General features: G+C 43.5%; 1 protein-coding gene across 2 annotated transcripts; it reads left to right on the forward strand.

Moving 5' to 3' along the window:
* Positions 1-22186: 22186 nt before the first annotated feature.
* INHBA (inhibin subunit beta A) lies at positions 22187-42803 on the forward strand. 2 transcript variants are annotated; one of them, XM_059395787.1, is made up of 3 exons: positions 22187-22508; positions 30878-31443; positions 40931-42803. In XM_059395787.1, exons 2-3 carry the CDS (start codon positions 31056-31058, stop codon positions 41815-41817), a joined length of 1275 nt encoding a protein of 424 aa, XP_059251770.1. In that variant the 5' UTR covers positions 22187-22508; positions 30878-31055; the 3' UTR covers positions 41818-42803. The 2 variants fall into 2 exon arrangements, with proteins under 2 accessions (XP_059251770.1, XP_059251769.1); XM_059395786.1 differs by lacking the exon at positions 22187-22508 and adding an exon at positions 28247-28329.
* Positions 42804-72089: the final 29286 nt, after the last annotated feature.

The raw sequence follows: 72089 nt of genomic DNA on the forward strand, positions 1-72089 counted from the left end.
AGCTGCAGCCACTGTGCACAGCCTACGGAGGGGTTCTGAGGGAAGCTTCCAGAAGACCTTGTGTTGCAGAGAGCCGTGAAAATCCAAGTATTGCTAGTACTTGAGGGAAGATGATTTTCCAAGCCGAAGATGAGCCTTGTGTGGCTTTGGTTGCCAGTTTGGCAGAATTATAGCGGAAGATGTGAACAGTGGTAACGTGGCTGTCGGTATTCTGTCGGCGATTATCCTGGAGGAGTTAGACCCTGGGGTCAAGTGATTCTGCAGCTCTGGCCTTTGCCACAAAGGGGCTGCCATGATCCAAGCACAGCAGCTTTGCAAAACACAGAGGACGTTTCGGTTTGGCTTTCCATCTGAGGTCGGGGTGAGGGTTCCTTTGCAGGCAGCGAATGGGAATCACTTCCAGCTTCCTGTGATAATGATGATCTATCAATATGAATGAGCTTCTTAGGGAGTATACAAGTTGCTTAAAGGGAAGAGAGGATTCTCCCCAAAAAAGTTTTCTTGGCAGAGGTCACAGACACGGCATTACAAAGAGTGTGTTATGGCTTTATGGCTTATTTATAACAGGTTTTTTTTAAGGCACGGTCACAAGATTCTGAAACTTTACGATTTAAACAACCTTCCTTATCTGCCCCCTCCCCCACCAGATGCAGCCTTTGAGCACTCATAAAGTCAGTCCTGTCTCCTCTGGATACCTTAGTGCTGGGATTCCGAAGTCACACACTTGTTTTAACCCCTTTACGCTCAGGTTGCAGATGCCAGTGGGGTTCAGGATGTAAATGCCAGTGGGGCAAAGGGCGGAGAAGCTATGCAAAATGGCATTTTTTAAAAAAGCACTTTCTCTTCTTCCTAATAACATGACAGTACAAGATAAAGGATTTATAATTTAGGACCCCGAGGGTGTGCAAACATCAATAATGAAAATCAAATAACTTTAAGCTTGTGGGGTTAAATATAGAATATATATTTACAGCTTGGTTGTAATTGTTGGGCATGTCTAGCCTTGCCATATATTGTTGACAGATCAGGCGGCAGCTGTCCCATTGTTTATTCTTTTTCTCAGCTTTCTGACATTGGCTTGATTTATGGTTGCAGACGATAAATTACAAGGTTGAATCTAGTTTCTAGACCTCTTGCTGAAGATTTCCTATTACCTGGTTAGGCAAGCTAAATATTACATCTAAAATAACAGCAAGATGGTACTAAAGGAAAACCATTCAAACGAAAGTGAATGCCGATGCTCTTAAAATGAACCAGCCGCACCCCATGGGGTGATGTGGTGGAGTGGAAAACACGCAGCAGTCTCGTCAGCACGTCTGGCTTCTATCATTTAAGCAAGTCACATCTTTCCCTGGGAGTCTGCAAGTTGCTCCTTCTCCAGTCCAACGAACCAGCCTCAAGATTCTGTGCCTCTAGGGATGATTTTTGTAGCCCTTAGGAGACGTTCCGCTGTAAGTATAAGAAACAGAAGACCCCACTAAAAATGGCTTAATACATAAAGGTGTGTTTGATCTTACCTAACAGGAAGTCTGGGCACAGGGTAATTCCAGGGACGTTCGCTTGGTATCTCAGTGATATCGGCTGGCCTGCACAAGTCTTATCTTTGGGGTTGCGAGATGACTGTGGCCAGTGTCACGTCCTCACATGGTGATATTCACAGAGAGGAACAATAGTAGTTTGTCTGGGTCAGTCATCAACCACTGTCTGCAGGGGGACAGTCTCAGTGGGCCCAGGGACTGAAGGAGGGTGTGAACAGGTCTACGTTCAGTGAGGGGAAGGTTATGGCCAGTGGGGGGTTGGTAGGTGATGTGTGGTGTAAACATTCACATGAGACTTACTGATAGTTTCAGAATGGTCCGAAGGCCCAGGACGTACCCCAGATGACAAATACTTTCTATCCAAGTGACGCAATTCCATTGGGTGGAGACTGTCCTCGTTATTTCGCACTTTGAAGATTATCCCTTTTGGAATATATTCCCAGGTGTCCCAAAGCACTTGGGAGCACATGTTAAATCCCACAAGCACCATCTCCTAAATCTACTGAATGTATTTGAATCCTGATCCCCATAACTAATAATAAATAAAAAGCATGACAGTCCACGAAACAGGTTACAGGGGGAATCTGCTCTGTCATTACTGTCTCAGCCTTGCTAAGTGGTGATGGTGGTGGAGGGAAGAAGACGGCTGTGTTGCTTCTAGAACTCATCATGGTCAAATTGGAAACTTCATCCTTACTGCCCTTGTAGTAAAAATATCCACAAGTCTCCCCATACCAGCTATCCCCTGCCTCTTTCCATTTTCAGGGGGTCTCTTCAATTCAAGATGTTTTTCTGCCTTTGATCAACACGATGCTGTCTTCCCTTCCCTTGTTGGAATGGGGACACAGAGAAAATAATTCATGACCAGGAGACATGTCATGTGGTTCCCACTCTGTCCTTTAATCTCAGGCTTCCTAGTATTGTCTGTGATCTTGTTACTGGCCAGGGAGAGAAAAATGGGGCTTTTCTGTTGGCATGGGGCTGGAGTCCCATCTCCGTCAATGATCTGGGGCTGCAATGTAGAGTTTGGGGTGATAGTCATTCTAGAAGAAGAGCTGAATTCATAAATTATAAGACAGCTGAGGTTCCAAATGTCAAAGGGTGAATCAGGATGTTCTCAGCAGGCAGGGGAGCAGGACAAAGGTAGATATCAACTGGGAAATGGATCCAAAAATTGAGAGTCAAGGCAGTGCGAGCAAGAGAAAGCACAGAAGATCAAGGGAAAAAGAGAGAGAGAGAAAGAGAGAGAGAGAGACTGAGCAATTGACATATATGCTGATCAGTAAGGCTGGCTCAACCAGGAGCAATTTCCAATCATTTACATCACCCATTTATACAACTTTGCGACTGTTAGTGATAAAAATACGAATGCATTTCTAATTTGGGGGGTGGCAGGATTTCAGAGTGGTCACTTCCAGATCCAAAGTTCTTTGGAGCATCTGTCAGCTCCCTTTTCCTGATATTTTAACCTCCACTTGCTCCAGATTCTTTCTAGATCTGGTGAGAACTGTTCACATGCAGTCAGTAAAACTTTTGTCTTTGAGAAAAACGTGCTGATGTGGCATTGGTCGTGTCTGCCTTCCTGTTATTTCTACAGATTTAGGTGGGCTCTTTTACAGGACAACACAAAGAAGCAGTCTTGAATGATGACGCTTATAGGTTTGCGTTCAAATGGGAATTTAGTCCACGATTCACATCATACAGAACAATGAAATTGTATTATCTTTTACGTGCTTGGACTGAAAAGAATCAGAACATTTTCAATGACTGTGTATAATATACAACCTCTAATTATTATATTACATTTGAATTACATCACAGTTTATAAGTATATAGCTATTATATATACATGTGCATATATCTATATGAATTTAGAGAAGGTTTGTGGCTTCAGCTAATAGAAACCTCGACTAATAGGGTGTTAACCAAACAGAAGCTTGTATTTTTCAGTTAATGTCTCTGGAGACAGCCCAAGGACTGCCTTTTTATCTTTCTGCATTGCCATTCTCAGCATGATGGCTTAGTGCCTCCGTGTCCAGAGATGGCTGCTCTGGCCCTAACCATCATATCTGCATTCAAAGCCAGAGGTAAAGGAAATCATTGGAACCACTTATCCCTTTATCGCGAAAGGATAGGCTTTATTGGCCAGAACTGAGTCACATGGACATTTAGCACAAAGAAAGCTGGAAAAGCATGAATTCAATTCTCGTAGCCTTAATCCAGGAGGTGGCCCAGGGCAAATAGAATTAGGGATGGACTTGGAGTGAAGCGGCTGAGCTCGACAGCCACACCCTGCTACAGTAAAGGTCACACACAGGGAGGACGCTAAAATCTAAAGGCAAATTCTTATTTAAACAAAACTTTGTGCGACATACTGCAACAGCTCAGAAAAATAAGAGAAGCCTGAAGGTTCACAGACTGGATTGAACATTCTGAGAGCTGGCAAGTATAAATGACAAAAACAATTCTCTAAATCTAATTTATTTGCGGGGCGCCGGGGTGGCTCCATCAGTTAAAGGTCTGCTTTCAGCTCCGATCATGATTTCACAGTCCTGGGATGGAGTCCCGCATCAGGCTCCTTGCTCAGTGGGGAGACTGCTTCTCCCTCTGTCTGCTGCTCCCCCTGCGTGTGCTCTCTCACTGGTAAATAAAATCTTTCAAAAAATAAATCTAATTTATTTACTCCTTTGCCTTCTTATTTTTCTTTAGTTATGCCGACATTTTCACAAAAGAATTTCAAAAATCTTTTAAAGGTATGTAAATCATTACAATGTAACACAAGTTAAAATTGGATCAAAGGGACAAAGGCTGATTAGCTGAACCTTTCATGGTGATCATTTCACAATGAACAGAAATCATCATGCCGTAAGGCCTTAAACGCATACAGTGATTTTTTGGTGGTGGTGGTGGGGTCAATTATTTCTCAACAAAACTGGGAATAATTTTTTTTTTTTTTAAAGAAGAATAAAGATGAGAGCAAATTGGAAGCAGGAATTTGACGCAAAATGCATTCTTCATTGAGATAAACAGTATGGGTGGCCCTAAAATTTGCCTTTATTCTATCTCGTATCTTTTGCCTTATGTTCCCCCTAAAAGAGACCCTACTAGGTCTCCTTCAGTTGCAGTGGGAATGAGCTCTCCCGGGTCCTGGAGCAAAATCAGTAGGAAAATCGGGCGTCCATCCATGGGTGACCTCCTCTCTCCCGAGTTACTGCAGCCATTTCTTGGGACTGAGGTCTCCTGTCTTTTCAGTGCTTCTCCTGTTCAGGGACATTTGATTGTTATTATTCAGTTAATAAACCCTTTTGGTTGTTTTTTTTCTTGGGTTAAAGGAGAAAAGAGGGAGACTTAGTAACTGGGGATTTTCAAGGGGTCAGGGCCTGGCTCTGTGTCTCCCTGTGTCTTCTTCAAGCTTCCTGCTGGCTTGGAGGGAGTCCACGTGTAGTGGGCGGGGAGGCTGAGGTTCAACCCAGCTGAGTTTTGTGCCCGTGGTTGGGCTCAGTCATTGGGAGAGCTGGGTTTCTAGCTTGGATCTTACTCTGAAGCCCAGGCCCATCCATGATGCCCCTTTAAAGGAACTGCATTAATTCATAAGCTGAGGTCCTCTGTCGTAGCTGGACCTCGGAAGTCCAGCCCTTCTCCCCTGTTCTCTCGGTCCTGCAGCCAACTTCTCTGAAGGCTGTTCTAGGAAGGTTCCTGTGCTTGGAATTAGGAGACTTGCTCACCGCTTTCTGCTCTTTGACTCAAGAGCTGTGTGACCTCAGGTAATTCACTGAATGCTCCCGAAGCTGAGTTTACACATTCACGGACAGAGGGCAAAGACAGTGCCCCCGTCACTTGGAGGCAGGGATGGCAGGAGGGGAGGGAATTGGTGCAAAGCTCAAGTGAGATCCTCTGTGATGCACACCTGGGAAGAAGCATAAGCTTCAATCACATTCCGTGAGTTGTCTTATTTATTTACTACTGGGATCTCAAGATGTGGTTCCAGAGAAAAACAAACATCACTATTCATTCCCTGGTTTGCTCACTTATGAGACTCCAGGAACCCTCCATGGCCCCTTTCCGGACCCAACCACACTGGAGAGTTAGCGTGTCCCAACACCAATGTCAGCAATGCTGCCCTATTGAGAGGCCACTTGGACAATTCCTGAAGCCCAAGGAAATGACTCTCTCTTAGCCTCTATTACCTTCCTCTAGAGTAGTTCCTCTGGAAAGAGAGGGCTTTTAGGGTTGTGTCAAAGGGAAACAGTTTTGGATGCAGGTATCTCATACAACTGACCCTACACGCAGCTGTTAGAGCAAGAATCAATGTTGGAGAAGCACAGGACTTCAGAAAGCACAGGACTTTCTGAAGATCCTAACTGATCGGCATTTTTGTGCCTCCTTACCGCCCAACTTAACTGGGTATCACACTCACTCACACACACAAGGACATGCACACCTGCACTCCTCTAGGCTCATGTGCACAAACATATGCCTTTGCACTGGTAACCTCCAAAGAACATTCTTGGGGAAGAAGGTTGACTTTGGAAAGCCAGAAAGTCAGCTAAACATCTTTCAGACCCTGCAAGCCAACATGCAACCACAGACTTAGGCAGTGTCTGGATCCAGCCCTCTGGATCTGTGGTCCTCTGACTCAGCATTGTTTCAACAATTTAGAGGGAAAAAAAAATAAGTGGAAAAGACTATTTTCTTGTAAAGAATGGATGCAAAGCAAAATCAGCTTCTAGTAGACTCCAGGAACATGTTTTTGGATCTGGTAACCTGGACATGAGACATCTGAAGCAGGGTCCCCTAGGCATGTCTTCCCAACCAGGGGCACAGTTCTGGGAGTGCACGTGGACAGGATAAGCACCAGGCTAGCGCTCAAAAAGAAAATGGAAATATTTAAGGGAGGCAGTAGGAACATTTTTTTTGACTGTGCAGCCCATCAAGCAATGGAATAAATTACTTGGGGAAACATTTGGGGCTCCCTAAATAGAAACATTCAGGAGAAAAGTGAGATGGAACACACATTCCTATTGTCATTATAAAGCAGTGTTTATTGAGTGTGGACAGGGTACGAGGTAGCTTTCCAGATGCAGAGGCACCTTCAATTCCTGTGGAAAAGTATGAGGAAGGGCTGCGTGTTGGCAGCTCCTGGCCATGACAGAACCCATGACTCATGAAGACCCTACTGGCTGGCCAAATCCGTGCTCCGTGGCAAGTTTACAAACTCTTGAGATGCCTCCTCTCAGAAGACTGTAAGCACAGAAACATTAATTATTGTGATGGTTAACGGTAGTTCTAATAATTAATGCAGTTAGGGTTCTACGTGTTATTTTACTTATTGTGTTTTAAAACATCTCAAATCAGACAAATCATCTCTCTTGGGTGTTTGATAAGTTATGATTAGCAACTAAGCAACTAAGTAATACCAGCAACCAAGTCATGATGTCATTTGGAATAGAAACAGGTTGGTTAACAGAAAATGGCATGAACACAGGCTGGAAAGGTATGTTTGAGATAGAGAGAAAGGTAAAGTCCAGAGAAGCCTTTGTTCTTGTCCAGAATCTTATTGTACATCAGAATAATCTTATTGTAATTCTGAAGAGGGAAAATTAGTTGGTCAAAATGCACGATCAAAGCCTTACATAAAGCTCTGTCTTTCCATAGAATCACTTTGCTGATGGAAAATAGGAACACAGTTTGAACTTATTTGTTGTTTCACAGAGAAACCATAATCCTGACTATGCAACCTTTTGGTTACATTTAATACTGATGACCAAACCAAGAATCTGTGAGTTAATTTCATTAACTATCATTCCACTGGGGGCCTGATTGGACAAACTATGCACTGATCCATGAAATAAAGCAGCACTTTCATCAAACAGAAGAAAGGACAGTACGTTATCCTCCCCAAATTGTGACTCGTGGCTAGTCAGTTGAATGTCCCCTTTCACTGCATCTGTGGGCCTTTCCAGTGGGGTGAATGTATGACCTTTTCCCCACCTTTCCTTTCTTTTTCTGTCCTTTTAACGTTTGTGCATCAATTGTGGGACTGCCACTTCCAGAAAACGAGGGGACAGATACTGACACTGGAATCATCATCCCATTGGTAAAGCCCTGGAAATATCATCTCCTTGGTAAAGCCCTCTTGCAGAGGTAGAAATGGAAATACTTCTATAAAAGTGCCTTGAGAATTGTAGGTTTTTATATACAGCATTGGTCAAGAGTATCATAGAATTAGCCATCTTCAGAAGAGTGCTTGTCAGATTCTAGGAGTTACTAATGACCTTCCTTCAGAGTATTTAACCACACCACAGAAGTCAGAAAACAGATCCAAAAAATTCATATACCCTATTAGTTGCAAATATCAAATAGTAATAGCTCTCTTTCCAACTGAAGATGTCAGGATACCTGGGAGGCTCGGTTGGTTGGGTGTCTACCTTCGACTCAGGTCAGGTCCTGGGACACTCGCTCCTCACTCAGCAAGGAATCCTGCTTCTCCCTCTGCCTGCCGTTCCCCCTGCTTGTGCTCACTCTCTCTCACTTTCTCTCTGACAAATAAATAAAATCTTTTAAAAAATCCATCTGAAAATTAAGAGGAAAAAAAGGACCAACCTAAAAATTAAGTTGAAAACAGAAAGTACCCATAATATTTGACATTCAGCAGAAAAGTATTCTTTCCACAATGATTTCTACTGATTATTTAGAAATTTGGTATCTTTTTAAATTTATTTTTTATTTATTTTTATTTTTTTTATAAACATATATTTTTATCCCCAGGGGTACAGGTCTGTGAATAACAGTATTCATTATTTTTGCACCACACCCAGCGCTCCATGCAATCCGTGCCCTCTATAATACCCACCACCTGGAAATTTGGTATCTTAAAGTTATCTAAGAAAAAGTGACCTAAAAAGATATAATAAAGGGCAATAGAATAATTTAGAAAAAAATAAAGAATGAAGAAATAGCAAAGTGAGATGAAAAAGGATTGCAAAGAAACTATATTTGCCAGAGTAGAATTAAAATCTTTACTAGAGTCTATGAAGAACAAATTCCACACCGAATGAAATTCAACAGTGGTGACAGTGACACTCTTCAGTGACTCTTCCAGAAAGAAGAAACATACCAAGAGATGAGCATGGAGAGAAAAAATACAGCACTCCTAAAATGCAAAGGCAAGCTAGGAATGATAGATGTTCCTGGAGAGGAAATCAGACTCATTTTAAGAAAACATTCTTGAACTGGAAAAAACATTACAATGTATAGATTGAGAACAGTTAACATGGTTTCAGGGAATGCTAATAAAAAAGAAGCACCAGCGATTCTGTCATGATAAGTGTTTGAATTATGAAAATTAAAAAGAAAAAACAGAGCTTATAAGCATCCATGAAGAGAACAAAAGAATAATAACAAGCTATTAACGAAAAAATTGTGCTGACTTCAGACTTTTACAGAAGCAAACACATGAAGGTCACAGAGAGAGATCAATAGAGTGTTAAGGTTAAGAAAATACTTCCTGAGTATTGGATTCGATCAAGTTTTTATTTCATATGTGACAACCCAGAAAGGCATTGTGTGATATGTGTAAGTTAATAAAATGTGTTATCACACACATTTTTAAAGAATGGCTTGTAGACAGATGCTATGGGACAGTTATGAGTTACGGTATGATTATGAATGAAGGCTGGTGATGGGTATTTATAAAAAGTATTGTTTCCAAGATGACTGAAATACGCCTATAAGGTAACAACTAGAATTCCCAAAAAGCCCTGGGAAACTAACAGTCGATGAAATTCATGGTCTCTCTATGCAGAGAAAGTACGATTTAGCTAGATTAAGTGTTATGTCTCAGAATCTCAGTAATACAATGGAATCAAGATTCATATGCTCTTTTCTTGATGTAAAGGACCCTAGTTATCAGATTAATATTACCTCTTTCTATTTTGAATTAATTTTAGGAAGTTTCTATAATAAAAATGAAAGAAAAAGAAAGTTGGCTTGAAGTGTTGATCATGCTTAAATTCTTTTTCTCTTCCCCAGGATTAGGTCAGTGCCCACATTTCATTAGAATTTTCTCTAGATTTCACTCATAATCTTGTCAACTACAACAATAAAAGTCCTCAATAACAATGGGTTCCGACTGTTAAAGTTGCTTTGTATGTTCCAGGCACTGTTCTAGGCACTAGGGTGTAAGATGCAGAGAACTAAACTAAACAAGATCATGTGCTTATGTCTCCTACCATCAAGAGTTAGGCTTTGGGGACAGATTGACCTACCTAGACTAAAGCAAAGGGTGCTTGTCTTAGTCTTGGTAATTAACACACTTCATCTTCACTACAAGGGGACAATCTAGGATCACCAGGCATGAGGAAAACCAAAGTTATAAAGGTTGAACAGAGGAACTGCTGGTGAAGAAAAGCAAATTAAAGGCACAGAACAGAAAGTGTTTTTCTAAGGCCACTTTTCAAAAGTGCCATTAGAACTACTTTAGAAGAAATTAACCCAAAGACATAAAAGAAAGAGACAATACAAAAGTCTTCACAAATGAAAAATATAAGTTAAAACAGAAATTAAGGAAGGGCTGGAAGGTAAAGTTGAAGACGTTTCTCAAAACACAGAACAGAGATATGAAAAAAAAAACATGAAAGAAAAAAAGAAAGAAGGAAACAATGAAAGCTTTAATCCCAAAATGCCAATATCTGATTAATTATTAGTCAGGAGCCATGGTGACATGGTTTGCTTCTGTTGTGGTGCCGGGGTGGTTGTTATTGTTTATGTATTAGTACAAATAATAGCTAACATTTGTTGAAGGCTTTCATTGTACTGGAATCTGAGTTAAGGTCCTAACCTGCATTATCTTGCTTTATTATCCTACCAGTTTGTTTGTTTGTTTGTTTGTTTGTTTTTGATGGAACAATGGGGGTAGATCAGAGGAATCTTTAGAAGGTAAATGATTATGATATGGTTACTGAGTGTATTTAGTTGTGGGGAAGAGAAAATAGTCAAGGGGTTAACTCTTGGGTGGTTGAATGACCACTGAGATCAGACATGCAAAAGTAGGGGCAAATTTTGGGGGGAAGAAGATACAGTCAGTTTTAACATGTTGAGTTGAAGGTACCTAAGGATATCAGAAGGGATAAGATCAATAGATAGTTGAATCAATGAGCCTGAAGCTCAAATAAAAGTCCTGGCCAGAGAGAGACTTAGGAATCACCCATCTATCAGCTGAAATCAGAGCAGATCCAATCACTCAGAGAAAGTTGAAGTGTAGACAGAAAAGAGATGATGGCCAAGGCCAAGGCAGCCTGAGGGAGAGACCAGGAAGGAGGCTAGTGAGTGGAGATCGTGGGACCAGAGCATCAAATGGCCACGGGACAAGAGAGGCCTGGAGAAGAAGTGGTCAGGGATGGGCACCAGTGCACTGGAATTTTCTACGTAAAGGACGACTATTTTTCAAAAACGATTTTAATGTCATGCTGGGAACAAGCCAGATAACCGCTGAAGAATGAATAAGAAACAAATTTATCAAGTTCTTTGCCTGTTTCATGTGTGAATTGAATGAATAAGGCCTCTATCAGTAGATATCGTAGGATTAAGAGATAATGTCTGTAGAATATTTAGCAAGGTGCCTGCCATATATACAGGCTCAACAAATGCTAGAGGTGTACACATACACACATGTATCATTTTCTTAAACCAGTGCATTGTAGTGACTCGGTGTATACATTTTCGGTCTGGATAGACTTGAATTTGTTTAGTTTCGTTACTGTGCACTTGCATAGCGTTGGACTGGTCATTTTGTTTCTGTGTCTTTTCTTTCATCTAAAAAATGGAGGGTGAAGAACTAACTGCCTTCTAAAATGATTTCTAGGTATAATCCATTATATAGAAGAGGACATGGCCCAGGGCAGAGAAGGAGGGGGGGATGGAGACAGGCACCCCCCGCAAGGAGAAGTGGAGATGTGCAGAAGGGTGAGACAGTGGCAAGGTCTCAGTCCTTGTGGGATCTTGTGCCCAACACAGTCGTGCCCCAGCTCAGTCAGTTGGGGACCTAGAAATAGAAGGATTTTCCTTCAGTGGAGACCCAGGAAACTTCAGAACGAGGAGAAGTCAAAAAAATCATAATGGAGATTGGTTTTGCCATGGATTTGTATTGGTTTGAGAACTAAAGAAATGGAATGTGTCTTGCCCATGAGTTTGTGTACTGAAAAATTGTACCTGCAGCACATTCATGCTCCCTCCAAGACATAAACATAAGTTGTTTTTATTTTCCTGAGATTTTCCCCATTATTTTTATTTCTTGCCTTGTTGGGCTGACCAGAACTTGCAAAACAATGAAGAAGCCACAAGTCAAGAATGAGGAACAGGGGTGCCTGGGTGGCTCGGTGGGTTAGGCCTCTGCCTTGGGCTCAGGTCATGATCTCAGGGTTCTGGGATCGAGGCCCGCATTGGACTCCCTGCTCGCCAGGGAGCCTGCTTCCTCCTCTCTCTCTCTCTCTCTCTGCTTGCCTCTCTGCCTATTTGTGATCTCTCTCTGTCAAATAAATAAAATCTTTAAAAAAAAAAAAAAAGAATGAGGAACAATTTAGGGGTGTCTGGGTGGCTCAGTCGGTTAAGCATTAGACTCTTGGTTTTGGCTCCAGGTCATGATTTTGGGATTGTGAGATCAAGCCCCACATTGGACTCTGTGCTCTTTGCAGAGTTTGCTTGAGCTACCTCTCCCTCCTTGGTCTCTCTCTTGCCAAAAAAAAAAAAAAAAAAAAAAAAAAAAAGGAACAATTTAGCTATGAACTACCTAGACCAAGACATCTGAGGGACACAAGTGAGATAGATGGTGATCCCTTTATGCATTCTCACACATTAGATTGGGAAACTATCTAATGTTGACCCTTTCACCCTTCACTATTCCTGCCATCTCAGAATTTAGGGGCAGGGGACAAGTGGTAGACACTAAATACAGGGAGGTTCATTCACTGGCACAGGGAAAATCGAAGGAAGGCTCAGGCTAGCACTTCAATGCAATTATACAAAAACAAAGCAAGTTACCTAACCCAACCACCAATGAATGTACATTGATTCATTCCCACTCTTTGTTCAATGCTTCTGGAAATTTTTACCTTGTATAATATCCTCATGAACACAAGTATGGCAAAAAAAAAAAAAAAAAAAAAGAAAAAAAAAAAAAAAAAAAAACAGTAAAATGCTACTGTGCTAACCAGGAACTCATAAACTAAAATATTTTTCAGCTTTAGTTCTTGTCAAGTAGGAACATTTAAGGTCAATTAATGTTTGTCAGCCTTTCTCCCCATCCTAAATGAAGGCCTTCAGAGAACTGTCCTTCCCAGTGATCCTATCCAAAGGATTCTGGGCTCCCACCTTCCTCCTGGCACTGCACCCACCCACTTTGCTCCACTGTGAGTAAGTTACCAATCACTCTGTTTGCATTCAAGAGTTTGCTCCATCCTCTAGTCACTGACTTCGAGTTCTCGTGGACATTCTCCTCCCAATCAAGTATACCTGCGTTCCTGTGGCTCCCACATCCTTCAAGGCCTGGGGTGGGAGGGAGCCACTCAGGATTCTTACAACTACCCCCTGCTGCTCTAAGTAAGAAGGCAATTGAGTTTAGAGGTGGTGTGCGTGCATGGATTTAGTGAGATTAAAACCTTTGTTCCTCCAGAGCGCATCCTTGGACAAGTCATCCGAGCCTCAGTGGCTTCATTTGTAAATAGTGATACTACCAAAGCCTACATGAGTGGGCTGCTCAAAGGGTAGAAGGAGACCCTACATACGTCAAGCATATTGATCAATGCCCAGCAAAGGTGAGTGCTTGACTAACAACGGCATTACCTTGATCATACTATCACTCGTATAAAATCAGCTTTTAGGTGCTGGGGATCTGGTTGCCCATGTTCTGTGCCTGACCTCACCTCAGCTTTTTTATTCATTCTACACTCTCTCAACAGACCTTTGAATTCTTTAACACCAAGGACTTTCACACTTGCTCTGCATAAGAAATCCATCCCCGTGGCCACACCTTACACTTTTTCACTGTTTACAACTGTTTGTTTGCCTTTTGAAATCTTAAACTTCTATAGTCCACTCTCTGAGAAACAGTTCCTGTCAGCTCTCTCCATCTGGCTCCAAACGTACCATTTCACAGCATCCATGCTTCTGATTCCTGGAAGGCTCTATTTTCCACAAACTATCAGTTGTTTTCTGGCTTCGCTGCTTTCTTCACCAAGTTCAGTTCCCCGAGTCCACCTACCATTTCTTTATTGACATTTCCTTGTGGCCCCACACTTTGCTGTCCTTTTGTGGCTTCTGCCCACCGGAACCTGAGTCTAGCTCGCTCCCCATGCCCTGTCCAGTGTGGCGGCCGGCCAGTCACGGGCTGCGGTCACTCTATTGCGCAGCACCAATTACAGAACATTTTTGTCATCACAGAAAGTTCTACTGCACAGCAGTGCCTTATCCAAACAATGACCTTTTCCTCTTCTACACCTTGTGGTTCACAACACTCTTGGGTTAAACAGAACAACTCTCAAGTTGGTACCCCTTGAAACTTGAGTGTGTTCAACTTCAGTGGTCCTCAAGGATGCCTGAGGCTCTTCACATTAGCTCTGCTTCCTACGTCCTTCTGCCCCACTACAAAATTTCAACTGGTTACTCAAACCTTCCAACACACTGCCTTCACCACTCCCAGCAGATGAACTGACCCTCCTTTTCACTACAAAAATTAGTTATAATTCATGAGAATTATCTTAATTCCCTTTTCTGTCAGGTGTAACCCCATCTGTCTATGCCCACACTTAATTTCTTCTTCCTACTTACAGATAATCCTTCCGCCTGTGCTTAGGATCCCCTCATCAGCCCACAAATATGTATTGAGCAGCTAATAAATGTCAGGCACAGTTTAAGGTGCTGAGATTTAGCTGTTAACAAAACAGTGTCTCTAGCCTCATTCTTATGTTGTCAGGTAGACAATGAAGAAGTATCTCGAATGGTCATAAGTATAATGGAAGGAAAAAAAAAAACAGTCTGGGTATTAGGGAGTGTCAGGGTGGAGTCAGTTGCTAGTTTACATTGAGCCGTTAAGAAAGGCCTTATTGAACAGGGACAGCTGACCGGAAAGTCAGGAAGTGAGCTAAGGGGCCGTCTGGTGGAGAAAATGAGGAAATTCCTGGCGGCAGGAGGGGTAAGAGCAAAGGCTCTGGGGCAGGTAAGGGCTCTGCGCATTGGAGATATGACAAAGGTGCCACATGGGTGGACTGTAAGGCCAGGATAACAGAGATAAGATGTGGTTAGGGGCATGGCCAGATCATGTTGCTCCTTTCTGGTACAGTAAGAACTCTGAGTGGGCCAAGAAGCCATGAAATGGCATGAGTAGGGGAGGGACCTCATCTGAGTTTTGTTTTTTAAAGGGTCATTTTGCGTGCTGAGTTCTGCTCATCCTTTAGAGGCTCATCCTTTAGAGGGTGTTTGCCAGGAGGTTACTGCAATGATTCAGATGCAGCGACCAACTTCGGTCAGTTGGGATGGTGAGTTCACCGAAGTGTGGTGATGGGGTGGTAACAAGTGACCTGCAAATGGGCTTATTTTTTTTTAAAGATTGATTTTATTTATTTTAGAGAGAGAGTGTGTGAGCAGGGTAGACAGGGGCGGAGGGAGAGAGAAACATGAGCAGACTTCATACTGAGCACAGAGCTTGACGTGGGACTCAACCTCACAACCCTGAGATCAGACCTGAGCCGAAACCACGAGTTGGACTCTCCCCTGACTGGGTCCCCCAGGTGCCCCACAAGTGGGCCTATTTTTAAATCAGTCAAAAGAGGATCACAGACTATACCTGGGCTGTTACAGAAGAAGGGACCAGCAAGGGGCCAGTAGCCAGCCACAAGAGGGCTGTAGCCCACCCCACAGTGGCCACAAGTAGAAGGACTCAAAGATGGCCTTGGAGCTCCCTCCAGGGAATGAGTCAGCCGTGAGCCCATGCCAGGCCCACAGGGCATGTGGCGGGTTTTGTTTTCCCTTGCTATGTTTTGTCAGTGGTGACAGGCTCAGCTCTGGAGATGTGGGGTGGAGGGTTGGTTAGAGGCAAGAAAAAAGAAGGAGGAATAAGAGCAGTGAAAGTCGGAGGTGACCAAGAGTCAGATACTTGCAGCACCACAACAGATAGATGGCATAGAGCACGGCATCTTTCTAACACCCTTAATTCCAAAGCTAGGTAACAGAAAAGGGGAATTCCTCCGAGAGAAAGGGACCTGCTCCTAAGTTGGCAGCCTGACAGTGGCCACAAGGGCACGTGGAAAGTTCCTGCTCATGGTTTCAGCTCTTCTCCCCATAGACCACCAGCACACACCCCTCCAGCGAAAGGTCTGAGACTAAGATGTTAATGGTGTTCAGAAAAGTAGAAAGGAGGATATAGGACACTGCACCTATTGTTTTGAATGGAACCACAAAAGAACCCAAAGAGCCAAAGCAGTCTTGAGAAAGAAGAACGAAGCTGGAGACATCCCACTTCCCGATGATCACACCATCTTACAAACTGCAAAGCTGTAGTAATCGGAACAGCACGGTATAGGCAGGAAAACAGACAAACTGACTGGTGGAAAGGAATGGAGAGCTCAGGAGTAAACCCATGCACATGTGGTCAATTACTTTGTTGCAAAGCCCCCAAGAGTAGACAATGAGGAAAAGGACAGTCTCTTTGATAAATGGTGTTGGGGAAAACTGAACAGTTGCATGCAAGAGAACGAAACTGGGCACCTTACCCCATAGGCAAAAGTCAACTCAAAATGAAGCAAAGACTTGAACAGAAGACTTGAAATCTTAAAACTCCTAGAAGAAAACAACATGGTAAGTTCCTTGACATCACTCTTGGTGGTGATTTTTTGGATCTGACACCAAAAGCAAAGGCAAAAAAAAAAGCAAAAATAAATGAATGGGGCCACATCAAATTAAAAAGCTTCTACATAGCAAATTAAACAATCAACTAAATGAGAAGGCAACCTACTGAATATCAGGACAAAATAATCTATCTGATAAGGGATTAATAAGCAAAATATGTAAAGAAGCCACATAACTCAGTAATGACAAAGATCAATCTGATTAAAAAGTGGGCAGAAGAGGTGCCCGGGTGGCTCAATGGTTTAAAGCCTCTGCCTTTGGCTCAGGTCATGATCTCAGGGTCCTGGGATTGAGGCCCGCACAGGGCTCTCTGCTCGGCAGGGAGCCTGCTTCCTCCTTTCTCTCTGCCTGCTTCTCTGCCTATCTGTGATCTCTGTTTGTCAAATAAATAAATAAAATCTTAAAAAAAAAACTGGGCAGAAGATCTGAATAGACATTTTTCCAAAGACATCCAGATGGCCAACAGGTACATGAAAAGGTGCTCAATATCACTAATTATTAGGGAAGAGCAAATGAAAACCACAATGACATCACTTCACAGCTGTTAGAATGGCTATTACCAAAAGGGCAAAAGATAATGAGTGTTGGCAAGGATGTGGAGAAAAGGGAACCCTTCACTGTTGGTGGGAATATAAGTTGGTATAGCCACTGTGGAAGATAGTATGGAGGTTCTCAAAAAATTCAAAGTAGTACTACCATATGATCCAGCAATCCCACTTCTGGGTATAAAGCCAAAGGAAACAAAAACCACTATCTCAAAGAGATATCGCACCCCCCCCACACACGTTCATTGCATCATTATTCACAATAGCCTCGACATAGAAACAACCTAAGTGTTCACTGACCGATAAATGGGCAAAGAAAATGTAGTATATAGGAGAAATGGAATATTATTCAGCCATGAAAAAGAAGGAAATTCTGCCTTTTGCAAACAACACAGATGAATCTTGAGGACATCAGGCAAAGCGAAGTAAATCAGACAGAGGAAGATAAATACTGTACAATCTCGCTTGGACGTGGAATCTAAAGAATATGAACTCACAGACACAGAGAATGCAGCCTGGTGGTTGTCAGAGGTGGAGGGTGGGGAGTGGGTGAGATGGGTGAAAATGGTTAAAAGGTACAAACTCCTGGTTACAAGATAAATACGTTTGGGGGGTAGTGGACAGCATAAAAATAAAAATAAAACCAAGTTAAAAGAACAACATTAAAATTGGAAAGAGAGGTGAATGGAAAGGAGTAGAAAGTTCAGCAGCAGATAGATCGGTGGAATGAAGCATACTGTATAATTGTACACATTCAACAGGTGATAAAAATGTCATTCCATAAAACGAAATCGATAAATGATTCTGATTAAAGCTTTTTTTTAAAGTTATTTTTGAAATTCAACTTGAACTTCATATTTTTGAAGTTATGAGTCTTCCCTGTTCTGTATGCCAAAACACAGCCCAGATATTTTGGATTAAAGAATAAAATGTCAAAAAACATTTAAAGAAACATGTTGATGAATATCTATTTAACTCCCCAATGAAGAGGAAGCTTCAGCATAAAGTTAAAAAAAAAAAATCTTATATTAGTCTACAAAAAATGCAAAGTCTCTTTTTATAAGAAACATTGTGAACAAAATTAAAGGGCAAATAGCTAACTGGGAGAAATTAAAATTATATGTAGCTGACAATGGGTCAGGGCCCTTAATATAAAAGTTCTCATCAATAATAAAATTATTTAAAAATATATACATATATAATATAAATTTATATGTAATAAAATTTTATTTAAAATATAAAATTATATGAGTCAAGTTGTTATAAATAAAAGATATAAATGATGGGCAAAAGCATGAACAGCTACTCTGAAGAAAGCTGTTCAGATGGACAACGATATGTTTTATCCCAACTAATAGTTAAAAATCGAAGTTCCCACAAACCATACATTATACTTGGCCTGGGGGAAAGACTGTAATAACATCCAAGCCAGGACACAGGAGAAGAACCATGCCCTATGCTACTGGTTGTAATGGAAATACATAAAACCCTTTAGGAGGGCAATTTGGTAATCTATAGGAAGGTCTTAAACATGCCCGTGCTTTTAGATACCATGATTCAACCTCTAGGAATTTATCTTTAAAAAATAATCAGAGATGCATTGGAGAGTAAAAACCCATCTGTAATACTATAATTTGTAAAATTTTGGAAACAAATTCAATGTACAATAATAGTAGACAGGCTTAAAAATAAAGGCACATCTATACGATAGATTACTCTTCTGTCATTAGTAGTTTCAGGGACTTAGGCCATCGAAAATCATCACCCTATAATGAGAAATGAAAATTATTATACAAAATTATGTTAACAGTATGACTGCAATTTCCTTTTACATAGACGTGGAAAGCATGGCTTATATATAGGGTATATGTGTATGTATGGTAAGTACATGGTACATATACGTATATACATGTAAATGATCTTTATCAAAATTTTAATTATTTCTGAGAGAGATGGTTAAGTGAGGTTTATACTTTTGTCGTCATCTATATTGTCTACATTTTCTACAAGAGTGCGTGTTTCTTTAAAAATCAAGATAGATGCCATTTAAAAAGCAGTAATTTTGTATTGGGAATGGCCAGATAGCAGAGAAGGCTCCCCGATGCAGCCCTCTTAGGCTTTCATTCCGTACAGACGCGCCAGAAGAGGGCGCCGCAGCCCCTCCCCACACGCAGGAGCGCTCGTTACCTATCAGGGATGGGGATGCTCCCTCCCCAAGTCCGTAGCATCCGAACTTGAAAAGTCTCACTTCCCTAGTGGTCACATTCCTTTTCCGGGTCTCCCGGAAATTTGTACAGAAGAAGGATATGTAGTCTTGAAGGTCCGATAAGCGCTCCCTCTGGTCACACTCAGGGTGGGTGGCCTCTGTCCGGTCACCCCTCTGACCCCGGCTGTTAGATCCCACGAGTGCCCCTCGTCAGAAGAGGCTGAGGCAAAGCAGGACCCAATTCAACGGCTTTGCCTTACTGGCCACGCATGGCTTTATGGAAGTGGGCCCGTTCACACCTACAACCTAACAGGCTGCCCCGGCCCCCAGCTGTCCCCAACCCTTCCTTGCTCCTTAAAAAGTGCATGCTATTCTCCTCGATATCGATAGGGGGCAGCAGATATCTTGGCATCCTCGGCTCTCTAAAGGAAGTTTCCAATTTGGAGATCCTCAAGTTGCTCTCCATTATAGGACTATTTTACTTTACCACGGGACGTGGCCTGGCAGTTCCTTCCTGCACTAGCTGACCATTTTGGGAGCCTAACCCCTTTCACCTAGTAAGAGTGATCGTAACTCAATACCGAGCAAAGGTGAATCTGAGTATTAAAGTGTCCTGGATAATAATTATTGCAGTTGGCCTCCGCTGACCGAGTCAGTTTCATCACTATCGAAGCATGTCAAAGCCCCAGACTTCTCTTTTGGCCTGTCGTTCGTTCAGATTCTCCCACACGCCTAAGCCCTCAGGATGGGGCTGCGAGGAAAGCAAGAGGGAAGAAGTTTATAAAATTGCATCTGCAAGACCCGAGTTGAAGAGAAGGAGGTATAGCTCCGCTCACAGTAAAAACGAGTTTTCTCTGATGCGTCCGCATAACGGAGATGCTTTTCTTTGAACAATGATTATTTCTGGAAAGGATGTTAATAAGGGATTTACATCTCCTATATTTATCTCTACTTTCCACGTTTCATACACAGAATGTGTGTTAGAGAGAGTGGGCAGGGACCACTGACCAGCCTGACAACTTTGTTCAAAATGTTTTACAAAAGCGACAGAAGCTTGATGCTGAGCTCCTGAACAGCCCAGAACAGACGTCTTCTTTTGGTTTTACTCACTTGGGTTTTGTCCACTTTGTGAGTTGTCAAAGGTGGGGACACTGGAGAAGGGAAAGGTAGATGGACCAATGACATTCCAGTCAGCCACAGAGCCACAGTATGCAGGCGGGTCCCCCCTAGGACCAGTCGGCCCTGATTGCTTTATTTATTTATTTATTTTAATTTATTTGTCAGAGAGAGAGTATGCATAAGCAGGGGGAGTGGCAGAGGGAGAGGAAGAAGCAGGCTCCCCGCTGAGCAGGGACCCTGACAGGGCCTGGATCCCAGGACCCTGAGATCATGACCTGAGCCAAGGGCAGAGGCTTAACTGGCTCAGCCAGCCAGGTGCTCCCCTGATAGCTTTTTGTAGCTCGTCTGCCCCCCTCCCTGTGCTCCATAGAGAGACAATGACAGTTCACTTCAGTTTGCTGAAGTTTTGAGAAAAAGGAGAAGTAATACCTAGTAGGTAGCGGGCACGCCCTCTGTGCTTTGTGGGGCTTAGCTCATGAGCCCTCCCCGCAATCCTCTAAAAGGGGGTCCCATTATTGCCAGCATTCACTGGCCAGGTAACGAGCAACAACTAGGTCATTTGCCCAGCACCCCCAGCTTGAAAGTGGTGGAAACCGGATTTGAATCCAGGCAGCCTTGCTGCAGGACCAACTCCCTTAACCATGACTTTTTGGCCCATCTTCACATGGAGTTTTTCCTACTTCAGATCCCTGGAGGTGCAGAGACTATGCCCTTGGTGACCACGTGGCCGTGTGTAGCCGCATCCATCCTGATCATTTGGGTCCTCTTCCCGATGGGCTGTCCTGTCCAATCAGACGCCACTGGGCCAGTGTGAACCGAGGGTCACTTGGGATGCTACGTATGGTTCCAGAGACTGCCTCCCTCTTAAGCCAAGGAAGAAGCTGTTTCTGGAGAGGACCTTCCTCCTTGGAACAAGGACCCTTGGGGGAGATCTGGCCTTTCCGTGCCTCCATCTGAAAGCTAAGCTCTTCTATGGGAGTCTGGATTGAAGGTTAGGGATGATGGCTCAGAGGGGGAAAGTGTGAAATGGTAATCGCTTTCATATGACACTTGAGAAATGTTATAATAAAGCTGAGTAAATGGGAGCGTGAGTTAGCCCAGTCTTTTGCCTAATGATGTCACCCACTTTCTACTTCCTCCAGCCTATGATTAATAAAAGGGGGATTATTACAGTAACTCATTCCTAGTGGGCAGCAGTGACGTCAGCAACAGCTGAGCAAACTGACTACATTTAGTCGTGCGTGTGTATGTGGGCATTTTTTTTTTTCCCTGTGACTAACATGAAGCTAAGAGCATCTAATAAAACAAAAGCTCCTTGCAATTTGGGAACTTACTGGGTGAACTCTTTTCTACAGGGAGCACCATTTTAATTTTTCTCATGTCATAGTTCAATAATCATATTGGAGTTAGCCAAATGACATGATGGGCTTTCTGCCCCTGTTCACTAATCAATCCCAAATTGATCTCGGCTCTTTGGGAGAAGCTGTTTTCCTTCTAATACAATGGCTCTCCCTTCTTTCATTGGTCTCTCTCACCCTTGAAAAGGAACTCAGTGAAGACCAAGAAAAGGGATGGTGGGCATCAGTAGTTTTTCTGAAAGTTGAAGATGAGTTGTAGAATCTGGAGGTTCTAAACTCTCAGAACATTGCACCTACAGTTTGCTTTTCCAAGCTGATAAAGGCTTACAGAGGTCCTGCTTGCTAGTTCACCTTTGCAAACTTGACCTTCCTAAAATGAGAGCGAGGCACCTGGAAATATTTACTAACCGAGCTGAACCAGAGCCAGGGTGTGCTGTCAGTGTGCACAAAAGTACACAGTGACCGGAATAGTGGCGCTCCCGTCGTGCGGGTCCGGACGTGCCACGGAGCTGCTCCCACAGAGGCATAGAACCTTTGGACTCTTTCTATCAGCACACGAGGGATGCAGCAATTCCCTGATTTAAAAAAAAAAAAAATACATACAAAAAACTGTCCCGTCCCTGGCCTTTTCTGCGTCTTCCCCTCTGAAGCTCCAATTTGGGAACAGGTCGTGGGGTATCTTTGCGGATAGATGAAGCTGGATTAGAATCAAGATCTCTGCCCTTATGGGTCCAGTGGACTTTCTAGGCTAAACGTGTATGTCCTCAAGACGGCTCCATGGACATCGCTCTCTGAGGGGACCCGGGGAGAGAAATGATGACAACAGTCCATCGGATGGGTTCTTGTGAGTATTTTCCTACTCTTCTGGGGCAACAGGAAGGTCCAACCCTGTAGCAGAGGTTTCCTGTTTGGCTTAGAACTGAGTTATGCGAAACAATTTGGAAATATATATTGGCTGGCAAGGACTTTGTGTGCACATTTACTCAGTTCTTATTCATGAGAGTGGTTTTTTTTTTTTTCCCCTCCTCACTATATGTTTTTTGGTAGAAGATCATGTCTCTCTATATATTGAGTTTTTCCTAAGTAGTAAATGGTTACTTCTTGGGAAGAAATCCAGGCATTTCTGAATCATTTGGAAGTAGATTGGGGCCTCAGGTTCCAAAATAACCATCTACCTGAGGAGACTGTGATTCACATGTTGGAGTTGATGAAATGGCCACAGGGTGTCTAAGATATTCCGCTCAAGGGTGTCTCTTCATCTTAAAACAATCTCTGACTGGCCCCCTCCTTTCTGGATGAGCCCAGTCGCTCTGGGATTAAGTCATGAGCCAGGCAAGTTGGTCTCATCATGTGGAGAACAGCATTTTACTTCTAAGTGAGTTGGATCCAGGAAAATTCCCTCTTGTGGGTCTCAGCAACACCAGTGGGTGACGACCACGGTGATTTTCCAAGACATGGGACCCTGCAAACAGTCCCGTTCCCCCACCTCCACCTCCACCCCCCAGGCTTTAAGGAAAGCCCCACCTGTCAGGGTACAGCTTTCCTCAAATAGTCCATACCATTTCCTCTTAAAAGGGAAGTTTGGAGAATATAATCTTGCTTGGAACAGGCGTTAGGATTTAGGAAAGCATTCTGTTTTATCTCTTTGGATATTGACTCTGTGTCATTCCCCTAAGGTATTAAACAAATAAAACCAAGCTCCATCATATTTGTTTGCTCAGGGAGAAAGGTGCGGTAATCTCACTTTTGTGAATTTTGCTTCAGGGAATTCTCCATTGTGTGGATTTATCTGACACCGGATTGCTAAAATGAACAACTCATTCTTCCCTCACTTACCCTTCTCCAGGAGTCTCTTGTCTCCTAACAACTTGGGTGTGGGCCAGCTCATGTCGTTTCATTGCTGGTCACCAAGGTTCTGCTTTGGGTTGGAACACAAAGCCAGCACGAAATGTCTAGCGGCTGCACTGGACAGTTAGTGGGGATGGCGACAATGTCACCCCAGAGGTACCCTTGTTCTGTGTCAGTATCTCTGTGGGGTGTGGGCCTCCATGAATCAGGAAGCACAAGACATGCGAGGAGGCAGAATCACTTAAATTATGAAGATTTTGCCTAGTTGCCAAGGCCCCTTGGAGCACACCTAGGAAGGGAATTAGGTGAAACTGGAAAATTTAAATTCTTGATCAGGGTTTCTCAACTGCAGAACAATCACCATTTGGAGCCCGATAACTTCTCCGTTTCTGGGGGCTGATCTATGCATGGCAGCATCCCGGGTCTCTACCCACTAGATGCCCTTAGAACTTTTCTTCCCTGATACGTCAGGCGAAATTGTGTTCAAACATTGTCTAATGTCTCCTGGGGAGGAAAATCATCAACCGCTACTGTAGATGGGAAGAATAGTTTACTGGGTTTTTTCTTCTCCTTCTCCACCTTTTTCTCCTCCTTCTCCCCCTTCTTCTTCTATTTTCCTAATCATTTCAGTCGTAGCATCTGAGTTCCCTCGGTTTAGATAAGACATTTCCAAATACTCAGCAAACAGAGAAGCTGTACACAGTACAAGGCTTCGTGGGCTATTCTGGTGGTTCTCAGAGAAATATGAGGTTTAGGAATTGGGTTTGGGATTAACTATTTCTGACCCTGTTATTTTCTAATGAGTTTTGGAGGAATTTTAATGTCTCCCTCTCCCTCTCTGGCTGTGTTGGTTGCTTGATTTGACTTAAAAGCAGACAGCTTCCAGGTTCAACTGTGGATCTGGAATGCTGATCCGTCCTTGTCCCAAGTCTCTCTAACTAACCCAAGGGCCCAGGCAATGGGCAGGCTCCGGCTGTCCAGGAAACAGGCAGGGCTTGCCAACCCTGTATTCCATCTCAACCATTTGACGAGACTCCTGATCTCACTGCAGCAAATATCACTCTGGATCCTGCCCACGTTTTCTGGATTCTGAGCTGCCTCTCGAGGGAGTCACGGCTCCCCACTGAGGCAAGGCTTTCCTGCCTTGAACCCAGAATAACACGGCAGCTGCTGAGAACACCTCGAGTCTTTTTGATTTCTCTCCATAGTCACGTTTTATGTTCCGTTTCCCAGACGGGATGAACCAGAAATCATGCTTTTTTGGAAACAGATTTTTCATAGGAAGGAACGAAAACACCCTGAGTTGTCAGCGGCAGAGTCCACGCTCCGAACCCCCCCCCCCCCCCCCAGCCTCCTGCCATTTCAGCTGAATCAGACGACAACTTGCTGGTCACCTGCTTGGGGCGTTTGTGTCCCCTGGCGTGTATTTTTCACCAAATAACAGCAGTGCGTGAACCGCAGGGAAAATAAGAGAGCCGTGAAAAACGGCCCCGTTTTCTAGGCCTGTCTCCTTGTTCCAGGAGTAGTGAGCAAAGAGACCAATTAATAGCATGGATGAAAGCCGAAGGACATACGGTTTGCCTGAGAAGAAAAATGAACATTCTTGCTTCTTGATCTCTGCCAACTTTGTACGGGGACAGCTGCTGCCACGGGTAAACACCACTATAAGTTAGCCGTGCCCTAAGGTGTGTGGCACCACAGGCCACAGGGAGGCCCCCCCGGGGACGCCAGTCTCTCCTCTCTTCCCACCACTGAGCTCTTATCCTTAAATGAACTTTGTTTTTTGACCAGCTCACTAATTGTGATTGAAAACACCAGCTCCCCAGCAAGGCACAAGCACTGGAGTTAGCAGCAGCAAGACGGGCCCTAATTGCTCCATTTACATAAAAGTAGAAACATACAACGTCTAAATATAAATCTCTGGCACATCGTGCCTTTTGCAATTACAGTAAAATAAGGTACCACAGTTTCCCTCCCGGCTCCTTCTCGCAGCAAGCTGCTCCGCCGGGTTCTCCAGGGGCCGCTCCTCGAGGCGAGAACAGAGCCCCTGCAAGCGCTTGGGCGAGTAGTCGGGAGCTTTGTGAAGTCGCCAGTAAATCAGGCCGCCTGCACTAGGTGGAAAACGCGGTGGCAGCGGGCCACCGTGCTAGCGCAGAAGCGGGTCGGACCCAGCTCCACGCGGGGGAAGGGGACAGCTCGTGGGGCGTGAGCGCTCCCCGCGCGCCCCTGCCCGCGCCGCCGCCCTCCCGCGGGTCCCCGCGCTGGTTCCTGACCCCGGCCCTGCTTCCGACCCTGGCACCGAGGGCTGGGTTCAGAGATTCCCAGCTGCACTCACTGAATAGTGATTCCCCCCCACCCTCTCTTTCTCCCCCTTCGCTGAATTCTTTAGCTGCCAAAAGGGGGGAAAAATCAAGAGCTGCTCTTAAAAGAAGTTGCCCTTGCTGGTGCTCGGGGTAAAAATAGAGGCGGCCGCTTCGGAGCGGCTTGGCCCAGACTCCGGCGCCGCGAGCCGGGCTCGAGCAGCGGCCGCGTTCCGGCGTGATCCCTGGGAGCTGCCAGCAGGTGTTGCTCAAGGTACAGTAGCAGGCCGAGCAGCGGGGACCGCAGGGCCGGGCGTGGGGACGCTGCGGGGGGAGGGGGCCGGAAGTGAAAGAGAAACCAAACCGAGGCAGGAAAAGGAGATGCTTGTCAGGAGTTGGGCTGACCCCTGGGCCCTGAGTTCGGCAGGCAAGAGCTCTTTCCCGGTCCTCGAGATGCGACCCAAGTTGTTTTAACCTGCCTGTGTCCTCTAGGCCCCCCCCCCCCCCCCCCCGCCCCCACCTTAATTTCCACGGAGTGAGGAGGCATTTCCAGCGTGGCTCAGCTCTAAGGCTGGGGATTCAGGTAGAGGATGACATCACTGCGGGTGGGCTGACCCGGTAAGTGGGCACCTCGGTGGCATCCGGGGGCCAACTCGATCTGAGTCACACACACATGTAGAAGAAGGTCGCTCCTCTAGAAGGGGCTCTACACGTCTCTGGGACACGAATGTGGACAGAAAGCCCCCAAGGCATCTCCAAAAGAGTATCACCTGCGATCTTCTGAGCATGCCCTTGACCCTGCAGTTGAGTATTGTGGATCCCACTTGATAGGCCCAGACACTGAGGGCTGAGGTTCTGTTGGGTAGCAAACCATGGAACAGGGTCTGTCTGATCTGGGTTTGTTTTGTGCCCCCAAAGTCATAAACACGATGGTATTTCCAGGACACCAGGGTTCATGCCTGGGGTGGGGGTGGGGGGACAGGGGGTTTCAGAGGCCCTGCCTGCCAGGGCTGTCCAGGAGTGCTCATCAGAAAGGCTGGTGAAGTTCCTTTCTTCCATAGAGGTTGAGTCCCTCCCTCCGATTCCAAACTGATTGGCAGGGAGTTTTGGAGTTAACCAGAACTGATCCTGTCTCTATCTTTCCTTCCCAGACTCCCTCTGTTCTTCTACAACCTAATGATTTAATTTCTTACTTTATTTCTGCGTATGCAGTTCTTAGACTACCCCCCCCCCCACCCCAATGCACAGCTCACCATCCACACTCTCTCTGTGCTTAGCCAAGGCAGACCCTCCCACACAGCAAACTTTTGGTGTCCTAAAGGAACCTTCTCCAACTACACATCAGGAGGCCAGAGCCTCTATATTTTGCTTGTGGGCACAGTGAAAAGTTTATTTTATGCATGTTAAATCCTGCATACAAAACAACATATCTGGTCATATGGCTTTCATTAGCTCCCAATTTTGCACATTTTATTCAACTTGTCATGAGTCCCGGCTCATGCTTCAGCTTTGCTCCTTCAAACAACCCTTCCCCACTGTGCTGGTCTGAAGATTCCTCCCAACTGTGTTATTTCTCAGCCTTGCTAGCAACCCTCTCCCCCAACAGAAACTCTCACCATCTTAACTCCTATTCCAAGGAACGTTTGTTTCTTTTCATTAATCTCATGTTATATTCGCAACAACTTAGAAATCACAGGACTGGCAGTTCTGATAAAGAAGAATGATGTGTGAGCTTGCTTTCTTTCTCTGTTAGTTGGATTGGAATTCTTAAAGACTTGGGAAGGATAGGTACAAAGTTCACTAGCAGAGAATGAGTATTTTCCAAGTTCTGGGTGATATGTGATTCATGAAGCAGACATTCAATTTCAAGACGTAAAATCATAGTGTAAGTCAGGGAAGGCAGACCATTCTCATATAGGTAAACATATTTTCCCCTTTTTCTCCCCTCCATGAAGGATCTTATTTTAAAAAGTAAAATCAGAATCCCCATAAAGAGCACTGCAAATTTTCTTCCCTGTAAGAAACAATAAAATACTTTGTAAATAGAGGCAACTTCATGAAGTAACAGATGTTTTATGTGAAGACATAAAACTGAACCTGAATATAATGAGAAGTGTGTGCTCGAGCAGTAAAAGTTGGAAGCTGGACACTCAGGGAGCTCTAGCTGTTCAATGTCAGTGTTTTTCTAAAAGGTAGTCTAGTCGGTCAGAGGTTTCCCTGGCTCTCGGTGATCACCAAGTAGTGTCCCAGCAGCCAAGAAAGGCTTTCCATTAGATAATGAATTATGAAATATGTCTCACACTGGAAAAACCAGTCATCTGCTGATGTCATGCTGATTCTAACCAATCCCAAACAAAGCCCCAGCCCTCCTCTGTTTGAGTGGTACCAATGTGTGAGTGTGCAAAGAAGTAGTACAGTATAAAACTTCAGAGTGCCAAAACCATGAAGAGGAACTCCTCAGACAGCTCTTACCACATGATCCAAGAGTCTGCTGGTGGAAGAGAGAGGACCGGAAAGGTAATGCTTTTTAACTCTTACTTAGGAGGTCTTGACACATGCAGAGTAGTTCAAAAGGTTGGAAGGAATTTACTTACTGCTTTTCCAGGCACGTTGTTGATTTGTACCTTTGATATGATCCAGGCAGCTTAATACAGCTTTTAATAGTAGAACATGCAAATAGACGGCGTGTGTATTCAACCCACTCAGCACTTATAGACAAGTACATATGCCACAGAGAAAGCTGTTTTTAAGAGCTCCACTCACCACCAGTAAATTCAGGGAACACACACACACACAGACAGAGAGGATCCAAATATTGATAAGCTGCCCTTATCTCCGTGCGGCTCTTAGGACCCTCTGAGTTGTTTGGAGTCATTAGACCTAGAGTTTTATTTCAGACTCTCTTGTAAAATTTAATTGGGCTACAAAATGCTTTGGGTGCTGTACATGTGACGCCAAATACGGTAGATTATGTTAAGTTTTGTATTTCAAAGATGTTTGATTAACGGGTTATAATGCAGCTGCCCCCTCCCCATTCTCTATCACCATTACCCCTACTTAAAAAAAAAAAAAAAATTAGACTCTTTAAGGAATGTCGACCAGGTCTTAAGAAGAAGAGCAGAGTAATTGATGTTCCTGGAGAAGAAATCCCAAACTGTGATAGGTGGCTTGGAACAGAGAAAGTCTTGCAAGTAATTGTTTTGGAAAAGGGGGACAGGGTGTCAGATTCAGAAAAGCATTGTTATCTCTGCAAACTGTAATTTTACCTTAATGTCACAGTTTCCTCACCCTCCTCCTCTTGCCCTCAGATCCTAGGCTTGTAGTAATGATATTTATTAACTTTTTCCACCCAGAGCTCATTGCTTAACTACAAAACTCTGAACACACTAGGTGTCAGATATAAGCTGACTATATCTACAGAAACTGAGGGCTTATGTGTGGGAAAGAAACCGAGAGAAAGAAAGCTTTAACAGATGGACTTCTTAAAGATACTTCTGCATGATAAAAGCAATAAGACAGAAAATGAAAAAAGGGTGGTGGGGGGGAGAATAAAAAAAACTCAGAGAGGCATTGTTTAAAAATTCACATTTTTCTTTTTCTGTGAACGCTGAAATCCGTGATGATTTCATCTGTGCTGTTCCTTTGGGGGGATAAAGGAGCCATCAAGGGGCCCAGTCCAGGAACACGTTGGTCCAGGACAGGGTAGGAGGCAGGCTGAAAAAGTCTCACAGGGCAGAGGAAATCATTGGTCAATTTATTTTGGAGAGTCTTTTCCCCTGGGACCAGTTATCCAAGTCCTAGGAGCACACTGTTTGTAGGAAATAATGTGGGAAAGGCCAAATGAATTTTGCATTTTATCTGTTAAGTCCGGGCTGGAGGTGGTGGGCTGCAGAGAGTGTGTGTGTGTGTGTGTGTGTGTGTGTGTGTGTGTAGGGCAGAAGGGGGCGGCGGTGGTTAGGGAGAGGGGAGAGAGTTTCAGGTGACAGGAGCAGGTAGAATATTCCCTGTGAATCCTTCAGTGCCTGGTTGCGTTTTGCAGTTGGGGAAAGTAGAGTGTCTGAGATGACCCCAGACAGCAATTCTATTCCGTTCCCTCAGATCCCCCACCAGAGCGGGTGACCCTGAACATTTAAATATGAATGAATGGGAAGCCGGCAACCTCCAGGACTCCCTCTCACCGGCTGGCAGACCCAGAGGCTCCCCAGCCCCTCTGCCCTTGACCCCCACTACCTGTCTGCCCACCTCCTGGAACCCCTGGCCTTGCCTCAGGAGGCAGGGGCGGGGGGTGCGGGGTGGGGGGGGGTGTCACCTAGAGCTGCAGGGTGGAGGGCCCTGGGGGCAGATCGTTTCAACCTAGTCATCCCCGGAGATTGGGACAGTGCCTTCCAGTGGGGTTTTCTTTCCCCTCCAAAAGAGGAAGAAGGTGAAGCAAGGGGACTGGGCAGAGAAAGCAAAAGAAAGGGGGGAGGGAAGTAGAACAAAATTAGGAGGATTTCTTTCAGAAGGGAAAGTAGAACTCCCGAGAATGGTGATATCTGAAGAGAGGTGTGTGTGAGGGAACAGTGAGCAGAAGGAAAGCAGCCTGTCAGAAAACGGGCTGTCCCTCCCCTTCCTAATCACAGCCTCTACTCACAAACTCCCTCCCTCGCCCATTCACGCACTCACTTAGGACCAATCGTTCTCTCTCCTCTCTCTCTCTCTCTCCTTCTCTCTCTCTCCCTCCCTCTCCCTCTCTCTCTCCCTCTCTCCCCCTCGTGCGCCCTCTCCCTGTCTCTCTCTCCCTGTCTCTCCCTCCCTCTCTCCCTCCCTCCCTCTCTCTCCCTCTCCCCCCTTCTCTCCTCTCTCTCCCGTTCTCCCTGTCTCTCTCCCTCCCATCCTCTCTCTGTCTCTGTCTGTCCCCCCCCCCCTGTCTCTCCCTCCCTCCCTCCCTCCCTCCCTCCTTTTCTCTTACTCGGAGACAGTCAGAACTCTCCTCCCTGACAGCCACAAACCTACAGCACTGACTGCCTTCCGAGAGGGAACCTGCAAACAAAACTTCACAGAAAACTTTTTGTTCTTGTTCCAGAGAATTTGCTGAAGAGGAGAAGGGGGAAAAAAAATAAAAAATTAAAAAAAAAAAAAAGAAAGAAAGAGAGAAAGAAAAAAAACAACACAACACAACAACAACAACAAAACCTGTGCGCGAGGGGGGAGGAAAAGCAGGGCCTTTTAAAAAGGCAATCACAACAACTTTTGCTGCCAGGATGCCCTTGCTTTGGCTGCGAGGATTTCTGTTGGCGAGTTGCTGGATTATAGTGAAGAGCTCCCCCACCCCGGGATCCGAGGGGCACGGCGCGGCCCCCGACTGCCCGTCCTGCGCGCTGGCCGCCCTCCCAAAGGACGTGCCCAACTCTCAGCCGGAGATGGTGGAGGCCGTCAAGAAGCACATTCTGAACATGCTGCACTTGAAGAAGAGACCCGAAGTCACGCAGCCGGTGCCCAAGGCGGCGCTTCTGAACGCCATCCGAAAGCTCCATGTGGGCAAAGTGGGGGAGAACGGGTACGTGGAGATAGAGGATGACATCGGCAGGAGGGCAGAAATGAATGAACTCATGGAGCAGACCTCGGAGATCATCACGTTCGCGGAATCAGGTCGGTGCGGGCGTTCGCGGGTGGGGGCGGCGCGCCCCGGGCCGGCCGGCCGAGGAGGAACTTGCGCCCGCGGCGGCGGCGGGGCGCCCGGGGGAGGTCACTCGGCGGCGGGCGCCGGCGACGGCGGCGGCGGCCGGAGGGCAGGCGGGGGAGCGGGCTGCGCCCGCACGGGATTCTAGCCCGACCCCGGCCGCGGGCAGCTCGCTCGCACTTGCTGAACTCGGCCGGTCGCCCCGAGCGAGCTGCGAGGGCCGGGCTGCGTCTGGACGCCCGCGGTGCCCGCGGCTCGCTCGCCCTGCCTCGGGAACCGGCTCGGAGCAGCCCCGAGGGGGAGCCCGGGCGTCTGCGGGTGCGGGGGGAGGGGGTCCAGGAGGCCCCCGGACCGCATCCAAAGTTTCGGGGGGGGGGCGTGCGCGGAGTGCGGGGTCGCGGGGAACGGCACAGATGAAGTCATTGTCTTCCAGCGAACCTTCCCTTTAAAAGTCTAGCCAGGGGCCACCCCGGGGAAGGAGGGCATGCTTCTGATTAGTGACAGCCCCTTCTCCCTTCAGAAACTCCGTCTTCCGGGAGCACAGGCATCACCTTCCAGGCAGGGAAGAGGGACTTTGGGGGACAGCTGACACTGAGCCGGCAGTCACTTTTGGAACACTGACTTTTTTGCTCTCTCAGCAACCGCCGCCACCACCACCACCAAAAGAGAGTTTTGTTCTCTGCAAAGTTACTAAGAGCTCTCTGCCAAGGAATGCAACCTTGACAAAGTGCTTCAGATACTACGCTGAACTCTCACTCAATCCTTAAGAGGAAGAACTTTAATAGGTCCCAATCATTGGCTCAGGACCACAGGAACCTGTTGCTGAGTAGACAGATACCTGTCAGAAGTGTGGCCACAGACGTGGAGGCAGATTATTTTTACAGTTAGGGGACTCAGACCCGTCGCATGCGGCAAGCCCGTGCACGCCCGGGCACACAGATGTGTTCATACCCTGTTACTTTCACGGTAATGCCAGCCTAAAGAATCATATCTCTTGCCAAACCCATGTGAAAGGAATGCCATTGTTTTGTTTGGTGGAGCATATGGCCAGTAAAGTACGTGCAGGGACTCCCAGCATATCTGTTTAAAAGTTTGCCGCAGCAGTATAAACAATTAAGGCAACACTCAGAATTTCCAATCCTGAAAACCTGTTGACTCAGATGTTCTGTTTTCAAGAAAACCGTGCCAGACCTGGGCATCCTTTTGGGGAGCAGATAGCCTGCTTGGCTTCCTGGCTTCCCTGGTGAGAGAAGCCCTGCTGCCCTACAAGCTTCCTGGCAGGACAGTGTCTCTCTCTCTCTCTCTCACCAGAAGCTTCTCTTCAAAGAAGGGCTCTCTTTCTCTAAAGCTCTTTCTAGATGCAGGCCCCAAAGGACATGATCCTTAGAACTTTATCTGTTAAAGTTTATTGAGGAGACCAAGTCAGGGTGGCCTTTCCACCTTGCCACTCACCTTTCCTGATGGCAGGGCAGGGAAGAAAGTGCTTTACTGACATTCAGTCCCATGGAGGGGAACGGATTCCAGTAGTCTAGAGGTCTGTCTGCTCCCTGTGCTGATACAAAGGGAACCCGTATAGGTTTTTATATACCAGTTACTACACATGATGGCTTGAATTTCAGGCCCTACTCCATTGGCCTTACCTGTGTCAGATGACTAAGTATACCTATTCCCTGGGACCACTATTAACATACACCTGATGCTGGAGAAAGCCTTGCTTCCTGACCTAGCTGACTTGTCTAGCAAATCCCGCTCTTGGCATTGAGAGGTTCTGCAGTGAAAGAATTTGACCTTTTACATTCTTTCTTACTTATGGCCTTCATCTCAGAGGCCATCTTTTTCTCATTTATAGGAAATCTTGCCCTTTTTTTCCTTTTTCTTTCCCGTTAGGTGTTTAGTTTAAAAGAAATTGAGTTACTTTTTTAAAAGGTGATTCATTGGACTCACGTGTTGACTCCAGTTTAAGGTTTGTAATGGAAAACTTCTCCTGGTTGAGTTTACAACTCGACTTCGGGTGAGCTGCTGGAGTCCCAGAGAAGGTTTATGACACACTTACTTATTTTTCTCATCTGAGAAGTTTCACACATCAACTTCAGGTTGATTTACTAGGATTTCGTGGAATTAATGATTGCTATCTGGGCAGCTGATTCTCCAAGAGGAGTTGCTGATTTTGCCAACCAGTAAAGAGTTTTATCATCTGACTATACAAAAATGTCTTGCTCCTTTTGGAATAACTCAACCTTAATGATATTCAAACTATGTCAAATGTAAGAACTTGGAGAATAGCAGACGGTATTCATTTTTCTTTCCTCCACAAACTCTTTTTTGTACAGCGTGGAAGGCTGTGAGTCACTGCCACCGAGACCCGGGCCACAGAGGCATACCCATAGATGTGTCTTTCAAACTTAAGATTCCCCGGTTGGGGGGTTTCATGTCTAATTTTTGCCTCAGCCCCTCTTGATGGTTAACTAAAGCCCATGATGTGGCCCAGCAGTGAGGGGCCACCAAAAACTCAAGTGCCTAGAACTCTTGGAACTGAGTTTGTCCCATTTGGGCTCAGGTGGAAGGTTCCCCATCTTTGTAAAGTTGATACGAGTTGTTACTAACTGAGGGGTGAGGAATTGCACCCTGACCCCCTGAAATTTCTCCCAACAGATCAAAATTATTTTTTTGTAACACATGTCACCCAAGATGACTGCATTCTCAGGACAGCTGGCACAGAATGCTCTGTGTCTACCTGAAGACCTTAAAGGAGAAGAAGGGATGGGTAGGGTCAAGTGCGCTCTCTGTGTAATTGTCAGCCAGGCTGAAATCAGTGGCCTTCTCAATGGCTCAATCTTATTTTACCTTCTTGTGATCTGTGACAATATCTGGTCAGTGTACAGTAACAGCATATTACCGAGTCTCCATATGCTGCCAGATTTATATGCTGATTATGGTAATCAACATAGCAATTGACAACACTTGTTGAAGAACAGATAGGGACAGAAGGACAAAGGAAGCCCCAGGAAATGCACAATGCTGGCTAAGCCCAGGTGCTGTTGAAAGCAACATATAAATCTCCCCCGCTTGGAGGATTCCCGTTACAGAAGGGTTGAATTAGAAATACGCACTTGCCAAACGGGGGTCTAAGAAGGCTGGCTTGGGGGACTATTTTTCCCCAGCCCAAGAAAGTCATCTCAAGCCAGAGCTGACTCAGACCGATTTCATGCCAGCCTAAGGAAATTTCCTGCGAGTTACCCTGCACTGAAGGGTGCTTTTAGGGGTTACACACTTTCTTCTCTCGATAATGAAAAGTGATGGGCCACAAGAGGGCGCATTCCAAAGACTTTTGCTCCTCAGCGGTTAATCTAGGGAAAGGCATTTTCGGCTCCTGGAAGCCCCATTCTGTAGCGCCCAAATCTTGGTACCTATCCGTTGCCCCCTGCTTTCTCTCATCCTCCAGAAAATGTGAGGATTTTATGGGATGGGAGAAACATGGCTCTCTGGGACCCAGTAAATGAGACGGAAGAAAGGAAGTGGGGATTCTAGTGATACATGGGAGCATTCTGGAGCTCTGTGGAGGACAGAGGAATGAAACATTTCAGAAGCAAACAAAGCAGAGCATGGAGAAGTGTGACCATGAATCATCAGCAACGCTGATCTGCTCACACATCTCTCCCTAAGACGGCGGCTGCCTGGCTTTGACCAAAATGCCTTCAACCTCCCCTCATTGTGTGGCCTGGTTTGCCTGTCTTATCAATGCTTTTCAGCAACAAATGACAAGTGACTTCCAACAGGGAGGAAAGGGCTGTTTGCTGTGAGAATCTGGGTACAGCTTCGGAAGATACGTTTGTTTCTAAACTGAGCGGGGAGCCAAATGGGGGAGAAGAAACAAGAAGCAAGATGCCTCGTGGTTTGGGCCTGTGACGTGGGGTCGGAGTTAGCGTGGGGGAGCCCTCAGAGGATAGAAAGTCAGCTTTCATATATGGAGAACTGGGAGTCATACCTTCTCAGGCACTTTTAATGAAAACCTGTATTTGTCTTGGCCCCTTTTGCTAACCTGTACTGGAGCGTGAGCTGTCGATCAGAATTCCTCATACTCCAGCGGTTCCTGGACCCCAAACCAAAAGTGCAAAAGTTCTCAGGAACTTTGGAAGAAGTCGCTGAAATTTCTGTAGGTTGAATCTTAAGAATTTTTTCTACTTCTTTTCGGAACCTAAAACCCCTTTCTCTCTCTCTTTCTCTCTCTATTTATTTCATCACCACTGAAATGGAAGACACAGGAATGTCGCCTGGCATTTACAATTCAATAGCAGATCGGAAGAAAAAAAAATAGGAAGGCTAACAAAACCAATCCAGATAATTTATGACCAAACTTGTAGTTCTGCTCCAAGGCAAAACCCTCGGCTTCAGGTTAAGGGAGGCATCACCTCTAGGACCTCACTTGCTGCCTTCTGCAGAAACCCCTGGAAACAGTCCAAATGCAGAGTTAGTGACTCAGAGGACACGCATGCGCACCTGGTTGCCCCGTATGCTCCCACCAGTGACCGCACCATCTACGCATAGCGAAATCTGGGTCCAGAATGCAAAATTGAAGTAACTGCCGCATTTCACAACAAGGCTTTTCCCCCATCTCGAGTTAAAATCCTCCATAAACAACAAGATTTTCCACATTCACATTAGAGATGGAATTATTACCCCTATGTACAAGAGCAGGATGCTTTAAGCAGGAACACGGTGAGGAAAACAAAACGGAACACAAACCAAATACTCTGTGTATCTGTGTGTGTGTGTGTGTGTGTGTTGCTTATTTCATTGGAAATGTTCATACGCCCACAGATCTGAGGTGAGGGCTTGAGGAAGAGCAGAATTTTGAGTCTTGGCGTGGGGGATGGGAACAACCAGGGGCTTGGTTGCTTAACCCTCGGCAGGCCTGCTTTCCTGCTTGAGTTCTTAAAAATATCTGAAAAATTCTGAGAGCAAAGGAAAAAAGGTGCTTTGGGGATTCTTCCTTGCAGCTTCTGGTCTTTCCTCTGTTGCAACCCCTTGCCCAGCAGCATTTCAAAGGTCTTCCCTGTAAGGTGCCATCTTTATACCTCCTACTCATTCTTATGCACCTCTCTCTCTGCCCTTGGTTTTGTGTCCACCGGGCTCATAGAGGTTTAAGTGATGAAATATTATCACCCACATGGGTTTGCGTGGGACTTTCTTAGTGAATTACTCAGGCAGAGAGGCTGTGATACAAGACTTGCTCACGAGCCTCGGGAGGGAAAAAATAGCACAGAGGATGAAAAGAATATTATCAGAGAGTAGGTAATGAAAGGTTAGCAAAGCCAACAGCTATATCTAGGTAGCTAGGTAATAATGCAGGAACCCAGTGCGCACCTGTACCAACTAATCTGTACCTGCTCACAAAGCATTGTGGGAAGGCTTCCATTACAGGATTTGATGCAGGAGATCGTTAAGTCAAACCTGAAACTGATTAGTAATTGATCCTAAACACCTCAGCCTCAGGCAACCTCCTTCCATTTTTCAAATTGCTATGCCTAGAGATTTGAGGACTGGAGCATTCTCAAAGCACCACCGCAGTCTAACACTCTCTCTTAGGTCAGATACAGATAAAGGGAATAGAATCAAGTGACAAGTTCTATTTTTCATACCTAAGAAATTTGAGGGTTGTAATATCTTTCTGAAACCTACAGCCCTGATAAATATTAATCATCTCAGCTTCTAGCTGTCTCATTCTCTCCACCCCCTTCTGCAATGAAAGCTAAATGTAAAAGAGAAAACAAAAACAAAAACAAAAAAACATTGCACTGTTTAATAAGTCAAATACAATAGAACTTTTAAAATGTACCTGCATGTAAGGTAGACATTAGGAAGACTTGCATCTCTCTCTTCCCCCTGTTCTCCTGAGCATTATGGCAACAGCATTTTCATGAAATTGGATCTGTTTTATTTTTTTTCCCTGATAAAATATCATGCAATATACAAATAGCAGTTCCAGAAATGGACACCAGGAGAAGGAGGCGACAGGCATGTCAATTAGTAGGGGGAAAATCCAAATGTCAGAAATATGGGGGAGAGATTCAGCAAGCAGGCAATAGATGTGAATACAGGAACAGTCTTTTCAAGCTCAGATAATTAAACCGATGCGTAAATCAGCCCTGTGCTTCTCCACACACGCGGGCGATGCCACACAGTTAATTATTAGCCAGGACCAGGTTGAAAGTCATTTTATGATGCCTCCCTGATCCTAATATAACAGCACCTGACAGATTGAGCCCCCTCTAATGAGCACTCTCTTTGTACGATCCTCTCTCAGGAACACTAAATCATTTGCTTCCGAGTACAGCTGCTTGTGAAGAAGGGGTGGGGCTAGCTCATGCCTTAGAAACCTGCCCTGGTGGAATGAGGGGCTGTCCTGTGGGCTGTTCCTGGAAGCCAGGGACCTCAGCCTCCCTGGCCCCTACAAAAGCAATCTGCATGTACTCTAGCTCCTTGGATCAAGTCAGCCAATTAGCCCACCCTGGCCCCCGCCCCACCCCCAGCCTCTGTAGACATTCTGGACTCGCTTCTTAGAAAGCCCACCGTGGGCTGGTCCACACTGCCATCGGGATCCTCTCTCTACCGGAGGAAGGACCATCTATCTACCTTCCCCAGACCCTCCTGCCAAGCCGGGGGGAAAAGCAGAGAGGATCTTGTGGGAATGAGTTACCTGAAACCCAGAGAACTTTCCCATCCCAAGGACGAGTCAGAGTCTCCAGTTTCACACTCTTTCCTAGAAAAACAAAACACAGACTCGGTGCCCTCTGGCTTCTCTAATTTAGCAGCTACTATCTCTCTGTCTTTACAGTGGCACCCGGCACAGAGTAAGGTTTCAGAACAGCAGGTAGCTTGTTACTATTCTCTGAGGGACACTGAGGGCGGTTCCTGCACTCCCATCCAGGGGCGGCTGTCTGGGCTTGGGGAGCTTCCAGAAGGACCCTACCCCTTCAGATCTGCTGCTGAATGTCTTTAAATTTAAATCATTAAGCTCTCCCTCCTGGAATCTTCTCTTTTTTCTTCCCTTCCCCGCCCCCCCCAAAAGCCAAACAGCATATCAGAAAACCCACCAGCTTTTAGCAAAGAGGAATACTGTCTTCACGTCTTGAAAAGAAATCACGTTCCTTAAAAAATGACAGTCTCCCCTCCTTCTAACTGCTCTCTACTCTGGTGATCTAATCGCGAACCTAGCTTTATCATTCATTTTAACCCCTGCCAGAGATCCAAGGCTGGAGCAGAGGGACCTCCCCCAACCCCTCCACCCCACCACCTCCCACCACCAGCACCACCACCTTGGAGGCCAACGTGCTAGCGACTTTATACCAAGATGCCAGAGAATCTTTTGTATACATATGTAGCCTTTCCTGGCCCTGGCCTCAGTAATTTACCACTATCAGAATCACAGCATGCAGTGTGTGTTAAATTAAGAACAGAATCTTCAGTGCGCAATGCACAGAAAAGCCTGCCTTCTGATGCAAAGAGAACTTGAAACTGTGCCGAAAATTTATAGTACCGTAAACATCTCAGGGCTGAGAGTGATAAGTATGGCTGGATTTCCTTTAGCTATAGAAATCCAGGCAGGGAGACCCTCCCAGGGAGTTGCGAGTTCTAAGATGACCTTCCCCAACATTGTTCTCTAATTTGCGTCCGGGATGCGTGTACGCTGGACAGTTGTCAGCAGGTACCCACAGGAGGCGGTCGGGCAAAGAGGGCATGTTTCATAGACCAGCGAGCGGTAAAAGTGTGACTGAGGGAAGCTGTTTCCTCGATCGGAACGTTCCAGTCTGGACACCTGTTCCTCGCAGTAAATGTTGCCGCGTGTATAGACACACAGGTGCTTATGGAAAGAAAAGAGAACGGTTTAAGTTAGGCAGGAACTGCACGGTCTCTGAATCCAACTGCCTTGCCAGTGTGGGGATCTCCTTTCTGTTAGTAGCAGTTGCTGTAATTGGGGCTCATTAAGCTGCATTCAGAAGGGAAGGAGGCAAAAACGGGGGATGCAGCAGTGGGAGGTGGATCTCTTAATCTAACATGACTGGATGCTGAGGACGTGGTTGCCTCGTTCCTGGGGCCGTGACAGTGAATAAGATAGATAGGATCTCAGACCAGGGGCGTCCTAAATCAGATCGGCAGGGGGGTCAGGGCGGTCAGGGATTGAACCCTTATCAAGCAAGGGCAGCCAATGAAGGTGATTTATTGAGAACAGGAGTGTTCTAGGCAGGTGTCACTGCCTGGAGGTGAGAAAGTGTAGCGGTACAGCTGACCTTGAACAAACACCGTGTGGCTGCACCACAGAGGACGGGGCACTGGGAGAGAGCTGGTGGTGAAAGTGAGGCAGTCAAGGTCATGCCCAGAATCCCAGATAGTTTCTGTTTTATACCTGCTTCATGGAGCAATGATTGGAAAGGGGCCTGGCTCTATGCTGGAGAACCAAATGCAAGAAAAATCTGCTGCAGGGACCCGGGAAAGAAAGAACAGAGGGGTGGGGCAGGTCATGCATGGCCAAGGCGGAGTCTAGCTCGGTGGGCACTAGCTCCACTTACTTACATGGGGGGGTGCCTGTGTATTTCTGTGGGAATAGCATCACTTTGACAGCTTGCTAGAGCTCACAGTGGGTTTTCTTTCTTTCTTTCTTTTTTAAAATTATACTATTCTTTTTTATTTGACAGAGAGAGAGAGAGAGCGCGCAAGAAAGGAAACAAGCAGGGGGAGCGGGAGAGGGAGAAGTAGGCTTTCCGCCAAGTGGGAAGCCCAGTGCAGGGCTTGATCTCAGGACTCTGGGATCATGACCTGAGCTGAAGGCAGATGCTTAACGACTGAGCCACCCATGTTACGTCAAGCCTGCTGCAAAGTGGGTCCAATGTCATTGTGCCATTCCCATTTTATAGAAGATGCAACTGAGATTAAGCAGTGAACAGACGCAGAGCACCCCCGCACCCCCACCGCAGGCTCCTGGACACTGGCTGAGATCTAGGCTCTTTTCTTTTTAGAGCCAGGAGTTGACAGACTTTCTCCGGAAAGGGCCCAGAGCACATGTGTCAGCTTTGCAGAGCCCGTCCCTGTTGTGGCCATTCAGCTCCATGATCGAGGGCAGAAGCAGCCATAGACAGCCTATAAAGAACTGAGTGTAGCTGTGGTCCCATAAAACTTCATTTATGGACACTGAAGTGTAAATTTCATGTAATTTTCACATGACACAAAATACGCTTTCTCTTTCACCATTTAAAAATGTCAACACCTTTCTGCGGGCCGGTGGGCTGTTAACTCGCTGACCCCTGCCGGAGATGGCTCACAGCAGAGGCCCCGTGCTTGCCTGAGATGAGTGTGTGCTGATCCACCCCCCTCACCCCTGCCCCCCTCCCCCCCCCCCCCCCCACACACACACAACTAACGAGTGTCCCTGCTCTCTCTCGTGCTGTGTTTCATCCGCAGGCACAGCCAGGAAAACGCTGCACTTTGAGATTTCCAAAGAAGGCAGTGACCTGTCCGTGGTGGAGCGAGCCGAAGTCTGGCTCTTCCTCAAAGTCCCCAAGGCCAACAGGACCAGGACCAAAGTCACCATCCGGCTCTTGCAGAAGCACCCGCAGGGCAGCGCGGACGCAGGGGAGGACGCCGAGGAGATGGGCTTCGCGGAGGAGAGGAACGAAGTGTTGATATCGGAAAAGGTGGTGGACGCGCGCAAGAGCACCTGGCACATCTTTCCGGTGTCCAGCAGCATCCAGCGGTTGCTGGACCAGGGCAGGAGCTCCCTGGACGTTCGGATTGCCTGCGAGCAGTGCCATGAGACGGGCGCCAGCCTGGTGCTCCTGGGCAAGAAGAAGAAGAAGGAGGAGGAGGGGGAGGGGAAGAAGAAGGACGGAGCAGACGGAGGGGCAGGGGCGGACGAGGACAAGGAGCAGTCTCACAGACCTTTCCTCATGCTGCAGGCCCGCCAGTCAGAAGACCACCCCCACCGGCGGCGGCGGCGGGGCCTGGAGTGCGACGGCAAGGTCAACATCTGCTGTAAGAAACAGTTCTTTGTCAGCTTCAAGGACATCGGCTGGAACGACTGGATCATCGCTCCCTCCGGCTATCACGCCAACTACTGTGAGGGCGAGTGCCCGAGCCACATAGCAGGCACGTCGGGGTCCTCGCTCTCCTTCCACTCGACCGTCATCAACCACTACCGAATGCGGGGGCACAGCCCGTTCGCCAACCTCAAGTCGTGCTGTGTGCCCACCAAGCTGAGACCCATGTCCATGCTGTACTATGACGATGGGCAGAACATCATCAAGAAGGACATTCAGAACATGATAGTGGAGGAGTGCGGGTGCTCATAGAGCGCCCGGCCCCGGGGGACGGGGAGTCAGAGCGGTCCAGAGAAGACAGTGGCGAGATGAAGAAATGTTTAAGGTTTCTGAGTTAAACAAGCAGAAAAAAAAAAAAAAAATAGAAATTAAAAAAAAAAAAAAACCTAAAAACAAAACCTGAAACAGATGAAGGAAGATGTGGAAAAATTCCTTAGCCAGAGCTCAGAGATGAAGCAGTGAACCAGATGGGAATTGGGAGGGAGAGGGAGAACAGCGCCCCCTTCATTTCTTCTGATATCAAGGTGATGACGTCAGTTGCTTACATGGGAGTATTGTCTCCTCCTTTTCAGTCCCCTTTTCAGTGTGAGCCTCGAAGTCGACTTGTCTAGTCTGCAATAACGTGGGCAGGCACAACCCAAATAGCATCTAGAAAGCCATGAGTTTGGAAGAGCCAGTTACCCAGGTTGTAAGGTATGTCTGTGTGGCCCTCTCTCTGTGTATATCAGCCCGTGCATACACGCGCACGCGCGCACACACACACACACACACACACACACACAGAGGCATTTCCACACGACACGTGCATACACGTATAGGCAAGGGAACAGTAGTATGAGGTGGTCACACTTCTTTTTTCTGCACCAGTTTTGCGACAAAGCAAAACAAAACAAAAACCAACCTAAAAACAGAACAAAACAAACATTTGAGACCAAGAATGGGAAGAGAGCAAAATCAAGGAACAAAGAATACCAAGTTACATTTCGTTAAGGTGCTTATGATCTTAGTACTATGCAACCTAATAGGTTTGAAACTGTTTACCTGAGAGAGAACAAAATGAGAGACTTTTTTGTATTGGAAGTAACCTGATTAATTTTTATTTTCTTCAAGGAGAGATACTTGAAAGGAATATGTTTGTCCATCTGTTGGATCCAAACATTTCTATATTTTGTAAATGTTGTTTTTTTTTTATCGTTTACTATTTGCACTACAATGGTGTTTGACCTGTCTAATCCTTATTTAACAAGTATTTTCTTTGGGTGGGGGTTGGGGGGGTTAAGAGCTGCACTTAATGTGAGCTATAAGAGAACTGCTACAGCACACAAAATAGCTATTTTTATTATTATAATTATAATTATTATTATTATTTTGTACCTTAAAAATAGACACATACACCAAAGACATTTGTGTGAGCCTTTAAACAGTCTGTCTGTGGTTGGTATCATTCACCATCAGTGAGTCAGGGGTTGGGATTCAAGGCGGAGTAGGGTGGATGGCGTTCAGGCTGGAGAGACCTGAGAAGTTTGGTTTTTTGACTCCTTTGACATCCATGAAACGGGACATTTCATACTGGATGTACAGTAGTTGTACACTGTCGGCTATCATAGAATACTACATGCTTGTCCGTGTATATGTACATGGCTTGTGCATATGCATACCTGTATGTATATAAACATGGATCGCATCATATGCCCATGCACATTTTAAGCACGTCAGGCTGTCATTTTGTAATGTTCTTAAAGCAATGAATGTTTGTGTGCAAAACACAGTATTTTTAAGAAGGATAGGCTATCGTTTTTGCTTTTCCTCTGAACTAGGTGGACACATTTTCAAAAATGTGGATGGGAAGAAGCCTGGAAACTCCAGCGACTATTTTCAGCAAGACCCTCTTTCATTGTGCAGGGACCCAGCTCCCTCCTCTTTCTTGCCCCCCCCCAATCCCCCCAGATATTTCCTGTGGGGGAAAACAGGAAACTCGTGTTCTTCAAGGTTCTAGGCTGATTTGTGTGTGTGTGTGTGTGTGTGTGTGTGTGTGTGACTTATATTTATTATCTATTGGAATCAATCTTAAATCAGAAAGCTTTTTCAGAAAGAAAAAAAATTCATCTTTAGGCCAAAATAAGAGTTGGGTACTTTTTCGGGGGGAGAGGGGGGTGATTACGGCCTAATTGTGAGAGATATGACTTGCTGGGCTAAATAATATTGCTGTCACTAATTAAAAGATAAATAACTTGGGGAAAAGTCTTAAGAGATTAGGAATAAGAAAGAGAACTGCGGGGTGGCATCAGTGGTAAAAATCCCTAATATTTTAATTTACAGCCAAAACTCTTGGTATATAAGTTTGTATGTATTGACTCAGATGCAAAAAAGAAAAAAAAAAACACTTTGTTTTATAAATATCAAAGTACATGCTTAAAGCTAAATTTCTACTAATTTATTCCACAGTATTTAGCTTGCCTAGAATAGCTAATAAGTTATTCATTTATATGCTTTTAAAAATACAGAGCCTTATTTTTACTGACTTGTTTGAAGTTTGCAAAAACTGAAAAAAATACTAATAATTTGGAAAAATTGCATCCGTTAGTATTTTGTAAAATACCGAAGCTTTCAGAAAGTCAATGTCACTTCATAGATTTTTTTTAAATTAACTGTAGAAAAATAAAATAGTGAGAAACCAAACATAACTAAAAGGTGGTTTAGCTCTTCTTGAGATAGTCATACTAAATTGGTGTACTAGAACACTAGGCTGTATGTAGGCAAATCATTAACGTTGTTCCTGAGTAGATATACTTACTACATCTTGAGGTCCACCCTTTCTTATGCAGAAATAGAACATGTACACCATGGGAGTGGACTCTAAATGTAAGACGGAGTAAGTTGGTACTTGCTTCCTCACTCTTAACCATTGACCAGGAAATCATTCAGGGTGAGGAAAGTGGCATGGTGAGGGAAGTTTCAAATTTGCATGAAAAACTTAGAGGGCCTTTTGGTCTGCTGCTTATTTGGTAGTGGCACTAATAATGGAATCCATGAAAATAGTTTGGGGAACCAAGTCCTAGTTCACAGTGCACTAGCAGGAATGTCCAAGTCAGTGGGAAAAGCAGGATGCTTGAAAGATAGCTGATACCCGTTTGTGGCACCTATTCATCTCAAGTGTGTGCGCCATCTTGTTTAAGCCCTTTAAAAGAGTGCTCAACACAGTGGGTGTAAGATGGAGTTTGATTAGTGGCTATAATAATTGGTAGCAGAGCAAAACAAAATTCTATATGACAATATTTTAATGGGGTGTGTTCGTTAAAATTAAATTATTGGGTTGTCAAACATCTCCAAACTTCCACATTTCATTAAACTTAAGTGGCCTTGAAATAGAATGATAAATTGCTGCTATCTTTAATAATCTTGGAAGATATGCAGGCTTGTAAACAACCGCACTTTTCTTGTAGCAGCAAGAGGCCAAAAGAAAAAGCTTTCGACTTCAACCATATTGGGTTCCTCACAGTAGGTTTTCCTTAAAACAGGGTGGCTATCTGATCTTAGCATCTCTCTACTCTTTCTCTAAGGTTAATCTTTAGGCTCTTAAAAATCTACTCATACCAATCTTAAAAACTCTGAAAAGTATTTGTCCCCAAGTATTTTTTAAGAATGATAAATATTTGATAGTTTAGATTCTTCCTTCTTTCTCTCTTTCTCTCTCTCCTTTTTTCCTTCCCTCCCTCCCTCTCTCCTTCCCTCCCTCCCTTTCTTTCTCTTTCTCTTTTTCTTTCTTTCATTTTTTTTTTCAAAAAAGCATGGCAAATTCCACAACACTGAGTTGGGATTTTCTTATCCCTAAAGACCAATCAATTTCATAGATATTTAAGATTGATTCCACACTCTTTTCAAGGAGAATGCCTGCATTCTCCTCTAAGGAAGAGCAAGTAAATTTTGTTTTTCACCCCCGTGGGATTGGACCTCAAGAAGGAACTCTAAAAAAACAGAGAACACAAATGCCTCGGTTGTATTAAGCTTAGATTCAAATTATTATGTTCACTTGAAAAAAAATGATTTCCTGGGGGCCTTTTGGCAACTTCCCTTTTCAATGTAGAGAATAACTTAGTCACCCTGAAACCCTACACAATAAATTGAAACTTGTAGATGTGGGCAGAAGGTTTGGGGGTGGACATTGTGTGTGTTTAAATTAAACCCTTTATCACTGAGAAGCTGTTGTATGGGTCAGAGAAAATGAATGCTTAGAAGTTGTTCACATCTTCAAGGGCAGAAGCAAACCACATGTCTCAGCTACATTATTTATTTTTTATGCATAAAGTGAATCATTTCTTCTGTATTAATTTTCAATGGGTTTTACCCTCTATTTAAATGCTTTGAAAAACAGTGCATTGACAATGGGTTGATATTTTTCTTTAAAAGAAAAATAGAATTACGAAAGCCAAGAGAATCTGAAGCCTGTTTTGTTTTAAAACTTTTTATGTTCTGTGGTTGATGTTGTTTGTTTGTTTGTTTTTATTTTTTTATTTTTATTATTATTATTTTATTATTATTTTTTTTGGCATACTACATGCAGTTCTTTAACCAATGTCTGTTTGGCTAATGTAATTAAAGTTGTTAATTTATATGAGTGCATTTCAACGATGTCAATGGTTTCTTAATATTTATTGTGTAGAAGTACTGGTAATTTTTTTATTTACAATATGTTTAAAGAGATAACAGTTTGATATGTTTTCATGTGTTTATAGCAGAAGTTATTTATTTCTATGGCATTCCAGCCGATACTTTGGTGTTTGCGAGGCATGCAGTCAATATTTTGTACAGTTAGCAGACAGTATTCAGCAACGCCTGATAGCTTCTTTGGCCTTATGTTAAATAAAAAAACCTGTTTGGGATTTATTTTTTTATTTTTATTTTTATTTTATGTCTTACCGGTTTTCCAGGATCAACTTTACACACATTATTGCCACACCCTTTGCTGGGTGAGAATTTCGTTTCTCCTGTAATTATTGGGGCAAGTATGAGAAGCCGACTGAATGGGAGAGAGGGGACAAAAGCTGGAAGGAGAGAACTGGAGAGAGGAAAGGAATAAATGTTGCTGTGGCAAGGCTTTGTAATGGGCTGCAGATGCTTGGACCAGTAGTTCTATTGTATTCATTTTGTTAATTTCCCATTTCTCAAGCTGTAGTAGCAAGTAACATGAAATGAAGTAACGGCCTTGCTTCCCTCTCTCCTTCCCGCCTTCCTGCTTTTCCTCCCTTCTTCTGTCATTCCCTCCCTACTTCCCTTCCTCTCTCTCTCCTTCTCTCCTTCTGCCCCCCCCCCTCCACCTTTCTTCCTCCTTTCCCTTCTGGCTAGAAAATTGGAATTGCAGGGAACAACTAGGGCTAGACAAAAATATAACTTAGGAAAGAAAAGAACCGGGACCAAGAGGACCTATATGGCATCAGGAAGTCCAGTCAAGCATGAATGGACTGTTCGTCTTTTCTTCTGTAGGTTTTGCTGTAGTATTTGTGTCCACTGAAGGGGTTATATGGAGACAGTAACAACTCTAAATGCCCATGTGAACCAAGCAAGTCCCCATGTGACCACCCAGTAGATGTTTTCCCTGTTTTTACGAATCAATCGGAGGCATCAAGTAACATTAATTGGAAAGAGGGTTCCAAGCCAGGTCAAGTTTGAAGTTTATTATTATTATTAGTCTATATTCAAGTTTAAAGTTTCCTACTTTTTTTTAAGATTTTATTTATTTATCTGACAGACAGAGATCACAGGTAGGCAGAGAGGCAGGCAGAGAGAGAGGAAGGGAAGCAGGCTTCCTGCTGAGCAGAGAGCCTGATGTGGGCCTCGATCCCAGGACCCTGGGATCATGACCCGAGCTGAAAGAAGAGGCTTTAACCCACTGAGCCACTCAGGTGCCCCTAAAGTTTACTATTATTATTATTAGTATTAATTATTTTGCTGCTCCATACTCCAGTTTTGCTGTTGGATTCCTTATGTACTGAGAAAAAAAAAAAAGAGTGTGTCAAGTGGAGGTGGAGTGTTGAAGACACTTCTGACTTCTTACAACAGACACTTTGTACCCACCAGACCGTTTACTTATCTCCAAGCAAAATGCCAAATTCATACAAAACCCTTTTTATTTATTTTAGATAGGAAAGCTACATTTTCTGAAAATTAAAAAATAAGAATTATTAGAGTTTTACTTCAAATTTATGAATATGTCTTATTTTTCTATTCTTTTGCTGGATGAAACCTTTGACCCCAAGTATTTTACTTTATGGGCCCCATGATAGTAGCGTGTGTGCACGTGTGTTGGCCTTCAAGTCCCACCAAGTTTAATAATGAATCCACATTAAGAACTAAGTAAAAACCCCAATGAATTACAAATGAGTAATGTTATTAGGAAATTTATATGGATGCTGTTTTAAATTAAGGCAAAAATGAAAGAAAGCAAAAGTCAGGTATAAAAAAATATATAAATGTGTGTGTGTATATATATATATATCTCACATCTAACATATGTGATGAAGATTCATATACATGGGGCATAGAAAGAGAGAGGCTTTGTCATCATGTAAAGGAAACATCTAAATCCATTTCCTGTAGCGGTTTGATGCTTGCTCAGAAAACAGCTGTCTGTGGAGGTGTCCAAAGCAAAGGGAACAGAGCGCTGCATTAATTCCTTCTTGCATCAAATATGGTGTCAGCTCCTTTGAAAGAGTTCTGTTGTTTCTGCCTTGATCCAATGTTAAGTCTTCTCTTTGGTCCATGAAAAGGCAAGCTTCTTTAGAAATTCTCCATTACATCCTTTGAGGTTTTCTTTAATTGTCATGTAATTAACAGTAAGAAAAAAAGGGAGGCAAATTGTTTATCCACAGACCAAAAAACCACAAAGCTGTTTCAGGACTTTTTCAAATCAACAATTGCCCCGCTTGCCTGTGTGCACTTTGAGAAGAGCCTGAAATCCTAGGGGTCCGATAAGTCACTAGGGGGACACCAGAGAAGTCCCTTTCTCACAGAAAACTGGGCCATGAAAATCCAAAAGTGGTTTTGAGAGATACTAGGCCAATTGGTGGAATAAAAGTGATGAGGAATCTTCCTTTTTAAAAACTGATTTCTGCTAAGGAAGGAGTCAGGAAGGAGTCAGAGAAGTACTGAAAGATGGTCCGGTCACAGTCAGAAAAGAACATTGAAAAAAAAAAAAATAGCCACCCAGGGCAAGAGTTAATATGCTGCTGTAATTCCTACTGTCATGGTGGTGGCAGTGCCTGGATCATTGTTACGTGGGGACACAATGTTCTAAGACAAATATTATAACGTGGCAACAAAGATCCCATCAAATATATACGCCTTTCATTAATGAAGTTGTTCCGACACAGTTGAGCATCACAGCCTGGGTTGTTTGAAAAGCTTGCTACTCACATGGGATAAAGGCAGTCATTATGGGGGAACTCATCCATTGTGAAATAAAGAAAGAAAGAAAAAAAGAAAAAAAGAAAAAAAAAAAGACAAACACTGCTAATCTATGCCAGAAACTGCAGGCCTAAGGCAGGGGGATGACAAAGCATTGCCCTTCAAAGTGCTTATTGTGTGAGGACTTCCAAGCACTTTGAAGACAATCATCAAATCCTTCTAAATGGAACCAGGGAGGCTTCCTGCCATTGATCTCAACAACAAATGTTTGTGTTTCATGGTCAATTTATTTATCCCTCAAAGACTCGAAGTAAAATTGTCATTAAACAGGATATTTTTAAAGATAAAACTAATTTTCCATCTGAGTAATCATAACCTAAACAATTTGCCAATGAGATGAAATGGTTTGAAATGGTACTGCCATGATATATTTAGTAGCTTTTATTATTCCAAGTATGACGGGGTTCGTAATTCTGAAATCAACTAACCCTCGCGTTCTCAGAGTAGTGAGTTTTTACTCATCTCTGTAAGATCATGGACCAGCCCTTCTTGCTATGAAGTTACTACTAATGGCCTCAGATTGAAAACATGGAACAAGCAAATACAACCCTTGCTTTTGGGGCTAGGGATTATAGGATTTGAATTACATCAAAAATTCTAGATCATTGGGTTGCATCAGTCATTCATTTAGCCACTTTATAAAAGCACTCAGAGGACTTAAGAGATTTTTTTTTTTTTTCTGAACTTCATACTGCTTTGTAAGTAGTATGCTCCTGTGATTCCTTGAAAGAGGAGTGAATGGCAGATGCTAGATGGTCCCATCAAGTGTCCAGCAAGCCTAAATATCAATGGGTATGGAGAGGCAATACAAGCATGCCAATATCTGTGGCCACTCTAGCTCAATCCTCAATCCTGTAGACCAGGCTTTATAGGGTGATGGTGAACAGCTTTTATCTTTAGGCTTTAAATGTTTCACAAAACAGAAAATGAAATTGTAACCCATTTTATATTGAACAAGTGTCCAGTTAAAATTCTAACTAGATCCACCCATCATCGAGGAAACTGACTTTCAAAGTAGTCAGCCTAGAATTAGGAATATATGGATTAAACCCTGGAAGTAAATTCTGTGAAAAAGAAATCACTATTAAAAAACAAACAAACAAACCCACAAAACAAGCAACAACAACAGCAACAACACCTTTCAGATGGTCAGAACCTGGAGAAAGTAGGTGACACACGTGGGAGGTGAGGCCGACGTCAGATAATTCTCTCCAGCTTTAGTTGTGACTTACTTAGCGGGAGTAAACTGATGAGTGCATGTGCCGGCCTTGAAGAATCAAATTGCTTGAGGTTTTTGTTTTTGTTTTTTGTTTTGTTTTTCCTGAGAGAGGAGAAGGGGCCCTGGAAAAATAGGGTGAAGAACGTCTCACCCTCCACCTGTCAGACTTCAGAGACTTGGGTCTAGACCAGTGGAGAGAGGTGGCTGGGGCAGAAATGGAAGGACCCTTAACATCAAGGACCCTGTGGTTCCCAAATAACAAATATAATACTATATGGCAGAAAGAACCATTTTCCCTGATCATATGTTGAGGGTAGCACCATGGCTGCTGCAAAGAAAATGGGTCAACAGTTGGGGGGGCCATGAGACAAAAGACCTTCAGCGGATTTGAGCATTTTTGCAGTGGCCTCTAGAAGCAGTGGCCAAGTGATGGATCCCCATTAAAGGTGTGGAACATGGGCACACCCGAGTTTTCCCAGGCACAACTGGAAAAAGTGTAAAAATGGACTATGTGGTCAACTAAGTTCCATCTTGGATCTTGTGGAGGTGGATGTGACTTTAAACTGTATGAATAGGGCTCATTGTTATAACCCTGTCTCCTTGTTTTCACATTAGATTTACTATGAAGGTGATTTTAGTAAGTATATGAACTCAGTTCTGAGAAAAGTCAACTTGGTTTCTCATGAATGGTTAAGGTACAGCATTAACCCTACTGGAAGTTGTGTATGCATGAAGAAACCAAAGATGAGTTGGTCGTAGAGTGAATGCTAAGCATTTTTGGTCTGGCCAGTCCTTGAATTTGGTGACCTTGAACTAGGTGCTTTGATTTAGATTTATTCCTCTGGAGGGTAGAGCCAGTGTTCCTAGGAGGGTATGTCCCTGGAGTGCTGTGAGAGTGAGCTCAAGTGGAAGTGCTTGAGGGACTGAAGAATCAACATAATGATGAAGATAGGCTTCCCATTTTTTTAAGCCATAAACACAATCACCCAGGCCACTAATTTGTTTTTAACATTAATCTTTTTTAATTCCGTAATTCATTTTTTGATTACCATTATACACACAGTCTGTGTGAATACAGTTTTTTAAAAATGATAGTGACCATGTAACACAACCTTGGTCAAGAGTACTTTTTTAAACTTTGAAGGTTACTCCTCCAAAAAATTTTCAAGTAGAGCCGATCCCAAAGTATCTACACATTTGCCATCTCACTCCAATGTACGGTCATTGGAAATGCATTTATTGCAGGTTATCAATATCCAGAGACCCACAACAGAAAACTCCTCTATTTGAAAAGTCAGAAGAGCCCCTCTGGCCCATTGGGAGCATATGTGCCATTAGGACAAGTGAAGCTGAGTTAATGGTCTGTAGAGGAATTGCTGGAAGATGTTTCTAATCATTATAGTTATGCCTGCCCTGTGATATTCAGCTTCTGAGTTTTAATCTTTCATTTTGTAGCCTATGAATTAAATATTTAAATTACATGAATCTTACAATATAGTGAAGAGAATAGCTTCTAGGGTAGGTAGCACAAACTTTAGGTCAGCTACATAGTGGCACTGTGACACTAGCAAATTATTTAAATCCAAAAACTATGTTTCCTTCTCTTCTTTAAATTTAGGATAAAAATAATATCTACTGATAGGATTTTTTGGAAAAATTCGAAAGTGAAAAGATATAAATGGCAGAGCTCAGTGTCTGACATGCTGAGTTACCACTGACACCTGCTAGAAATATCCAATTATATTTTTATGGCCCTACTCTCCAGAATTATTGGAAACACTTCTTTCTTTGGACCCACTTGACCCATGCATTATAGGACTCAAGTTATGTCTTGAGTAGATGTTTTGAGTAGATAACTATGTTATAAGTAGATGTTGTAGCTTGCTCTCTATGAGATTAATCAGGGAGGGTTCTTGTTTTTGATGGAAACAGCTTTTTTGGGGTGACTGGGTGGCTCAGGGGGTTAAGCCTCTGCCTTTGGCTCAGGTCATGATCTCAGGATCCGTTTTTTGGGGTCGAGTCCCACATCGGGCACTGTGCTCAGCAGGAAGCCTGCTTCCCCCCCCCCCTCTCTGCCTGCCTTTCTGCCTACTTGAAATCTCTCTCTCTCTCTATGTCAAATAAATAAATAAATAAATAAATAAATAAATAAATAAATAAAATCTTAAAAAAAAAAAAAGGAACGAAAGAAACAACTTTCTTACATAATCCGGTTATCGCCAGCCTTTTCAGCCTAGTCCAGCTCTTGAGCTAACAAATTCTATTAGTCTACTGTGTAAACTAAAGAAGTATCTAACTTATTTGAATTGATGGAAACTGAATTGTCCCATATAAAGAAATTTTTCCTAATTGAAAAAGAATCTTTTAAGCACGGAAAAAGAAATTAATGTATGCGTGACTATAAGAAATAGAAATATGATGAAGCAGGTTGAAATAATAAAGATATCTGTTGTTCATGTAATTTGGAACCAAGGTTCTGGACCCATTATAATCATGACACCAGCTCTACTTCTTTAAAATTCTCTGATCATTCCTCTCATTTGGACTTTGTCCTCAGGCTCATGATCTCTACAAAACCCTTGGCAAAAACCTAGGTATTATTCATCTTCATTTGCACCCAGCATACACGGATTCCCATGGTTTTCTCTTAAAAACAGTGAGAACCCTTCACAGAGAGAGTGAATCTTTCCTAGTGACTTTCTGGCTCAAGTTGGCCCAGGCCAATCACAAGGACAGAAAACCATGATTGACTAAAGCAAATCAGAGCCAACTTCCTGGGGAGGGGGGGGTCTGTTCCCTAAATCACACTGTTGCTAGATACCTGGGATTAGGTAGGGTGAAAGGTGAAGAGAGAAATACTACAAGTATCAAACTCGTATTTCAGTATTCTTAAGGGAAATCTTTATACAGTGTTCCCACTTTCTACATCCTTAAATGGACAATACTGGTCATAATTTAGGCTTTTTGGGGTGGGGGTGGGAATGATGATACAAGGACTATTATTCAGTAATAATCTTAGTAGCTACTGTTTTGGGGGGGCAAAGCTGTTTGCACCTAAAGAGTTCCTGGCTCTTTTTGAATTTTATTACTGCTCTTCGGAATACTTTGTCCCCTCAGTTGTTGTGGTGTTAATAACTTAAGTTCTTGTTATAGATAATAATTCTCTTCCCAACTTTACTTTGCGATGATGGGAAGTAACACAGAAAATCTCGTAATGGATCTCACAGAACTGACTCTCGGATTGATGGATGATTTCCATTTCCTGCATAAAATATGTTGTGTGATGCTTTCAGAATATCACATACATATACCTAATGGGTCACTCTGTACAATACCTGTGCAATTTTGCTCTCACTGGTTGAGTTTTGTGGTTACTAAGTCTCGGTTGTGTTTGTTCCCAAATCTTTATGTGACAGTTGTATTTGTGATTATGTTGCATAAAAACCTGAAACGTGAGTAAAGCAAAACACAAAGAAGCAAAGTAACAAGGTGATGGTTTCTAAAGAGTTAAGGGGAAAAAAAAAAATCCCTAAAAACATTGGTGGCTAAATTAGCCATGGAAGAGATGATTGCAAAAGAGTGAAGAAAAATGACAAAATATAGAAAGAGTCTACATTCATAAAATTTTGCAGGGGTCTTTAAACTCTTGTTTTACCTTAAAGAATCCAAAACTGGCCATGGTAGAAGATGCATTATTCATGTGATTCCTACAGGAAAACGACAACAACCTTCAATCAGCAGATCCACTCTCAAAGAAAGGGCCATGGCCTTGTATCTACAGCTTGGTGAATGAATGCACATTGACACATTTTAAGTTAAAACCAAATGTTAAAACAATTCATCCTCTTGTATAATTCACCCTGTTTAACCAGCTGCTTCTATTAACCAACCACCTCCACATTAAGCAAGAAGGATTTATGGTCTATTGGAAGGATAAAAGGGTGGACGGGTGTGCATGTGCGTGGCAGGGAAGACTGTTGTTGGGTTAGAGGCATTCAGAAGGCTAAGACCTCATTCAGAGAAAGACAATTTCTAAAGTGAGTCAAAGATCATATAACTGTGCATTGTTTAGCACATTAGAACAGTGACTCAAAAACACAAAGCCAAAGTGTAAAAAGCCTTTATCTTTGGGATGTGGGACTGTTGCGGTGTGGGGAATGCATATAAGGGTTTTTTTTTTTTTTTTGTATTATATGCATGTTACTTCTAATTTTTTTAATGGGGTGCCAGCTTTACTCTTACAAATATAAAAATATTAACCAGTCCTGATTTTGTTGGTGTAGCAGTCAGCTTTAAAATAGGCCCCAGTGAACCTTGCTTCCTGGTATTCACACACTGGTGTGATCCCACATTCCACATTTTCTCAGGGTTGACCTGTGTGACCAATAGGGTGCTGCAGACGTGATGGTGTGTCACATCTGAGATGAGTTATAAAAGAGCGTTTGGTTTTTGTCTCTATTTCTGCCTCTTTCTTATCACACACTCCCTGGGAAGCTGGCTGCTTTGTCATGAGAAGCCCTATGGAGAAGCACACGTGATGAGGAACTCAAACCTCCTGCCAAATTCTTTAAGTCTTACTTCTTATTTATAATTTTTAGAGAACTGTACCTTCTTTTGAGTTATTGTGGAATTTAGACATAAAGTAGATAAAGTTTGGGATAAGAAATCAACCCTAAATCATAGCTGACCCTAGTGTTATTGATGTATTGACCAAAGTCATTCATCTTGTATGTGGCAGAGAGAGGATTCCAGAACAGATCAGTCTGCATCCCAAACCCATTGCCTGCCCACTGTCCACTCAAGTGCACAGATGTCCATGAGAAATTTGAGTCAATTTTCCTACTTTTTTGTTGTATATTTGTGTAGATTATAGGAATCTCTGTAATTCTCCTCCAGTGACCCTTGCAGGATCTTCAGCTGAGTCAAAGGGATGCATGCCAACATACGGCAAAGTACTGGAGGCAGGCTGCACGGAATGGCATATTTACGTGAAGTGTTAGAGAAAAGGAAAAGTAAATATGGGGCATATAGACTCTGATTGAAGGGAAAAGTGGAGGCACCATGCTGGAAAGGCAGAAGAGGTAGGTCACAGGGGCAGAAGGATGGTTGCAAGGAGAGAGAAGCCAGGTGAGTGCAGGAATGCAGGGTTGCTTGAGCAGTAGGGACAGAGATCTTGATGAACATCACTAGGAGAAAGACTAACCATGAACTTCATGTGGATATGAACTCAGAGTCAGGAGGCTGCATTGTGGCCAGTCAGGACCAGGAAAGTTGTTAAAATGGAGCCAAAAACACGTGGCAAGTTTGGTAGGAAGTTGGAGGAGCTCCTCTTAGTTGGGAGGTGGATATGAGGTGAGTCCAGCAAGATGGTGGGGGCCCCAAGAATGAGAGATTGAGAGAAAGCCTGAATGCAGTGGAAGGATATGATAGTCAGGGCATCTAGAGGAGCTGTTAGAAGATTATACTTGGTCTTGTGAGTTGACTCTCAGGAAACTGGTTGTTCCATTTCAGTTTTACATATCCCTTAAAATGTGGCACAAACTGGTTGAGCACCTAAATTAATAGATGAGCTGAATGGAATGAGATGCACATGATTTGGGGCAGAGACATCTGACATCAGCAGTATAGAATTTAAGAGAGACCATTTTTCCTTCCATTTGTGAAGTCACCAGCCACAGGTAACTCTGATGTTCTGATGGTAAGAGGACAACCCAAGTGTAGGACAGCTGTACCTACTGGAGAAAGTCCTCTCTGGGAGGGTTTGGCAGGAGCTATGACAGGGAAACATCTTGATAAGGTGTGAAGAAAGAAGAAAAGCAGACATTCTCATAAGCCCAAGTGAGAAGCAGAAATGACATGCAAGAAATATTGTATTGACTCTAGAGAATGAGCCTCCTGATGGCAGGAGCTCTGGTTTATAGAGCTCTGGCCCTAACACCAACAAAGGTCTGACACAGAAAGCAGAATAAATATTTAAAAGAAAGAACAAATGAATGAATGAATGAATGAATGAATGAACAAGTGGCACATCTTATGAATCTGTGAAATATGAAGTTGGATTGTTGGGTCTGCATACCTGAGAGAGGTTTTGGCTCCATGTGGACATGGGAGTAATTAAATCAAGGATTCGGACACATTTCCAAGGAGAGATTGAAGGATGAGGGACCTGCAGAAACATAAAAATTCAAGGAATTGGAGTTTTCATGGAAGCTCAAGGATGTGTCTTACAAGCGGTAAGAATCTAGGGAAGAATGTTAGAGAGATCATGTGTAGAAGAAGGGAGTGCTCTAAAGAAACAATGACACAAAAATAAAAAGACCAAGGAAGATATTGACTGAAAAATATCTGTTGGATTCAGCAACAAGGAGGTTGTCTGCAACTTTTGGGAGAGCCATTTCACTGGGGTAGTGAAGGCAGAAGTCAGATTATTCTGACTCAAGAAGTTAACGGAAAATGAGTTTGTATATCAATTTGTGGACAGTTGGCATGTCTACTGTGATGTGTCTTCCAATCCATGAACACAATACATCTCCCCATTTATTTAGATCCCCTTTGATTTCTTTCAGCATAAAAGTCCTATGCAGGTTTTGTTATGTTTATACCTAAGTATTTCATTTTTTGAGTGACTGTAAATGGTTTCATCTTTTTAATTTCATTTTCCACATATTCATTGACACTCTGTGTGGGGGGGGTGGCTTTGTTACTGCTGGGCAATGGTGACAGTCCTTGGCTTCCACTAGGCTTCTGGGGCCACCATCCCTGGCAGGAAGGCAGAGGAGAGGGGTGCCTCATAACTGCCAGGTGTTCTCAGATACCACAAGCCTGACTGGAGCTCATTATCGGTTGGTGGGGATCAAGGATATTGGGGCACTTTGTTATAGCCTCATGCAAGGACAAGCCTGGGCTCCCCACTTGGCCTTAGATAGTGTGGGTTGGGACCAGGCTACAGTTTTTTTCTGTGGCGCTCTGCTGGAAGCAGCAGAACTGTCATTGTCTAAAATTAGTTTTCTGACTTGCCAGGCTGCTCCTGTCCTGGTCTTTTGATTGAAGGAGAGGCTTGGTTGGGCTCCTCTATCTGCATCTGTTGCTGTTTCCAGGTTGTAACTTCTTGAACTCCAAGTCTGAGATAGAAGAGAAAGAAGAAAACCCAGGAAACTGCCTACCATATTGGTCCTCTCATCCTGAGGTCCTTTGAGATCTACCTGCCTCCTTTCCACCTCCAAGAACTTTCTTAGTTTGTTTTATATATAGCGTCCAGGCTTTTCACTTTACTTACTAGTAGGAATAGAAAAAGGTATGTCTATCTCATCTTTCCAGAAGTGAATTCTGCTCCCCAAATGGTGTTTTAAATTCTTGTCTTTTCTCCCAAATCTAGATTGTTCAACTAGACAATCCACTGAGCTCAAGGCAGGTGACTTTGCCTTTCTGAATGTTCACTGGGGGAGGGGGGTCCCACAAGAAACTTAAATCCAACATGAATATGTGGGCTCCCTCCTCTGTTCTTCAACACCCCTCCCTTCACTCTGTCACCACCATATGGCCATCCAAGCCAGAAACCAGAAGCTAATCATCCTCGTGCCTTTCTTTCCTCATCTACCATGTCTTGCCATCCAAATACTTAACACCCCGCCTGCCTTTCTCACCCATTACCTCTATGGATGTCTCTTTATTCAGGCTCTAGACACACTTAAAATTTATAATGGCCCCAAATGAATAATTCATATCAACTTCTGTTCTCATCACGCTTCTCTTCCTTGTTTTAGTTAATATCACTCTCATTTTCCTATTCCCAATTGTCAAAATTCTTAATAGATTTTTCACTCACCTTTGCCCTATTTCCAACAGTCCCTAATTTTGTCAATTCTACAATGCTGTCCTCTTTCCTATCAGCACCTGCTTATCTACTTCCACTCTCATAATTCAGGTCTCCATCCCCTCTCATCTGTATTTTTGGTTACCTCCTATTTGCTCTCTCCTCCTCCAATCTAGGGCAACCCTTCTTGTGTGATATCTGGTTAATTTTCCCGAAGCCCCGTTTTTTCACTTGCTTTCCCTGCTTCAAAGTCTCCAACGACTGTCTGTGGCCCGTAGAATTGTGTCCAGGAGTTTTAGTTTGGTCTTCAAGATCTTCCACACTTTTCTTTTGTATTCCAAGTTTCTTCCCTGAGTTCTGTTTATTCCTCTCCCCCGGACCTGGCAGGTCCCTGTAGCAACCCCAGGCAGGTTATGAATGATCAGTTCAGCCTGAACCACTGTTTGAATTCAAGAGCAGCACAGATCATGTTGCTTGGTTTATTACTTCTGGCCTTCACTGCGTGAGATGTGAGGTGAAGAAGGGAGAAAAATATAACAAAGCAAAGATGAGTGATGTGAGAAGATGTAGATAAAAAAAAAATTAACTCTGTGTTGAAGTGATCCTCATGTAAACAAGAGTGCCGGGTAGTTACTCTCCCAGGCAGGGGAGGGAAGGGCAGGCCCACAGTGGGTCACACACGTGACTTCAAAGATAGGAACACATCAGCTGGCAATAAATATTTATAAAATGAGACGTAGGTATTTAGACCATTAGCCTGCCACATACTCCTTCCCCACAATGAAATATGAAGACTAAATCATGATAAAGACAGGCAGAACAAATAATAGGGGACCTAAATTTAGGCTTGATTAAATGTTCAGGCTCGATCTATACACACAAGCGTTATAGCCAAAACCAGATATTTAAATGGCCACCACTCTTTTCCATTCATTTCCCTTTGTTTCTAGTGTTTCTTTTTGTTTGTTTGTTTTGTTTTTAATGAAAGGGAAAAACTCTTCTCTCAACTTATATAGTGTCTTTTCTTTTGTCTTACCTCCTGTCATCATACCCAGTAAGACTGGAGACATTCTTGCCTCCTCAAGTCACGTGATTCATTCCTTAAAATGGAGGAAAGAGGCAGCTAATGTTGATTTCATCCAAACCAAGTTTCCAGACTCCTGTCAGAGTCTATGCTGAGTGATTGCCAGCTAAGTGTCCAGGGCAGAAACTTCTTTTTCCACTTCTTTTTCCATTTCCTATAAATTCACCTCTCGCCATCATGAACTAATAAGCTTCAGGACTGAACTCAGGCTCTTGTGTGAACAGGAGGGTTTGGGTGAGGTTCAGAGTTTATTACAAATTCTGGCCTTTCCCAGCTTCTTACTGATAAAAACTAAATGTTCCATTTTCTGTGCTTTGAGATAAGGGGAAGCAACAAGCTAATGAGACAGCCAATTGAGCTGAGCGGCCAACGAGCAGCTATAGAGGCTATAACAGCTGAGAGATTTAACAGGCTGTCTCTCCCAAAAGAAATGATAATCCTCTTCCCGGGCCCTGGCGGGGGGGGGGGGGGGGCATCTCTGCCTTCCAAGCATGGCTGCAGTGGGGTGTGGTCTCCCTGCCTGGGGTGCTGTCCAAACCCTATCACTGAGTGAGGGTTTATGGACAAAAATGTGTGCACCAAGCCACGATAATCTCAAGACTTATGGAATACAGTATGGATAAGCAAATGTACCCTTCAGAGTAGGTGTTGTAAGATTGAGTCTCCCCAGGATGATCTTGAACCAGTTATTTAAAATTTGGGGTCTTTAATGGTCTTACCTAAAAAAATTGAAGTGATACTGGATTCTTTGTTTTTGTGAGGATTAATAGGTGCAGCTCTGTGCCCATTTAACACTGTCCTTGTTACTGCAGGGAGGGACAGCTAAAGCAATAGGCGACTTGCTGACAACATGAGGCCATTGACGAGAAGGGCAAGCAAGTTCAGAACCCTGATTTCTGTGTTCTATCACTTCTTACCATGATATCATTCAATAAGCCTATCATCAGGTTTTCAAAAACATTTTCTCATCTCCTACTTCATTTGTATCCTTAATCCTACCTCATTTGTATCCCAGTAGGGCCAGGTAAGAGAATTGTGATCATTCCCTTGTGGTTGAAGGACCTTACAAGACTTGAAGGTTTTCTCTGAGTGACATGAGAAGCACAAACCAGTCTCTAACAGTTCTGGGACCCAAGTGAGAGGACAAATGGAAGCCCATAGCCACATCATGACCCCACCTCTTAGCTTAAGGGTGTCCCTAGGTCTTCCACAATTTAGCCTAGAGAAGATAGCAGAGATGGGGCTCTCGCTGCTGGAGAAGTGGTCTGGGGACATTTGGTCAGAGAATTCCTCTTCGGGGTACTCATCTTGCAATGGATATTGGGGGAGGGAAGACGGGGGCTCTGCATGGTCACCTGTTTTTGGCTCTAAGATTGGTACTAGAGAAAGCTTGGAGGATTCTGAGCATGAAATAACAGGACCTAAATGGTAAAAGAATCTCAGTAAACTACTCAGTGGAAAATATAGTAGTCACTCCCCTTATCTGTGGGGGATGTGTTCAAGACCCCCAGTGGCTGCCTGAAATCATGGATAGTATCATATCCTATATGTATATGTATTATGCTTTTCCCTATACATGTATACCTATGGAAAGGTTTAATTTACGAATGTGAGACAGTAAGGGATTAACAACAATAACAATAATACTAAGATAATCACTGTAATAAAAGTTACATGAATACAGTTTCTCTCTCAAAATATCTTTTTATACTGCCCTCACCTTCTTCTTGTGATGATGGGAGGTGATAAATGCTATGTGATGAGGTGAATGACATTATAGGCCCTATGATGTAGCATGAGGCTACTACTGATCTTCTGATGAGCTGTCAGGAGGATCATGTGCTTCCAGAACACAGCTGACTCCAGATAATGAGGGACTACTGGATACTGCTAGAGATGGGAAAAGCAAGGGATAAAAAGGGGGCCAATTAGGAGCCTCCTTCATTAATCCAGGCAAAAGGTAATGGGTGCTTGGAGCATATGATACCAGTGGATGGTGTGAAAGGAGCTCAGATTCTAGATACGCACCGGAAACAGCTGAAGTGATGTACTAGACATGGCTCTGGGACAAAGGGAGAATTCAGAGATGACCAGAATTCTGGCCTGATAAGATGGAAAGAGGGAGGACTTGTCACAGAATGAGATGAACATGAAGTTAACTTTGTTTTTCTGTGCACATGGTTTTCCCCTCTTGTTCAAGAGAGACAAGGATGGGATAGAGAGGCCTTGCGGGGGGACTCGATTGGGGTATTCTTCTTCTCCTTCTTCTTTTTCTTTCTTTGAAGTCTGGTTTTTAAGACTGGAGTTCAGAAGAAATTCTCACTTTGGGAGGTACCTAGCCTATTCAAGAGGATAGAAATCTGGGAGTTAGGCTCTGATATCACCCTCTTTCGTCCCAGAGATCCTGGTCATGGGTGCAAGTTATTCGCTGAGTCTTTCTTCTTTTCAGGTTTCCCTCAAATTCCAATAAAGTCTCTGAAAGGTTGGAACCTAGTCTTCCCCAGAGGCACAGGGGAAGGACTTGAGCTCAAAGTTGAGACAACATAATGGAGAAAGCAGTAACACTTTGAAGGTTCAAGGCATCAAGAGGTGACCTACCATGACCTTCTCATAATAAAACCACACCATCTATTGGAAGCAAGATGTCTTCTCAGATGGAAACAAAAATAGGATGAAACCACAGCTCATTCTTGGAGAGGGTAGCCCCAGGGAGAGCCTGGAAATCCATGATCAATTCAAATGGAAGCTGATTCTCTCATATCTTGAGTGCTGAATACTCACAGATCAGTGCAGTCAGGGGGACACCTGATCTGTTTTACAACTAATGAGAAATAATCACATGTAACCAAAATTAGAACAACTTGAGCTAAAACAAAAATTAATATTTCTAAAAATTAATAGGAACAATAAAAATACATGGTGAAGTTGAAGTTTCATGCTGACGTTGGAAGACCACCCAAGAGTACAGTCTGTAAACAGATGCACTTTGGATCCAGCTACAGGAATCATATGTGTCTATCTCAGGAAATCCTATCTGAAGATAAGATCATGAGACACTGGGATCCCTTGACTCTTCTACAATTAAGACACACTGAAGGCCTCTTTACTCTGTACTTTCCTGAAGATGGCTATTATCCAGTCTTGTATCTGGGGGATTTTATAAGATTTTGCTCTTTGCAGTGTTTTTATGTTATAGCCCCAAATCTATAAAAAATATGTTCTGACCTGATCATTGACTATGTTAAACTCCCTTCCAAGTCAATAATCTTTCTTTGACTTTCCTGTTCAGGTGTTACCATGTCAATACCTCTTATTTTGAAAGGGAACAGCCTATCATACCATCAATTCTATATCATGCAACAAAATTTTCCACTTTCCATCTTCATACCTATACCCAGGTTTTGCTTTTCCTCTCCTGTACTAAAAGGTAACATTTATTGATACCCAATGGTCCTATATTTTTGTTTGTTATATCAGAGGGAGAGCAAGTCATGGTGTATTAGATTCCTAAGGCTGCCATAACAATTTACCACAAACTTAGAGGTTTAAAATAACAGAGATTTATTCTTTTATAGTTCTGGAGGCCAGATATCCAAATTAAGGTGTCAACAGGGTTGTGCTTCCTCTGAAGATTCAGGAGTAGAATGCTTCCTGTCTCTGGCAGCCTCTGGTGGCTTCTGTGTTCCTTGGTTTGTAGAGTATTACTTCGGTCTTTGGCTACATCTTCACATGGCCTTCTGCTCTGTGCCTGTGTCTATATTTTTCTTCTTTTTTTTTTTTTAAAGATTTTATTTATTATTTGAGAGAAAGAGAGGAAGAAATAGAGGAAGTACAAGCCTGGGAAAGAGGCAGAGGGAGAGGGAGAAGCAGACTCCCTGTGGAGCAGAGACCCCCACCCCTACCCCCAAGACAAGGGGTTTGATCCCAGGACCCCGCGATCATGACCTGAGCCAAAAGTAGATGCTTAATTGACTGAACCACCCAGGGGCCCCTACGTCTGTATTTCTAATCTCCCTCTACTGTTCTCTTATAGGACACTTGTCATTGGATTTAAGGACCACCCTGGTAATCCAGGAGGAACTCCTCTCGAGGTCCTTAACTTAATTAGATTTACAAAGATCCTCCCCCGCCCAATAAAGTCACATTAACAAGTTTAAGGGATTAGGACCTCTTTGGAGGTCACAATTCAACTCGGGCACTTCGTCACTGGGGGGGAATATTCTCTCCTCAGAGGTCTTTGTTACCACATAGGTTATCAAAAGTGATGTTACCAATGGGAAGGTTAGGAAGGAACAAACTTCACTGGGTTCCAGCATGAGCGGTTGTGGTGTAGGTGTAGCATTTAAATCATCCTAGGCCAAACACAAGTATTTCTTTTTTGTTGTAAAATTATGAATCAGGGGCATATAATGTGAGAAGTAGTTTGCTTAAGCATGATATACAACGCCTGCTTAGACTTACCTTTTTATGTTTCTTATTTTTAAGAGCAGAAAACACGTGAAATTTCAAGTGTGGTTGGATTTAGCAGGTATTCGAAGGAATGATGAAACATCTTGGAAGGTACATATTGTCTGGTTAGATGTAGTCAGCATTTCAAAAAAAGATGGCATCCAGGCATATGGTGGGTAGAGCACGCAAGAGCGTGATGATGTCATGACTGCAATTTATTCAGACAGAAAGCCTCTAAGGGACAGAAAGTCACAGCTTGAATTGAGGAATGGTACATGACTCTATTAGTTAAGGTAGAGATACTTCAAGTAAATACAGCAATATGAGCCTGACATTTTGAACAAGTTTTATTAATTATGTGAATTAGCACAGAGAGCCCTCCAATGAACATCTATAACTTTCATTGGCCAGATGGGTCACGGTCCCAACAGCAGACTTTGACTCAAAGTATGTTCATGTGTGGGTCTGTGTGCTAACATATGCTCATCATTTAGTCAAGTGCAATGCACTCCTTCTTCTGTAAGAAATAACTTGTGAGCAGCCAAAATGTGAAGCACATGTTGCCATAATAAGATAGGGTACCAAGGAAGAATTTACTAATGTGATTAGCAAAGATCTAGGGGTTTCTAAGAAATTCTAGTATATGTAGACATTCTGGTACAAGGACATGAAAATTGATGAACGTTTTTGATTTAGAAGTGTAGTACTTGAATTATAGTGCAGAACTGAGTTATAAATCTATTAAGAATTAGAAATGACAAAATGTGTAGTATTTTGATACAATGACACTTAGACCTAGTGGATCAAGAATGTTCTATAAAGGACTGGGAAGTTACAGAGTTCAAGAGACAAGGCAATTTGGAGTATTCCTGTCTCATTCCACATGAATTAATTCTAACCAATAGTACTGACAGATCTATAAGCCAATACTGATTTAGGTCAGAGTTACAATGAAAACTGTTTTCATTTAAACCAAGTTTAGTAGCCAAATCCTTGTGACACTGCCTGAAATTTACCACATAAATACAAAGGAAAGATACCTACCAGTTTTTCTGTTATTTAAAATTCAGATGATAAAGTGGGGTTGGCCGAAGATTCCAAAGAGGTTGCAAAGGTGGGAAATTGGTGGTGGTGTCAGGATTCCTTTAGAAACAAGACACATAAAAATGGTCCACAGACCATCTCTGAGGATGCAAGTGATGTCTGAGGCAAGGGTAGAACTCCAGGGGTTTGACTTCACTGGTTCTTATCCTTTTCTGCGCAAAGCTGAATAACGAAAATGATTTCCACTAACAGTTATGACCCTGCCCCTTCACAGTAAGCAAAAAACTGACATGGGGCCGGTTGCCTGTGTTAATATACTCTTGTAACTGAGTGTTACGGAGGCTCTAGAGAGTCAGCTTGGTTTGAGAATTAAGTCATTTAAACTTTTTTTCAGTTGACTTGTAGGGATGTCAAGGAGGCTCCATCATGGGACCTACTCTCAAGAGTAGGGTTAAATGGCCACTATGAGGTATGACCATTTAGAAAGTTGTTTTATGCTCCAGAAGCCAAATAATTTTATGGGATCATTTACATACACAGTGGGAACTAGATTTTGAGAGGCAGTGGAGCCCCAGACCTAGGAACCTACTCCATTCATCCTTCACCTCAGCTCTACCTTCTTTGGGTTTTAACACTACATGAAGCAGTTGTTTGAAACATTTTGAAAAATCACTCATCTATCATGAAGACTGGGGAAATGCTGCCTTAGACCCAGGGACTGATTTCATATCCCCTTTCTTTCTTTCTTTCTTTTTTTTCCCATTGTTCTGCTGTCATCCTGTCTTCCTTTTTCTTTTCCTTCTCTCTCTCTTTTTTTGTTTTCACACTTTCATTTTACAGGTTTTGTGTGTCATTTCCCCCTAAATTACATAATCATAATGACTCTACTATTTAGGTTAGCTCAGCCTCACCCTTGGGAGAAATAGTTTCATGTTTTTGTTGTATATCCACCCACAATTTACGTCATCAGAGAGCTTACCCCATAACCCATTATCACCTCTTCAACCTCATTTTTTCCCACTGTAAAACCAATTTTCTGTTGCCTTGACTATGAAGACTTCCTTGTCCATTTACATAAAATAGTCCTTCCTCCCTGTCTTACTGAAATTAAACCCATTGTTTCCCTCCTCATGCCCTTGGGTTTACCTTCCTCCTGGCCACCAGGACCCCTTTTCTAGGGAGTGGGCCTCTCTCTTAAGCCAGAAAACTCCCCTATACGTCTCCATCCAGAAATGTCAAGGGCAACTGTCTGGACCACCAGACCAGCTCAGTGAACGCTGACCCTTGATAGAGTGGCGTCACAGCACTGAGGCTATCCACACATTCACCCACCAGAACTTGGCCCATAACATCATGGTGGGGGAGATATTTATTGTGGGAAGAGAACTTTGATTGAAGGGATTCTTCTCTGTTTGATTATGACTATTCTAGAGATCTCTCTCTCTCTCTCTGTCTCTCTCTCTCTCTCTCTTTTTCCCTGATCTTTTTTATAGGATCTGATTTAGAAAACCTACTGGTTATTACTGTTCACTTAATCTTTTTAAAATTAAAATTCTTAAAAAATCAAATAAGGTGTGGTGTGCCCAAGAAACCTAGCCCCAAATAAATGTAAGACATTAATAGGTAGCTTGCATGGTCAGTGTTTCCCTCCATCTTTCTCTTTTGCTTTCAGTTACTATTCACAACAGCAAATTAAATTAAAAATGGTAAATCATAGAAGGTTGCCTACTAGGTCTCCATAGAAAGCTTGTTTCTCAAGAGCAGGAATGTTTCACTAGTATATTCGCGGTGTACCCCTAAACCCTTCCCACTGAGAAAAATTGAGTGCTGGTGTGTATTGGGCCAGATTCCTACCATGTTCTCAGTGAAGCTGAACACTGCTTTATCACTACGCTCTCTGTCATTATTGTGGCAGTTCTGTAGGTGAAGAAAACATACTTTTGCTACTTGTAGAGAACCTCAGTCTCATTTTCCTTTTGGATAGCAGTGTCTTCTTCATTTTACATGGGCATACTCACAAATTAAAACTGCCAGAGTCATTCTGTTTTCTCATCACATAAGCTGAGTTTTGTTATGCAGCTAAGTACCAGAAGTAGGGAAAGCAGTCATTCCTAGGATGGATGTCAGCCTGGAAGAGAGATCTCTTTCCTCAGGCCTCCCTCAGGCAGGATTGTCTTTCCTTGTATGACTCCCTTCCTGATCTGCATTCCCCTGTAGGAACAGACTGCAACACCGATGCTCCGCTGTGGTTTGACACACATGCCCTGGATGAATGGGGGCCCTCTTGTCTATCTACATTTAAGTCTGCAAGGACTAAAATAGATCCAAGGAAAATTCTTCTCCAAACTTCTTAGATTTGTGGCTAGTGCCCTCCTGAAAGAATAATGGAGAAATTGTTCATTAAGTGCCTGGTATGCTCCTAGGAACTGGCTCCCGTTCCGTGGAATGGGGGTGGGGTAGGGAAAAAGACACAGTCCTCTCTGCCAAGGAACAGACATGGCTGACCTTTCCAGTGGGCAGATGTACCAGCTGCCAGCATCTCCGCCCAGCTGACAGCCCCAGTTTCAGAAATGGCACCATTAGTTTAATTCCTTTGGAAACCTTTTTAATCTGCAAGCACTCCATATTACCATCTCCCCACAATAAAATGTAGATAGGTAGATACTCTGGAATTGGTCAGTTCAGCAAGAGCAAAGACCGATGGAAATGGAATTTAGGTTTCCTAAATTGTAGAGAAGTAAGTGTTATTTATTTTTTAAACTTTTTTTTTTTTTCTAGCAAGGTTCTGAGTTTATCAAGTATGGACTTTGAAATACAATACAACATTCCATAAGACAGGATATTAATGTATTTCTTTTGTTTGTACAGCAACCATAATAAAAATTTTCATGAGAGTCTCTATGTAAGTGGCTCTTGAAACTCTTCAAAATGTGAAGTTTTATGAAAAGCATTTAAATACCTTCTAATAATTATCTACACATGAAGTACACCAAAATGTACTCAGAAGTTTGGAAACTCTTCTTATTTGAAAAACCATCTTGGCAATTTTTAAAATATGGTGAATTTAAGTTCAAGGCAGAAATTAAAATGTGTGAGCTCCTATTGATATGGTCCCAAGTGTTGTCAAAGTCTATAAACATATCAGAAAACTATCTCAGATACAGCAAAAACAGAAGGAAACAAACATTCACAAATGTGAATGGCTGAAGTAAAATGGAGGCTTCCTTCTATCGAATTGATGATAGAGTAGCTTTAAAAAAAACAACAACCCATAGCTTTGCAGAAATACATCAATACAGCATAGTTCTCAATTTCAGTGTGATGTCTGTTAGGTGTTCGAAGCCTATTACATAGCTTCTGGGGGTTCCAATAAACTTTTCACATTATTGATATTTGAAATGTGAAGTTCAATGCTAAACATTGTGCAAGAGATGGCAGAAATGGGAGATGAAGTAGCACCTACTGGTCTATTCTCCCCACTTTTCTTCTCTAGCAAATGCTTTGTGCCTTTATCCATGAGGGGCGACTTGTGGTGACCTACTTTTACATTTGGGTTGTGTTATGAAATGAAGGCCAACTGCTCTACCACTTGAGCTGGAAAATGCCCAAACCCAGAGGACCCTGTGGTGGTACTGGACACACAAAGCCTCCCATGACTCACGAAAATGTGTCTGCCAGCATGAGAAGACGTCGGTGATTACTCTTTAACTATCAGACATGGTCTTTCTTGAATGTGTCTCCAGTTCAGAGAATATGCAGCTACAACAGGAACCCTGAATTCACTCAGGAAATGTGGCAGGGATATGGGAGACATATTCCTGATTCTGAGCCAACCTCATAGGCACAGTAACATCAGGGATGTAAAAGTTGGAAATGTGGTTTCAATCAGAATGCTCTCAAGGAAATGTGTGCCTTGAAGATGACTTAGCTCTAAGTGGAGACTTGCACAGACTTCTGCAAAGCCCCAAGATGGGTGTCCAAGATCTGCAAAATGTAAAAACAATGAATTTAGAAAAAAGCTCATCTTCCAATACTGCCAGATATACTGGCTTCTATGGGAGATCTTGTTTTTTATTTATTTATTTTTAAAAGTTTTGTTTATTTATTTGAGAAAGAAAGAGCACAGAGGGACAATGAGAGAGAGCAGCAGATGCCCTGTTGAGTGGAGAGCCCAATGTGGGACTATATCCCAGGACTCTGGGTTCATGACCGGAGCTGAAGGCAGATCCTTAACCGACAGAGCCACCCAGGCGTCCCTGGGAGATCTTGTTTTTACTGAGAGTTTGCCTACGACAAATTATAATACAGATAATTAAAAAATTGAATCATTATATTATTTATTTATTTATTTTTAAAACATTTCATTTATTTATTTGAGAGAGAGAGCATGAGTGGGGGGTTAGGGGCAGAGGGAAGGGGAAAAGCAGACTCTCCCGCTGAGTAGGGCGCCTGATGTGGGGCTTGATCACAGGACTCTGGGATCATGACGTGAGACAAAGGAAGATGCTTAATTGATTGAGCCATCCAGATGCCCTGAATCCCATGATATTTTTAAATACTAGGAAGCCTTAGAATATATGTAGATCATAAGCTTATTTTACACACACAAGCACGCACACACACACACATTCACCATTCACTTACAAAATACAAATCGATAAATAATCTCATCTGCTGAAAAGAAATAATAAAAATCAGCCTAAATCTTCTAGGGGAAAGCTAGAAATGTTTGCATTCAAAGAAGATATGTCCCATGGAGGCCATTTTTAACTCTTTTAGCTCATTTATCTCTAATACCTATAAAGACACAAAACCAAAACAAAAACAGACAAAGCCTCCAGACATTTTGGGGATATGCATATTGTGAAGCAGAGCAAGTATTAACTATTGCAATGCTGGTGAGGTACAAGCATCTCCTCTATCTGTGCCATTGTCCATGGGTTTAGGTTTGGCACATAGGATAGGAGTTCAATGAGTGTGTGTGTGTGTGGTGGGGGAGGAGAGTCTGCTCAGAGCTATAAGTTTGGCTCCAGAGCAATTAGATGTGTTGAACCTCGGAAAAGTTCAGACAGTAAGATTAGTTCCTCTACAAGTATTCAAAGGTTTATGGACACAAAGCTCATCTGAACCCTCTAAACCTATGGCGTCGGCCAAGTTGGCTGGAACCACTGACAGGATTGGGCTCTTTCCCAAGCCTTCTATCACTTCCACTCTGATCCCTGCCAGAAATCAGACAAGAAAAAGCCTTTCTTGTCGTGTTTTGACACCCCCAGCTTTAGTCCCTGCTATAAACTCTGCATCCAAATATTTCAGCATATCAACTGAAGGTTGATAATATACATGGGCAACGTTTCAAAGGGTGGCTACGAGCCTGAAAAAGGGTCATTCAGCATTACATAAATAATAGACTCCTAGGATAAATTAAAAAGTGAGTGATTACAGGTCCAGCCATGGAAGCAGTGACTTTTCCTCTTGCCGGACTGTCTCCAGTAGCACTGAGCCGGTGTGTGCTCAGTTCAATACGCATCCTCTAAGGCTACAGAAAATGTCATCTGTAATTGAAAACATCGCATGATAAATGAAAAAGAAGGATAAAGAGAAACAGTGTCCATATACCTGGTTGAGTTCAAATATGTATCTAGTGGGGCACAGTAGTACAGAAAGCTAAAATTTCTTTTCTTTCTTTCTTTCTTTTTTTTTTTTTTAAATATATTTATTTATTTATTTTAGAGAGACAGGGGAAGAGAGAGCCAGCATGTGCGCATGCCTACAAGTGAGGGGAGGGGCAGAGGAAGAGGGAGAATCTCAAGCAGACTCCTTGCTGACTGTGGAGCCCATAAAGGGGCTTGATCACACAACCCTGAGATCATGACCCTGAGATCATAACTGCAAGATCAGGATCTGAGCTGAAACCAAGAGTCCTATGCTCAACCAACTGAGCCACGTGGGTGCCCCTAAAATTTCATTCTTTAATTCCACGTTCGAAGCTACCACACACAATTTCTAATAAGCACGGTATATTATTATTTTATTTCCCACAAACCACCACGGTTTGTCTAATATGGTGGTTTAATCCATAGTTCGGGGCTCTATTTTCGTGCAACTCCTGAGGGAAATATTGTCATCATTTAGATTTAACTTTAATACTATTTTATTTTTGTTAAAATTAATGGATCTCAGCCTTACCTGGGGTATCAGGCATGGAGACTGATTATTATTAGCCATCTTCAGATACATGATGCAAGATTTGGGGCCAAGATCCCTTTTCAGATGTTTTTAGCACAGCAGGTTATATCTGATATGCTCATTCGATCAGTTTACTGAGGGACACACCAAGAAAACAAAAAAATGAAACAGACTAAACCACACTAGGATAGCAAACATCAGAGTTAATCCTAGACAGCATGAGTAACCAGTGGTAAGTATATCATTTTGTCTTAGACTGACACTTACTCTGGTCCTCACGTAAAATGTGCACCTCCCTGTGGCTCATGGTCTGAAAGCTTAAGAGCCATTGATTTTGACCTTTGTCCTAACTTCTGGCTTACATTTGTACTTATGTTGGTTCTAAACACCCGAGTCAGAGTGGGCCTTTTCAAACCCAAGTCAGATCGTGGTACTCATTTAACTCAGAAGCCTGCCACGCCTTCTCCAGTGAAGCCAGAAGTGCCCCTCTAATCCCTAGGTGGTCGACATCCCCTCATTCGCTCTGTCATAGCCATACTCACCTCCTTTCTGTCCGGCAAGCTCATGAGGCCCCAGGCCTCGCATGGGTCATTATCTGTCTGGAATTGCCTTTTCTCAGATATGCCTCACTCCCTCATTCCTCAAGTTCTGCTCTGATGATCTCCTCAGAGAGGCCTCCCCACCCACCCCACTTAATATTGCAAATGCTGCCAGCTTCTGGCCCTAGGCACTCCACGTATCCTGCTCTCTTTTTCCAGTGGCTCTCGTCATCATCCTGTGTGATTTATGTATTTGGGACATTCGGTTTCTGACTCTCTTGACTAAGATATGAGCTCCCAAAAGATGGAAAGCTGTGTATTTGGTTCGTCCATGTAGACCTCTGACACTTAACATGTGTGTTGCATTGAAAGTGTTCAGTAAGGGGTGCCTGGGTGGTTCAGTGGGTTAAGCCTCTAGTCCTGATCTCAGGGTCCTGGGATCGAGCCCCACATCGGGCTCTCTGCTCAGCAGGGAGCCTGCTTCCTCCTCTCTCTCTCTGCCTGCCTCTCTGCCTACTTGTGATCTCTCTCTCTCTGTCAAATAAGTAAATAAAATCTTAAAAAAAAAAAAAAAAAGAAGTGTTCAGTAACTGTTGGTGGGATCGGCTGCGTTTTGGACTGACTGCATTCAAATCCATGGGCTGGAGCACTCTTTGCCTCTGGGGCAGGTGTGAGAGATCCTTAAGTTTTGCATAATTCCGTTTACTCAGATCCTGCCTCCATGCTGCC

Source organism: Mustela nigripes, chromosome 4 (assembly GCF_022355385.1).
Source record: "Mustela nigripes isolate SB6536 chromosome 4, MUSNIG.SB6536, whole genome shotgun sequence".
Classification (NCBI taxonomy): domain Eukaryota; kingdom Metazoa; phylum Chordata; class Mammalia; order Carnivora; family Mustelidae; genus Mustela; species Mustela nigripes.

Excerpts from the sequence above, each read along its gene's own strand:
- INHBA (XM_059395787.1), top strand. The coding sequence starts at position 31,056 with ATGCCCTTGCTTTGGCTGCGAGGATTTCTGTTGGCGAGTTGCTGGATT. Across the intron at positions 31,444-40,930 it reads CATCACGTTCGCGGAATCAG|GCACAGCCAGGAAAACGCTG; the intron begins GTCGGTGCGGGC and ends TTTCATCCGCAG.